Genomic DNA, 68879 nt, shown 5'->3' on the forward strand with positions numbered 1-68879 from the left:
GTGATACAAAAGCATCTCCATGCTGGCAGCTGGAAGCCAGGCAGTTGGATTTTCCCTCTTTTCTTTCCAGCATTCACTGTCTGGATGTGCCACTCTGAACCCGACTCCCAGGGTGTTAAGGAGGAGCTGGGAAGCACCAGGAGCCACCTGCAGGGCTAATATTTCTTCCTGTGTCTGTGCAGCAGTGAATGGATGGAAACCTTTGGCTCACAGTCCCCACAATACCAAACCTGGCTAAGAGACACACACAAGCTCTCAGCAATTTGAAGGCATTATAAGGAATTTGGTCATGGCATACTTAATGTAAAATGGTATTAAGTCCCAGCTGCAGGTGGGAGGGCAGGTGATGCACGGAGGGGAGGTGACACAGAGAGCTCACCCCAGCACAGCACGAGGCCTGATGGAAACACATGATGTTGTTTACATATGTCACTGTAACTAAACGCCCAGAAATCACGAGAACTTCCAGCAAAACAAGATCTGAAGGCCTGATCCTGCAGGGAAGGAGGGGATCTGGCAGACACTGTGCTCCCCTGGGCGTGCCTGGGGGGTGTGGGGTACCTGCGAGCCGTCGGTGCCCGGCTGCCGCAGGAGTTTGACGGTGCGGCCGCCGTCGGGGCGCTGGCTGCGGCCGTCGTGCCAGGTGAGGCTGCTGCCCGCGGCGCGCTGCAGGCGGTAGCTGAGGTTCTCGGCCGACACCGTGTGCTCCAGGAGGCTGCGGCAGAAGCTGAAGTGAGCAGAGGCGGCAGCGGCGGCTGCAGAGGGAAGGGGGGTGAGAGACGGCCATGGTGCCCATCCACCCCATGCCGGGGCACCCAGAAGTGCCTTTTCTACCCCACGGAACCTGCTGAACTCAGGCCGTGGGCCCCTCTCTCCAAAAACTCCCCGTTCCTGCCTTCCTTCCCCATTGCCAAGAAGAAAATCCACCAGCCCAGGAACCGCCAGCTGGCGCTGGGATCCAGCAGGCACCCGATGAGATGTTTGCCCACACAAACCCCTCAGGAGCGACGTTTGTTTTGACACCCACCAGCCGAGCAGACGCGGGACCTGCAGCTGATCCCCGACACGTGGTGAGAACCTCCTGCTTGTCACTGACACCCTGCTGGGACAGGGACCGGGAGGAGGCCCAGGGCAGCTGCTTCCCATGGTCCAAGCTGACAGCAAACTGCCACCACCAAGGGAAGGGGAGCAGAGAAACCCTCCCTAGGCAGCCTGGTGGAGAAGGGAATGCAGGCTGGTCCCCCAGCACAGACCATGGGTTCCTGGGGACAGCTACAGTCCACTCCAGGGCCATACACACACCAGCCCTTCAATGGTGACCACAGAGATATTTATCCACAACAAGCACTTTTTGTCCCTTATTCATAGAATCATAGGATATCCCGAGTTGGAAGAGACCCACAAAGGTCATCAAAGTCCAATTCCTTGTGTTTTAACAAGCTGGGGGTGTTGGGGTTACAATGAGGTTGCAAAGCTTCCCTTTGAGGGGGGCTGAAGGGACCCAGCTGCCACAGGAGGAGGGTGAGTGGGTATTAGGGGCTCACGCCCTGTCTGCTCCAGATAAAAGCCAGACAGCTTGACATAAGCAGCTCTGATCTGCAGAAGCAAAGACTGGAGCATCCCCCAGCTCACCTGCTCCCACCACGGGGAGTCAGGCAAGTCATGAACCACCTCCAAGAGCAGAACACCCCTCCAAGAGCAGAACAGCACCCAAAGGAGACCCACTTCCAGGACAAACCACCCTGGGAGAGCAGGAGGGCTGGAGAAATCCTGATGCAGCTCATTTTCCTAATTAGTGCATTTTAAGGGGGAAGAGGTTTCAAAGAAACCACTCAAGTACACCTTTATGCAATAGGAGAACAACTGGCCAAAAAAAGTCAACATAGAGCAAAAAAGGGTTGTCCCACTATACCCAGACAACATCACACAGTGTTGTTTCTAAAACACACCCAGCAGGAAGCATTGCCATGGGGAACCTGAGGCAGGGAACCTGTATGATGGCTGGGGAAGTGATTTTAGAGAAAACAACGTGGAGGCAGATCCATGGAGAGGCTCAGTGGGGAGCAGAGGCAGGACTGGTAGGGGTGGTCTCTGCACCTGTCCTGGGTGATTTCCAACAGTCTCAGACAGCCTGGGCCTGTCAGGTGAGGACCAGAGCAGGCTGTGCTTTCTCCAGCCAAGGATGTCTGAGGTGCCACTGTCCTGTCCCTGTCACCCTGAGCACTGCAGCTGTGCTGGGATACCTCCGAGCTGGAACCTGCCCATCCCACTTGGTGCTGTGGCAGATATAAACCTGGCAGGTCTGGAGGGGTTGCAGCCAGAGTTGTGTCCTCCAGCTGTGCCAGGGCTTCCCCAGGACTTGTTACAGAGAGTAGAGGGAAGGGGGATCTGGCCACCAGCAGGACCCATATCCATAGGGAGCTAGGGAGCAGCTGCCTCCAGCAGCAGGACATCTCTGCTCCTGCAGCAAACTCTGCTGGAGGCAACACCAGGAGTGGGAGCAGATGGGAAAGAGTGAAAGTGGAAAGGAAAAATGAGCTGGGAAGAATGGCAGCTCCGGGAGCTTTGGGGGCATGGCTGTCCATTGGAGCAGACAGTGGCTGCCCTGCAGCCCAGAGGCCCTGGCTCCAGCAGCTCCTCCACAGTCTCAGCTTCCCCAGCCCAGCCCTTGCATCCCAACTTTCCAATCACCTGGCAGCACCCGACATGGGACAGAAGGGAGGGTGAGCAGGGCGTGTGGGAACATTGTGGATCAAGGGAAGGTTGGGGACAGAGGAGCCCCGTGTCAGGACAGCCCTGGGCTAGCTCCACACAGGGACATGGGGGTGACATCCAACACGGGCTCTCCTTTCCGTGCCCTGCCCAGGGAGTACCCGGAGCATCCCCAGGAGCAACCAGCCGCCCTCCATCCCCTCCGCCCATCTCCGCTAAGCCGGAGGCTGTGCCCTCCGGCCAGGAACGCGCATGCAGAACCTCCCCCCAGGCCCGCCGGCCCCACAGCCCCCCGGCCATGCCCTGAAGACCCCTCACCTGGCTCGGGTGGTCCCTGCGAGCTGCGGATGGTGGAGACGCAGCAGAGGGATGGCCGGCCCTGCTGCATCTCGGCGGGAGGAGGGATGCGCGTGAGCGCTCGGCACCGCTGTCACGAGTGCGGCTCCATCCCTGCCTCCCCTCATACCTCGTCCACACCTGACTGATTCCCCCGAGCGCCTCCCTCCCACTGCCTCTGAGCGCCGGCTGCAGGCTCATCCCAGCTCCGGGCTGCCCCGAGCCGCTCTCACATGGGCAGGGGGGTGAATGACAATGACACCCCCTCCCTGCTGCCCCGTGGGCGTTTGATCCGGGGAGATGCTGGGCGCTTTCCTCTCGTGCTCCCGCCTAATCCCGCGGCAGGGCCAGCTGGCACTGGGGTGGGCAGGAAGCCTGGGGGGCTGCTGCAGGGGACACTGCACCCAGCGGGCATCAAAGGGCCCGAGCGAGCCGTGGCACGAGTGTGGCAGCACCGGGGCACCGCTGGTTTAGGGCGGTCGGGTGCAGGGGGAAAGCGAAGAAGGAGCGGGGTGAGGAACAACCTGTACAGGAAGGGGCAGCAGGGCGCCGTGCGGGCTGCACCTGCTCCCGGCAGAGCTCTCATGGCCATGGTCGGGTTGGGGTCCCGGCAGAAGTGGGGTTCACACAGAGCAGAGGCTGTGCTGGGAATGCAGGAACGTCCAGGCTGGCTGAGCCCGAGCTGGAGTGGGGAGAGCTCAGCTCAGCTCCCCAAACAGCCACTGTGATCCCACTATTCCAAGTCCCTGCCAGCTGGTCTCGGGTCCCTGTGCCCCTCTGCCTGTACCCGTGAGTGACATCCCACTGCCTGCTCGCCGCAGGGGCATCGCTGCCGGCTTGTTTCCATGGCTCTTTGATCCATTTTGGGCATCTCTCCAGCCACGCAGGAGGGGGAGGCCAGGTCCGGGTCACCGCAGGGAGACCAGCAGCGGTGGGACAGGGACAGCCACGGCTTCCTCCCCAGGCACGGCTCCCGCTCCCATTCCCTCTCCAGACAGTTTTATGGCTGGTGAAACGTGAGCGCTGGAGAGGCTCAGAGCAGCAGCTGCTGGTGAGGAGAGGGACGGGAAACCTCCCGGGGCTGGGCACCTCGGGGCAGGATGTGGCAGCATTCCCCGGCAAAAGCATTTCCGTGTGGGTGCCGAGTTGCCCCGGGCTGATCATTACCAGCAAACCGGCTGCCAGGGGACTTTCCGCGATACTTCCTGCTCGCAGGTGACCGCGACCTGCCCAGGGAACACGGTGGCAGTCAGCCAAGCTGCAGGAGGAGCAGGCAGGGGCACAGGGGAGCCTGGACAGGCAAAGACTCCTGTTCTGTCCTCTGCCACCACTTCTCATCACGGCCTCAGGAGCATCCCCGTGTCATCCCGAGCGTGTCATTCCGAGCGTGTGGCTGTCCCCCTCCAGATGGGGCCATGTCTGCAGGCAGCTACGGTGGGGGCAGCCAGGCTTCCCGGGATTAATGGGAGAAGCTTGAGACAAGCTCCACGAGGAATGAAATCACTTTGTTGGCTTGCCTGGCTGCCCGTGTGTGAGGACCCTTAAGGGTGGGTCCTCACAGCGCATTTGGGAGGGAAAGAGACGTTTAGCACCAAATAAAACGAGGGATTTACCTATAATTGGAGGTGAATTTGGGGAGCTGGTCACCTTTCTTGTGTTCCTGCAGGCAGGTGAAGGGTGGATGGGAGCAGAAGTGTCTGAGGACTCCTTGAACTCTCTGAGGACCTAGGGAATTTGCTCAACTGAGGGAGCAGCTTTGTGAAGAACTCATCCTGCTTTTAGTGGTATCTGCTGAGCCATGAGCTCAGCTGGCATTGCCATTGCCCTGGTCCCCTCTGTCCCTTCCATGTGACTTCACCCTGGTGCAGGAGCCAGTGGAGCCTCCAGGGATGATCATTCCAGTGATGCTCTCTGGGATCCCCACACATCCCATCTTTGAAACTGTGCCTATAGGATGGACCAGGTCCTGTCCTGAGCTATTCCCTAAGATCTGAGGAAGATGGAACCAGACTCAGAGAAGACTGACACCCCCTCCAGCCTCTCCAGATTCCCTTGGCTCAGGCCCTGGGTGTGGCGTGTGTCACCCCAGCCCTTCCCTCTGGATTCTCGGCTTGCAGAGATGAGATGGGAGCCCCAGCCAGAGCTCATGCTGGTGGCTTCCCACTGCTGGTGCCTCCCGAGGACAGAGGAGGAAGGGAACAAAAGGCAGATGTCCTTTCTGTCCTCTCTGTGCAGCACAGTGCGTGCCCTGGGCACGTGCTGAAGGAGTGGGCACAGTGTTTGGGGGGAATGTTCATGCCTTTGGGATATCTGTGCTCCTGAGATTCCCAGGGGTACTGCCAGGAGGTCCCTGAGCACCCCTTGATAGAGGACTTCTGTAGGGATGGACAGTGTGAGAGTGTGGAGTGAGGGCAGTGGGCAGGACTCCGGGTGGCTCTGGGCAGGTTCTCCTGGCAGGTGTGGGAGCCCACAGGCACGGACACCCCTGTCTGCAGCGAGCCCCCTTCCACCTTGACATGCTCTTCCTGGGGGTCCTGCCCTGCTCCAGCAACCCCAGGCCTGCCTGCCCTGTCCTCACACCTGCATCCCTTTGCTGTAGCCAAATTTTCCAGCCTATTTCATTGGTACACCACAATACCAAGGGTAGGGCACGGGGACAGACTCTCCCCGGAATGGGGCGGTAAAGGGGAATGAGGAGGGACTGACTCCCGGGATGGAGAGGAGAGCACTGGGGATGGAGGGCAGGCAGACCCCCGGAATGGAGGGGGCAGCACCGGGGGAGGGATAAAGAACAGACCCCCGGCATGGAGGGAGCAGCACCGGGGGATGGAGGATGGACAGAACCCCAGGATGGAGGGGAGAACATCGAGGGGAGATGGAAGGCGGCCCCTGGGATGGAGCGGACCGCCAGGTCCGTGCCCGCCGCGTTCGCGGCTGAGGGAAGCGCGTCCCGCCGCGCACCTGAGCCCCCCCGCCCGCGCCCGGTACCTTCCATGTCCTTGGGCCGGCCGCAGCTCATCCTCCGGCAGCGGCGCCGCGCTCGGGCGGGGACGGAGCCCCGCGCCCCCCGCGCCGCCGGCGGCACCGGGCGCTCCCGCCCGCCCCGCCCCGGTGTCCGCGCCGGGGGCGGCGCCGCCATCCGCCACCCCCGGGGGCTCCGCCCGCCGCCGGCCCCGCGCTGCCGCCCGCCGCGAGGATCCCCGAGCATCCCCCCGTTCCTGCCGGGACTGCGGGCATCACCCCCCGATCCCTGCCCGGGGCATCATCCCCGCTGTCTCTCTCCAGCTGGGGGAACGGGTCCTTGGGGACAGCAGGGTGCAGTGGGCACCATGGACAGGTTTTCGCCATGTTTGCAGTGGGCACAGAACGGAAAGCACCTGGTTGTTCCCTCCACCCCAAATGTCTCTGGTCTCTCCGACCTTCAGCTCCCTGGGTGGGGGACGCAGAGGAAGGTGCTCATCCCCGTGGGTGCTGCTTGAGCTCTGGTGGGTGGTCTCAGCATGAGTGGGTACCCACCAAACTGGGGCTTGGCACACCAGTATGGAGCTAAACGGTGTCACCAGCACCTGTCACTACCCCCGGTGACAATCCCACAGGTATTTTTTTAGGTGCCTGCATTCAGTTGTCACACTGACCCAGACAGGGACTGACACTGCCAGCCCCTGCAGCCACCAAGGGACTGGGGTCTGGCTGTGTACCCTGTGCTCATCCTGCCCCTGGCTGGGAGAGGGCTGGTGGCACCTCTGGCTGCCCAGGACAAGGACAAGCAGATGCCTGTGCTGTGATACTCCACCTTCCCAAGGGATCCCTGTCACAGACCCACTTCAGCACAGAGCAGCATCCTCACCCATGTTTTAAGAGGAAGAGCACTCAGCTTAAGCACATTGTGTGATGATCACTGCCCTGTGGGCTGGGAAGGTGCAGCAGGTGGCAGTGACCTTGCACAGCCTGGGGTAGGGTTTGTGTGCCTGTTCACCAGCCTTGCATAGCTACGGCATAAAACCCTCTTGGATCCGGGCTGTGCAGCTGTGTGTGTAAGAGTGCAGCACTTGCCAAAACTAAATTCAGCTCCCCAAATCAATAGGAGCTTTCCAAAGTTTTGGATGCTCAATCAGGAGCTGCTCTGGATGAGGCTCAAGCCCCTGACAAGGCTGGATGCTGGCTCAGCTCTGTGCTGGGAGCTGGCCAGGGCTGACACATCCAGCAAGCCAACCATGCTGCCAGGCAGGGAGCAGGGACATTGAGCCACAAACCATGCGTGTAGGGGGGACATCAGACCCCAAACCTTGACTGTAGCCTGCAAAAATCCTTTGAGAATTCCTGGGGGGAGTTGGCATTTCTCCTCTGGCTTCAAGAGAGCGGGCAGAGCAATGCTGCTTGTTGCAGGCAGATAAAGAAAGAACGTGTTCTCCATCCCTTTGAATTTCCCATTTCTCCTGCAGCCTTTGTCTGCACACAGAGCTTTTGAGCCATGGCAGAAATTTTCCAAGAGAAATATGGTTAAAGAGGGGCCTTGGCAGGAAAAGGCTGATGTCGCTTGAGAAATGTGTGCAGATTACACCAAGCTGTTATTAAAAATAAGTGCTGTGCTGTTTCCAGCCTTTGCTTTCTGTGATTTTTCTGGTAGCAATTGCACTTCTCCAGCAAAAGGTTCAGTGTCCAGGGGATGGAATTTATTTCCTCCTCATCTGCAAGAGAGCCTGGTGCCAGCCCAGTATCCCAATGCCTGGGGATACTGTGGTGGGGTTTGGGTGCCTGGGGAAGTTCAGACTGCTTATCCATCTGAAATTCCAAAGGATTTTCCGAAAAGCCTTGAGCCTGGGGAGGGTTGGTGGTGTGGTCTCCACACCTGCTCCATGCTCCAGCCATCCTTGGTTTTACAGCATTCAGCATCACTCTTGGGCTCACTCAATCCCTCCCGTGGTGAATCATCTTTTAAACAGCCCCAGCAACTCTGTCTTGGGTTTTGGTCTGACTCTGGGTCTTTTCATGCCTGGTTAAGGACTTCCCACAGTTAAACAGGAGTTAAACAGCAGGAGTTAAACAAGTTTTTAGGGAAAGCTCTAAACCAAGATGCAACTTGGGGCACTCAAAACACAAGCCAGGGCTTTTTTTCCCAAGGCAGTGACGGTGTGGGAAGGGGACAAGCTGGGGACAGTTGCTGCAGTGAGCTCTAGACCAACAGGCTTCCCCTGCACATGCCCATAGATTTGGGTAGGGAGAGCACCAGTGTTCCCGTGGGTCCCACCCCTCCCCAACACCCAGCTCTGCAGAGGGTGTGAGGCTGGGATGATTCAGCACGTTCGTTTTTCAGAGAATAAAGGAAGTAATTAAACATCAGCTTTCCTCCCGCCGCGCCCCGCGAGGATGAGAGGGAGGAGATGAAAAGCCTTCAGACGGAAGTTATTTGTCCAAGGAGAAAAGTGGCTAATTTCTCTGGTGCTTTGCTTGTCTGCTCGTTAATGAAAACCGCTCATCAGCAGGAAAAGGGAGCACCCAGCGAGGGGGAGGAACCAGAATCACACATCCATCAGTGGCTGAGCACGTGGTCTTGGTGGCCTTGGGACATCCTGCTCTGTTGGGATGTCACCTCCACAAAGCCCCCCATGGCACCCAACCACAGGCCTGGGGGCTGTGAATGCAGCTGGGTATTGGGCCCCCCCCTCACTGCACCCCATGGGCTGGGAACAGACACTCTCAAGCTAAACACCTTGGAAAGGTTTTCCCAAATCCCAACACCCCTCCCCTACCCGCTCCCCCCTCAATTTTTTGTGCAAAGACTTCAAAATGAATTTGTTGAGGCACTTGCAGGGAGATAGAATCGAAAACAGCTTCGTGCTGAAGCCTCCTGCCTGGTGCGGGCTGATGGATGGTGCTTATCTCAACCAGGCATGGAAATATTTAGTGTTATGAAAATCTCTCCCTGAAAAGAATTTATTTTCATGCTGATAATAAAAGAACCAAGGCTCAGCGTTGGAGGGTGGGGATGCTGCAGGTCACATTGGAGCTCTGGCTTATGGAGCCCAGGAGGAACCTGTGCTGCCCTCTGGCCCCTGGCTGGGCAGGTGACCCTCTTGTCACTCACAGTGTGACATCTGCACCTTCCCAAGGTTTGTGGTTTACTAGCAGAGGGCATCCAAGGCATTGCTCCCTCTTTGCTGCTCTCTGGCACACAGAGAAGGGTTGAAACAATGAAAGCTCTTCCATTTGGAGGTTTATGTAGATATATTTCTAATTGGATTTTGACATGTCACGGTTATTTTCAAGGCAGTCTGTAATTATTTGAGAGCCTGATCACCTCCTTTCCTTCAGAACAGGGGACTGGCTTTTTTCTTTTTAATATTGTTTCCCCAAGTGAAATTGTGAATTTGCAACTTAATCCAATCAGAAGACACAAATGATGTAACTCTGCAAGGACACGGCAGGACGGCAGGATCCACCTCTGCCAGGTTCCCAATCGATGCCCAGCAAGGGCAAAACACATAAGAATAATATTTTAATTGTTTTTTGTATTAAAAAAAAAAGCATTTTAAGAAAATCATGGGTACTTGATGGGGTGGGGAGGTTTTGCTGGCCCTGCACTAGCTCAGCCCACCCTGTGTTGAGATTGTCTCACGTCCAGCTGCAACTCTGCAGCAGCTGAATGCTGCTCTCTGGCTTTTTTTGTCCCAACTGAAACCTGATGAAATTGCCACTAATTACAGAGTTTTATTTTTACATGTGTTGTAATTTTTTGGGGCCAAAAGAATTTCATCCAGCTCCATCTGCTCTCCATTAGGGAACTGAAGCTCAGGCAGGACGGATCCTCCCATCCCCACCAGGGCTCTCCCCAGGTTGGCCACTGCCACCATCCCAGTGCTGCACTTGTTATTCCAGTGCCCAGAATGAGCTCAAATGAAAACCATTACCCAAGCAGAGTTTTCCAGCATCTCACAGCTAATGACCATACACCACCCTGCTGCATCTTAACAGCCTCAAGTTCTTATTTTCTCCAAGCCCGATTTCAGGGCTCTGGGCTGCATTCAATTGCTACTGAATCCGATTTATTATTTACATTGCAAGGTACAGCTTGGCATGAATTGATTTGCTGTGCTCTGATTGCCACTGCATGCTGCTCTGGGATCTGGGAGCTGGCTGCTCATGCAGCCAGGCTGCAAAATCTGAAGTTAGGGAATGCCAGAGTTCAAACTGCCCAGTGCTCTGTGTTCTGCTCTCAGCTTTCTTGTCTCTCTCAGGATGCAGGGAGTTCTGGTCCCAGTGGGGGCAGTGGGATGGATTAACTGGTGCCCCCCAAGGGTTGTCACCCCAGTGCTGCAGAGATCACATGATTTTAATGGCACGCCTTACTGAAGAAGAAAGGTTTGGGGAATTGGAGAGGGCAAGTGACACTGGTTTTTAGGAAGGAGCCATGGATGGGAGTGCAGGACAGATGGAGAGAGCAGGACAGATGGAGAGAGCAGAAAGGATAGGGAATAACAAAACTGGGAAGCAAATGGGAGACTTGGTGTTTTGGGGGATTTAGCAGTTGGGGGATTTGTCACCACTTCACCTTTACTTTCATCATCATCTTCACCTTTGCCTTTGCCTTCACCTTCATCATCACCTTCACCTTCATTTTTGCCTTCACCTTCGCTTTCACTCCTTCCCCTGCCCATGGTAGGAGCTTGCACTACCTTGGGTGGCAGGAACGAGTGAAAATCCCCCAGACCCAAGCCTGTAACTCTGGGGCAGTGATGACCAGAGGCAGCAGCTTTGCTGATGGCTCAGCTGTGGGAGATGAACCTGGAACAGTGGAGGGCAGGACCATGGACACGCTGCCATTGGCACAGGGACCCTCCTCCCCCAACTCATCCAGCTGCCCAAATCACTGAGCACCTTGAGAAACTTTTGTCCATCTGCCAGGGCTCTTGACTTTGGACATTCCCAGATGAAAAGACAATTTTAAGGAATCCCATTTGGACAGCATCATTAATATTCTGCTGGCAAGACACTGTGCCCTTGAGCTCTCTCCCACGTGGGGATTCTTCCCAGCAAACCGGTGGCTGATGCCAGTTCCACTCTCTGGATTGCTGAGAGAGTGAGCCTTGTGCTGAAGACCCTTTAGGAATCTCTGCTAATTGTCACTGAGACCTCCAATGGCTTGGAGGTGACTCTCAAAGGCACCTCACTCCCTCCCAGCTGCTCTGGGATCTTGGCACCTACTGCTGCTGGCTCTGGCAAAATTCCCACCGCACGCCAAAGCTCGGTTTGGGGTGCAGAGTGGGGCAGATGCTGCAGATGAGTCCTCAGGGCACCTCTGCATCGTAGCATGGGACTAATTAAAACTTCAGAATGTATATTTACCTAATAGGGAGTTGATTTGTTAAGTAGGACATCCTGTCTTCAGAGGATTTCACGGCATCGGGTGATAATCAAGTGAGAACAGGCTCCAAAAGTGTTAATTTAGGAACTGAGACAACAGGGATTAAAAATAAGCCCTGTTTTGTTCTTCTCTTGCACTTCCACATCTGAAATCCAAGTAATCATCCCATTTGGGAGTGCAAAGCAATGGCACCACCACCCAGCAAGCACCACACTGGCTGAGGGTGCAAATGTGGGGCTTCAGTGGCTGAATTTGGGCTCTTTGCCCTCCCAGGGCTCAGCTGAGGAGCTCACGTTGCTCCAGGTATTCCTGGCACCTCTGGGATGTCCTGTCCCTGTGCCTGGCACTGGCACACAGGAAGAGGCTGGATTTCTGCTCAGGACTTGCAGGCAGGTGTTTTGCCACAGGGATTTTCATAGAATTGTGGAACAATTGGGGTTGGAATGAACCTTTAAAGTCCATCCCATCTCATTCCAAACTTCTGGCTTTTACAGGGGCACCTTCCACTGGACCAGATTGATCCAAACCCTGTCCAGCCTAACCTTGAACACTTCCAGGGATGAGGCATCCACAGCTTCCTGAACCAGTGTTTTACCACCCCTGCTGTAATAAAGTTTCCCTTACATTTAACCTAAATCTCCCCTCTTGTAGTTTAAAGCCATTTCCCCTTCTTCTATTGCCAGAGGCAGGCAGCAGGAAGCAGCACTTGGGAAGAGTCCCAGCACTGATCCTGCCCTGCGGATGCATTCTTGCAGTGCTGTGTGATATTTAAAAACACGGATTCCCAGCCTCGGGAGAGCCCCGGGGTTTGTTTTCCCGTTGTCCCGGGAGAAGCCGCCGCCGCCTCTGCTCTCCCCGGGGACACAGAGGCGGCTTTGTGTGACCGAGGGGCCGCGGTGACCCGGCCTTGGGCTGGGCTGCTCCTTGCTGGGCTTTGGGCTGGACCCCGATCCCAGTCCCTGGCAGGATCCGCCTTGGTGAGCTCGTCCTTGTGCTCAGCCAAGTGATTTTTTTCAGTTTCAAACCTTTGTGAGCGATTGTGAACGTTGATGCGCCCAGCATCCCCTCCCACCTCGCTTTCCTCAGCCACACACAAACAAACTGAGCTTGGGAAGTCCCAAAGCAGAAGTGGGATGACTCTGTGCACCAAGGAGAGAGGAGTGACCTGCTGTGGGTGGTCTCATCCCTCTGGGGTTTTATTCCCTCCCCAAAAACACCACCGAGGGTGGTAAGAAGCACTCTGCCAACATGCTGATCCAACAGCAGCTCCCTGCAGGTTAAAGTGAAGCATATTTGTAACTTCAACAGGGGCTGCTGCCCCTTCACCCCTTCAGATTTTGTTGCACCAGGGAGAAAACATCTTTTCTTCCTGCTTCACACTCTGCTTTAAGGTGTTTTGGGAGGACAGAGCAGTGCACAGGGCAGGTGTCTCATTCCTTCCCACCATGGGGATGGGCCACCTCCTGATCCTGATGATCCCAGGAGCAGCTCAGGGATTTCTCCCCCCCCACTTCCCACCCCACCACCCCCCAGTTGCATTAATCAGAATAATTGCTGATTAATTATCCTGTTGGGCTTTTGGCCACGCTCCTGCAGCAGCCCTGTGCCAGGCTTGGGTAGCAAAATGAAACCCAAGGAGAAACCCCTGGAGTGCCCAAAAAGTCGAGCTGGGCTGGAGAGGATGCCTGAGGGCTGGATCCTGACCAGCTCATCCCTGCTGTGTCTAGCACTGTGGGAAGGTCAGCCCAGGGCTGCCAGTGCCTCTGCTGCCCAGGCTTGGTGGGACACACACCCCTGCACTCACCAGGACATACCAACCACCCCCAGAGACAATTAAAGCTCATTTATGGTTGATTTTACTTAACCTATAAATTATTCTGAGTTTTTTTGTTGCGTAAGAGTTGCTGTGTAAAGAGAGAAGATTTACAGCCCTAACATCAGCCCCATTCTGGGGTCACCCTGCTGCCTTCCCTCGCCTCAGCTCTGTTTTTTAGGAGATTGTCCCAAAAGTGAAATTCCTGCAGCCTTCAGGGCCTCAGCAGAGATTGGGCACTTCCCTGCTGTCCCCATCCATCCATGGGTCAGGGAGGCTCCTGATGGGCTCCCCAGTCCTTCATCCTCTGGCAGGATGGTGGAACCCAATTTACCTCCAAAACCCCCCAAATTTACCACACCCAGCCCAGGGAAGACCCACTGGTGCTCCATGACATTGGGTGTGCTAGAACATGGATGCAGCTCTGGGTATTTAGAGGGATCTGGGCTCACTGGACAGGTTGGGGAGTCAGGGGGTCCCACACCTCTCCCTGATGCTGAGGATGCTCTGCCCTCACCCCAGGGTGGACAGCAGAGCTGGGACACTGCAGCCTCCCTTAGTCTCTGCCACCTCAACTGTTTGGCAAAAGGGATTTTATTTTTTAATTTTTTAATTTTTTTTTTTCCTCCAGCAAAAACCAAAAATAGATTGATGGGAAGCGGCTGGGGGTTGGGATGCCATTAGCATGCAAAATGGGGCTATTTATCTTCCCTGCAGCTGGGTTCTGCTCCCAGAGCTGGCAGGGAGCCTGCTGCTGGCAGGGGGCTGCGGGATGGGATGGCACCGTCCCCAGGACAGCCCCATCCCCTCCCAGCCCCGTCCCCATCAGGACATCAGCCCATCCCCGCTGCCCTTGTCCCTGTGTCTGTGACCCTGAGCCTCTCCCGAGGGACCAGGAGCTGTCAGTGCTCTGCTGGACACGGTGCCAGGCTCACCTGGACACTCCACAGGTGGCAGCTGATTGATCCTGAGCCCCATGTGGGTGGGTGAGGGATGCCTGTCCAGGGGTTCTGCTGGGGAAACTGAGGCAGGAGCTCCTGGGACACCCCCGGGAAGGAGGGATGGGAAAAACACCAATCACTTGTTTTTAAAATTTTAAAAGTTTAATGGTAATAAGATGGTTATAAAAATAATAATATCATTACAGTAATAATAATTTGGACAATTTGGATTAGGACAATACGAGACAATAGAAACAAAGAGTTACGGACGTCTGGGTACCTTTTTCTGGGCAGCATAAGCCCGAAAAAGGACCATTGTTAACAGAGGATTAACCCTTAAAAGCAATAGCCTGTTGCATATTCATTTTTTATATTATGTTATAACCTAAAACTATAGCTAACACACTACTGAAGAAAATTAATACAGCATAACTTTCTAACATAACACATATATTCATTTTAATATTTGCGAAAGCCAATCATAAAATACTCATTTTTCACAGGGATGAGCTCTGACCTGTACCCCTCACCCCTGGGGTGCCTTGGCATGGCCATCCCTGCTGTTACCACACAGCAGAGTTGGAAGTGAGAGACCCCTCAGAAGGAATGAGCAGAAAACCTGCTCATGAGGTGAAATGAGCAGAAATCTTCTGCTCCCAGAGATAAATGGGCTCGGAAATTTTTAGCAGGAGGAAATGGGGGAAGCAAGGCTCACACCTCACAGCCCTGCAAGCAAGGGCTGGGGACATAAGGGTGAGCAGCTTTGTCCAGCTCCAGCCCCTCCTGAGATGATCCCGGCCCTTTTCCCCCCTTTTTTGCCCCATTCTGCCTGGTGGTTGTTAAACACAGCTCAAAATTATCAGCTTTGCTCCTTGCAGGGCTGCTCGCCGCCTGGGGTGTTCCTTAGCCGTTACTCGTTTCCTATAACAATAAAAATAATAAATTACAATAAATGTTAAACTATAAATATTAAACTCCATGACAGTACAGCTCAACATCCCCAGGACCTTCATCCCCACCATCCTCTTTCCCTCTTTTCCATCCTCATCATCCCTGGCCTCCTCACCACGCCTCAGGACCTCCGCCTCGCCAGGGGGCGCGCTGCTCCCCGGCGGCAGCGGAAGTGCCGCTCTGCCCTCCCGGGCAGCCCCGCCTGCTCCCGCTGCCGCTTCCGCCGCCGCCGCCTCCGCTTCCCCCGCAGCCTCTCCCGGTTCTGCTCCGGTCCCACTTCGGTCTCGCCTCGGTGTAGCTTCGCCGCCACCGCCATCATGAACAAGAAGAAGAAGCCGTTCCTGGGCATGCCCGCGCCCTTGGGCTACGTGCCAGGGCTGGGCCGCGGGTGAGACGCCGCCAGGCCTGGCCTGGCCCCCCCACCCCGGTCCTTTCCCAGCCCGGTCGCTCCGCCGGGCCCCGAGGCTCTCCCGAGCCCTTTCGCCGCCCGGCTGGGTCCCACCTCCCTGCCCCACTCATCCCTGTCCCCTCGGGGTGGCCCTGCGCGGCTTTTCAATGTTGTCCCTTCCTGATGGCTCGCATTCGCTCTCTGTCTGGGCGGGTTTGTGTTTAAAAGCGAGCCTGGCTCCGAGGATGAGTTCCCGGTGCTTCAGACCGGGATTGTGTCCCTCCTGATCTTGTTCCTGTGTGTGCATGGGACCGTCTGAAAAAGGATCAAACTGGGGGCTTTTGTTGAGGGAACAGTGGAAGGGTTTGGTTGAGACCATTTTTTAGAGTGTGTTTGCTGGGTGTGAGTTGTGTTCGTCCCCCACTGATTTGCTCTTACCTTCCCTGGGGAGATCCTGTTGGCTGTGCCCCTCGAGGTGCTGCCAGGCGAGTGTGGGGGTTCAGAAGAGCTCCATCCCCTTGCCCAGACCCCAGCCCGTGGTGCCCTACAGCCTGCCGGGTCAGCTGAGGGCCCCAGAGACAGAGTATAGGAAGGAGGCCATGCATGGGATGGGTGGCGGAGCCATGAGCTGGGTGGTTGCAGTGCATTTGTGGGAAAAGTTCTCCCCAAAAAAGGATGCCCAGAGGAGCTGTGGCTGCCCAATCCCTGGAAGTGTCTGAGGATGGGGCTTGGAGCAACCTGGGATAGTGGAAGGTGTCCCTGCCCGTGGCAGGAGGTTGGAATGGTGTGAGCTCAGAGGTCCCTTCCAACCCAAACCGTTCCATGATTCTAAGGCCATTTCCCCTCCTGGCTTTACAAATGCTGGTCGTGGGGAGTGCCTGATGCCGCTCTCCCAAAACAATGATCTGCCTGTCCTGAGCAGTGACTGTGGCAGGCTGGGGTGCAGTGAGCTGAGCAGCCCCTGGTTTGTCCCTGCAGAGCCACGGGCTTCACCACCCGCTCTGACATCGGCCCTGCCCGCGATGCCAACGACCCCGTGGACGACCGGCACGCGCCGCCGGGCAAGAGAACTGTGGGTGACCAGATGAAAAAGAACCAGACTGCAGATGATGATGATGAGGATTTGAATGACACCAACTACGATGAGGTGAGGAGGTTTTCATCATCCTTTTTTTTTTCCCAGGTGGAACAAGAGTCCCTGAGCTCCCTGCTCTTGCTACAAACTCACAGAATCACCGGGTTGGAAGAGACCTTCAAGATCATCAGTCCAGCCCAGTGCCAACACCTCAACTCAAGCCTGGCACCCAGTGCCACATCCAGGCTTTTTTAAACACATCCAGGGATGGTGACTCCACCACCTCCCCAGGCAGACTATTCCAGAACTTTATCACCCTTTCTGTGAAAAACTTTTTCCTAATATCCAACCTATATTTCCCTTGGTGCAGCTTGAGACTGTATCCTCTTGTTCTGTCAGTAGGAGCCCCACTCTTAGGTGAGGCTTCAAACCCAGAATTTCCTGTAGTTTGCAGGCAGCATTTTCATTTATTGGTTGAGACCTCAGTATGCACAATGGCATGGTGCTTTCAGATTTTTGTTGTGTCCTTGCTCCATGGATTGTGGTTTAATTACTGATACAGAGTCCTGAGAGTCTTGAGAAAATATCTATAAATAAGAATTAGTTTAAGTATTTCAGGGGTTGTATTTTTTTTTTATTCTTCGCAAATGAAAGCTTGTGTGCTTTGACAAGATTGGACTTGATGATCTTGGAGGACTTTTCCAACCTAAATGACCCTGTGATTCTGTGCCATATATTGTCCTTAAGTGGCCTGTGTAGTCTCTTAACTCCCACTTTGGGTGCTTGAATGTTTTGATTTTCTTTCTGCTTGCTTTCACTGGTGTAAAAAGAGAAAGTGGTTAATGGAAGAGACTGGCTTTTCTATCCTGGGATCTCATTTATTGCTGAATAGAAGTGGTTCAGAGGAAAAGCAATTTTGAAAGAAGCAATTTTGTAGCAGTTTTGCTTCAAGTGGTGTGGGACAATAAACAGCACCATGGGTGGTAGAAGGAGGATGCTTTTATTTAGGGATGTGTTAGTCTGATGCAATGTTGTCAGAAGCAGCCTGTGAGAGCATTTTCAGGTGATTGTTGGCTGTTGCAGGAACATAACAGGAACTTTAAAAAAACTTTTTCCTTTTTCCTTCTTTTTTTTCATCTCCAATTTCCCAGTTCAATGGCTACGCTGGGAGCCTGTTCTCAAGTGGCCCCTATGAAAAAGATGATGAAGAAGCAGATGCTATTTATGCAGCTTTGGATAAGAGGATGGATGAACGCAGGAAGGAAAGGAGGTAGGATAAGCTACAGCACTGGCAGGGGGTGTTTTCTGGTTAATTGAAGATGACAGGTATTTTGCACCACTTGCTTTGATAGTGGATGTGGTTAAATTACTTCACTGTAGTTAATTAAGAGTCACTGTAGTTCATTAAGATGGTATGGGGAGATGCTGAGTAACTGATATTGATGCATCACAGACTGCACAGTAGACTGGAAATCGTAAGGGAAATCACCTCCTGCTTGTAAACAGCATGTGTTACTTGTTAAATTCACTTCTCATTAAGAGGAGGTCAGAGACTGAAGTTCACTTGGAGGTGTCTGTTTTTACGCAACAATACTTTCTTCTTGGATAAAGGATCTCTTGTTATAATGTTGATAATCTAAGCTTGGAAAAAGTACCATTTTTCATGCCCTAACTCTTATCAAACACATTTTTCTATTATGTCAACACTTTAATCAAAGACTTTCTAAGTGTCACTTTGAGCATAGCCTCAGTTTTCCTTTTCTTTAGGGAACAACGAGAAAAAGAGGAAATAGAAAAGTACCGTATGGAACGACCCAAAATTCAACAGCAGTTCTCAGACTTGAAAGTAAGGAAAAAAATGTCTGAAATGTGACTTTTTGTGAGATACAAGAGGTGGCTGTGTGTTCTTTTGTATGTGTTTGTTTCTTTGCTCAGATTTTGTCTATTGGCAAAGGAGTACTTTGATATTCTCCAGATTAGAATTACTTTCTGTTGGAAGAATAAACACTGTTCATGTGGGTACACAAGGCAGTGAAATTTCTGCAAATTTGGATATTGGTCATTTTTGTTTTGTGCTTTGTGGAAGGTGCTACTCTTTGTCTTTGAGGGAAACTGAAAACTTGTTGGCATTGCAGGAGTAGCTGAGCAGAATCTCCTGACTCTAAATCTTCTTTTAAGTAAAATGTATTGTTTAAACTGTTGTCTAATGATTAGTAGTAAACCACTCAATGCTCCAGGCACTAGGATTAATCTGAATGTTTGTAGCACTGAATCTAATAACAAAATTGATTTGGAATCTCAGTCTGGACTAAAACCAAATTCCAATTAAACGAATCTAATTCTTTTGTACATTGGATTAGGAAAAAAGTCTGACCCTTAAATGATTAATTGATCTTGAATTATTTCAAGAAAATAAATCTATTAAGGAGTTAGAGTACTTCAAAAGCCATTTCTGCAGCAAATACTGATGACAACTCCTGTCTGAACAGCGGAAATTAGCAGAGGTGACTGAGGAGGAGTGGCTGAGTATTCCTGAGGTTGGGGATGCCAGGAACAAGCGGCAGAGGAATCCTCGCTATGAGAAGCTGACTCCTGTCCCTGACAGCTTCTTTGCAAAGCATTTGCAGTCAGGGGAGAATCACACTTCAGTGGACCCACGCCAGACAGTGAGTACACAGCAAACCTGGGCAAGCTGTGGCCAAACTGGGTTAGAGACAAGTGTTAAACGGGGATTTGACCGAAAAACTTGGTGTGGTTTGTGAGTCTGCCAAAGGAATTCTGAATGTTAAACTTGTGTGCTTGCTGGGGACTTTGAGTGCACAGCCATTACCAGAGAAAACATGGGGATAAGCAGAGAACACCTGGTTCTTGTTTTAAAGACGGAAGAAAGTGTTTCTTTTCCTATTTGCTGAATGCAAAGTGGTGATAGTTTTGGTGAGCAAAGCCATTTCTGCTACAATAACATCTTGCACATAGGGAACAGAAAATAAAGTTTGCTTTCACTTAATGGTTTGCCTGATTCTGAGGCGATTCTGTTAAAAAATTGTTTGCCTTTCAGTCAACTGAAAATGAGGTAATTTAGCTTGTTGCTCTGTGGCCAGAATCTACTGTGGTCATAGAATTATAGGAGAAGCTGACTGGCCCTAGACTGGTTCCAGGTGTCCATGGGACTTCTTTGCAGATATTCTTATTTAAATGTGCCAAGTTCAGATACCTGTGCTTGAATTTTTCACATTCTCATTGCTTATTTCACTGACTTGACTAAACTTTAGTAATTACCTATAGATTTGCAAATCCTGTATGAGAAATATTTTGGGATCCAGAGAAGCCATATCAGAAGTACTTGTGGGGGTTGGACATCTGTGTCCTGCAGCTTCTGGGGAAGTGTAAATCAGCCAATAGTCTGAATTATTTTTGAAATCTCAGATGGTGTTTTAGGAATTACCTTCTCACTCTATTTTTTTTTTTTATAGCAATTTGGTGGACTGAATACTCCATATCCAGGGGGTTTGAATACTCCATACCCAGGAGGAATGACACCAGGCTTGATGACACCTGGGACAGGTGAATTGGATATGAGGAAGATTGGCCAAGCCAGGAACACCTTGATGGATATGAGGTTAAGCCAGGTAAGGATGTGGGAAGGCAGGATCTGTAACTGGTTTTAGAAAAGTGTTAAATTCTCTTGGGTGTTAGAAGATCCAAGAACAGCTGAGCTGTGAAATAATTTTGTAGTCCCTCTCCCTAAATCTCATTCCCTCAAAATGAATAGAATTTCCTGAGAAATACTGGTTTGTCCCGGGAATTCTTGTTCATTATAGGAGAATAGACTGCCTGGTTATAGCAGAGGTTCCCTTGAGGCAAACAGCACAGGATGCTACCAATGGAAGCATCTCTTCTGTCCTATGTAGGGATGCAGGACAAACTCCTGGAAAATGCTGATTTTTGCCTTCTTTATCATTGATTTTCTCATCTAAATGTGGTTATTCTGAAAAGAATGCTTTTAGCTGGCAGGGCTACAAGCTTTCACTGGTGTAAAAGCTTGTAGCCCTGCCAGCTACAAGCTTTGGGTGACTGCTTATCACCAGCCTGCTTCTTGTCTGGATTTTAATGTTAAAATTGTATATTTTAGAAATAGAAAAAAACTAATAAGCAAGGCTTTGTGTTTTCCTCCTTTCTTGCTTTTGGAAACAAATGAATATTTAGGATTTTTTTAGAGCCACAGTGTGTTTTTAGGTGTTCAGGGGCTGTGAGTGGTCGTTTCAGCAGCTGTGACTTGACTTTCCCAGGTGTCGGACTCCGTGAGTGGCCAGACTGTAGTGGACCCAAAAGGATATTTGACAGACTTGAATTCCATGATTCCCACACACGGAGGAGATATCAAGTAAGTTTAAGAAGGATTAACAGATTTATCCTCTTAGCAATGGCACTGATCCTACATGTAAATGGAAATCTGTCTGAGTGGGTGCTTTCAGCTGGCGTTTGGTTTGTAAGAAATGCCAGGTGAGTTTTTGAGGATGAATTCTTTTAACATGAGATCTGGTCTAGTCTTTCAGCTGAGGTATTAGCATCTAACCTGGATGCATCAATTGTGGAGATTGTTTCCATGCCAGAGTGATGGCAGTGTGTGGCTGCCTGCCAGCCAGGAAATAACCTGGTTAATTGTACTTTTGTGCTGCTAATTTAGGCTTGATTGATGACCTCTGAGAACCTCTTTAGCCTGGAGCTTGACATGTGTTTCATAAAGACTTGCTCTTTAAATCAGAGCAGTATGTGCAAATATTGATGCTAATTCTTGACTTACATCAGTGCTTGGGCTTATCAGTTTCTGGCTGCAAGTGCCCAGCTGTAATTCCCAAAAATCTTGCTTAAGTACTTAACTGGTTTTCACTGTGATCTGGCTGTCTTGGTGTGTAAATGTGAGTTTGTTTTAGTAGCAAGTAGTTTGTGTCTCCAGTATGGAAAAATTTGAGGTCACGGTTACTGTGGATTGGAGCACATCCTGGTTCAGAATTGTTTCCCGACGTGCTGAAACTTTTCCTTCCTGTTTTTCCCTGCTCCTTTAGTGATATCAAAAAAGCCCGTTTGCTCCTGAAATCCGTCCGAGAGACCAATCCTCATCATCCACCAGCCTGGATAGCATCAGCCCGACTGGAGGAGGTCACTGGCAAACTCCAGGTGGCTCGAAACCTCATCATGAAAGGAACAGAGATGTGCCCTAAGGTCAGAATTGCTTTACTTCCCTGCTGATCCTTGTGGGATAGTAGGAAAAAGTTGTGGTTCATGAGCAGCACAATCTCTGTTAAGCTTGACTGAGGCTCTGCCTGGTACAGCTTCACTGTCTACTGTATTACAAAACACCTGCTTAGCCAGGAGCTGTGATTTTATATTCTTGTTCTGACGTAAAGGAAGCTGGGTTGTTTTTCCTGACAGAGTGAAGATGTTTGGTTGGAAGCTGCTCGGCTTCAGCCTGGAGATACAGCCAAGGCAGTTGTGGCCCAGGCTGTGCGGCACCTGCCGCAGTCGGTGCGGATCTATATCAGAGCAGCAGAGCTGGAGACTGACATCCGTGCCAAGAAACGTGTCCTTAGGAAAGGTGAGAGCTCCTGGGGGCTCAGGGAAGGAAGGCATTGCACTCTCTGTCTTGTGTTGTAAATTGTTCAAGATGTGGCCATAAGTTCAGGTGCTTTTTTTGCTTCCTTGTTGAAATTACAGTTGACAATTTGTGTAGCAATGGTGAAACTTGCTGCTGTTGAGCTAAAGAACAAAAGTGTTGAAGTGCTTGTAAAACATCCTTCAGCAGAAAGCTGCTGTACTGAACAATTCCAAAATGGTATTTCACTTACCTAAGCCAGTTCCAGCTTGATCTCAATTCGATTAGTAGATGGAAGCAATTAAAAATTATGTTCTAAGGATAAAAAGGTGCTCTAGATGTCACCTTGTGATGCTTTTTGGAAAAGATACTTCAATTGATTGTTCCTACTTGCTTGTAGCCTGTTAAACGCCTCAGTAACTGCTTCTGGAGGAGCTTTAGAGGTCTTGGGGTTCTCATATCATTCAGCCTGTTGAGCTGCAGGATCTCCTTTAGTGTAGCAAGTTTTGTCCTTGACAAAAGGACAAAAAGCCTTTCTTTGTGGTGCTTACCTGAAACCTTACATTTTCTTGGATTGATTGCACTTGGAGGTTTTCCTCTTTCATGGAATTACTGTCTGTTCCAAACAATGATCTCTTCAACAGCAGTTTGTTCTTCCTCAGATGTTCAAAATATGAATTCTTTGATTACTTTAAGTAGCTGGGCCTGTATCAGTAGAGATTAGTTCCTTCATGACTACTGAATTGTATTAGCTACATCTCCTGCCTTTAATCTAGACAGTGAAAAGGGTCTGGATTTAATACATTTACTGAATCATTGTGAAGCTGTCTGCAGTATTGAGTGGTTTAGGTTCAAAGGAATTAGTTGCCTCCTACCTCTTACCTCTTGCATGTAAAATTGCAGATCTCTAGTGAGATGACCTCTTACTACATCTGGATGAAAGGCATCTTAAAGTTTGGATTTGAAGTTCTTAAGAGTTCAGATATTAACTATTCATTAGCTTTTTTCATTTCTATTGGCTCTGCAGTGCAGCATGGTGTGAAGTGCTGCTCCTGTGACCCTGCATGTCTTTCTCAGGAACAGTCACAGAAAAACACTTTTAAAAGAGCAGAAATAGATCTGTGAGCCCAGCTCAGGTAGGGGAGAGTCTTGTGTGAGAGCAGTGACTTACCCACTAAGTACTGAGCTTTGCTTCAAACACTGTATTTATGAAGAGAAAAACATTCAGTTTTTGGAACCACCTACCTAATCTCTTGGTACAAAGCTGATAGTGGAATGGAATTGGATTTATCATTCTCTTTCCAGTTTCTGCCTGTTAACAGCTTCACAGTGCTCCTCTGCTGCCTAGGGAGCATCAGTAATGTGGAGCTTGGAGCCTTAAGTGGCAGCATAACCCATTATTTCTCCAAAATATAAAAGCCTGAGTGCCACGTAATGTCACTGAAGTGTGACCTTCCATAATGCATTTCTCCTCTCTGTTTGCTGTGTGCATTCCTGCCATCCAGCAGAACCTCTGGAGTTTTTAAAGCCTCCGTCTGACTGGAGACCCAGCAAGCTGAGTGGCTGAAATACAGCTTGAGGTCTAAAAATCAAATTCTGTGTTTATGAAAACATGTTCTGTCCTGCAGAGTGATGCTTTCAGATTTCAGATCTTGGAGGCTGACATCACTCACTTAAATTCTTCAGGAAAATCTCCTGCAGCTGTAGATTTGGAGACAAATGGTTAAAGCTTGTTGTAAATCTCTGTGTGTGTCAGGGTAGGATGTGTTCTGAGTTGAGGCTCAGCACTGTACCTCTGCAGCAATGCCTCAAAGAACAGCCTTGCCTGGAAGGCCAGCTAGTTCCAAAGTGGTTTTAGATGCCTTTTCCCACTCATTTTTGTGTCCCTGTGATTGTGCTTGCTTTATTAAAGAGGGATGTGCTCAGTCCTCTGTAACTATGGCAAATTTGTGTACAGTCACCATGGAAGCAGTGAAAGTAATGCTGCAATGCAGCTGATTTCAGCAGTCTGGGGTGCAAATTGGAGTGACAAAAGGCTAAAAAACCCCTTTGGTTTCTCAATCTCTCTTAACGAGATGGGCTGAGGAAAGTTGTTGTTCAGCATTTAATGTTTCAGACAGCACATGTAGGACAGGCTGCAGAGAATGCAGTTCTACCAGCAGCAGCTAACTCTGGGACAAGATTAAGGAAGCCCTGAAGAATCCTAATTAGATGGAGTCCATATTGGATTGCTGGAAGCTCACTTGGTACTCATGGCTTACTGTCATCGAGACCTTTAAGTATTTATGCTTCCTGTTTTATATTTGCATGGCAGGACAACAGCTTTTTGGGAAGTTAAGCTGGGGTCCATTGAGCAGTCAGGAGAGGCTTACAGGAAAACTGCATTGTGAAGGGGTAGTTTCAACATGTAAGGAACAAGGCTGTATTATTACTTAGTGTTGAAGATGCTCCTTTTCTATAGAGGCAGACCCGGTGTGATTTAAGCTGCCCATTTGCTGAGACTGGAGGCTTTGTTCAGCCAGGTGTTTTACTGAGGAGGATGCAATTACAGCATGTACAACAAAAAAGCCCTTGGCTCTCCAAAACCTGTTTCCAATTAAAATGATTAAGTGTTTTATTTTCTGATTTAAAATTCTCATTGTTGAAGCAAGAGCCCAAATAAGTAAATTCCCTCCTTTCCCTCCTTCAGGACATTTCCTTGTAATAGCACAAATCCTTTATTATATCATGTTTAGAAAATACAGATCTCATTGGTAAACTATTTTATCATTATTGACATAATTGTTTTGCTTCTCTAGCCCTTGAGCATGTTCCAAACTCGGTACGTTTGTGGAAAGCAGCTGTGGAGCTGGAGGAACCTGAGGATGCCAGGATCATGCTGAGCCGGGCTGTGGAGTGCTGTCCAACCAGTGTTGAAGTGAGTTTAAAAAAAAAAAAGTGTAATAAAAAACCCTCTGCACCCCATTTCAGGCTGGCAGTAGAGCTTTGCAGGTAAAAGGCAGGGTGAGCAGTGTTTCTCCACACAGGGTTTTCTCCCATGTACTTCATGCCACAGTGGGAAAGATATGATGAGTAGTGGAATGTGGTTTTTTTTCCTTTGGAATTAATTGTCTGGTGGTCATTACATGCCTCATTTTGGTGTGTAATTGTTAGGTTAGCCATGGCAGTGCACAGCTGTGCCTGCTGTAGGCACTGAGCCATGTTTGTGTCCATGTGTGGTGCCTTGACAGTTGGGAAAATAAGTGAACGTTTAACCTGGTGAATCTAAAAGTTATTCATTTCTGAAACACCAAACCAGAGTGCTCAATTCAGCTGTTTGAGAGGTGATGTGAACAGAAAATAGGAGTATAACCACCCAGCAGAGGGGATGATACCCAGCGATGATCAGGACTGAGCTTGAAGGACAGTAGCAGCCTCTTTCTCCTCTTCTCCACTGGTATTCCACAGCCTCCTATCAGTGCTTGAGGACTGTTGCCAACCAGTAGCAAGCAGCGTGAAGCTGCTTATCTCTGTGGGCTGACACTGCCATACAGCAGCCTTGTCATCTCCTTGTTCTCATCTCAAATCCATCTTTTGTTGCTCTGCAGCTGTGGCTGGCGCTGGCAAGGCTGGAGACATATGAGAACGCTCGTAAAGTCCTTAACAAAGCCCGCGAGAATATCCCCACGGATCGGCACATCTGGATCACTGCTGCCAAACTGGAGGAAGCCAATGGAAACACCCAGATGGTGGAGAAAATCATTGACAGAGCCATCACATCTCTCAGGGCTAACGGGGTGGAAATCAACAGGGAGCAGTGGATACAGGTATGTGCTCAGTCTTGAAGGCCCAGGGGGACTCTTCAGGTGCTGTTCTGAAGGCTGCTGCTGGTTATGGGACAGAGTCATTTTGCACCTGGCTTGTCAGTGCAGGTCCCTGTGAAGAGACAAGAGATGAGACTAAAAAGCTGAGTAGGGTCAAGGCCATATGTGATACTCTGGGGTAACATCACATGTGTTTTGCTGAGAAATGTCTGGTTTGCTTCTGTCATGGAAGATAAGTAGCTTCAAGTTGAAGCAGCTGCTGCCTTAAGTAGGATGGAGGCTTAAAGCCTTCAGTGAAGGATTTATGTATTTTTTTGCATATGTCTCTTTTGGCTTGACAGGTATTTGTTTGCCTCACTTTGTCAAATGGCATTATGAGAAATCAATACAAATACTGCATTTGCAGCATGTAGGAAATATTCTGTTAGTCCTGTACTGAAACTCTTTCCTCCTGAATATGTTCTGTGCTTTGTTTGATCATAAGTCTTTAAAGCAATTTCCTACTAAAATAATTTACAGTGGGCCAAGGCAGCAAAATCTTATACTGCTTAAGAGCATTGATAATGAATGAAGTATTTAATATTAAATGGATATCCTTCTTAACATCTAAAAGAATTCTGACTTTCCTTACAGCAGTAAAACAATGAAAGGTTAATTTCAATTTCTTTTTTAAAAAATCCACGAGCACAAACTCTGCATCATTGTGTTCTCGAGTTCCTTTTCAGTACTAGAACTGCTCCATTTCTGTTATCTGATCAGAGGGCTTTTCAACAAGTTTAAGCAAGACATGCTTGGCTTTCTGAAAGCTTTGAGTCAGGAAACTCCACTTTTCCATACATGGTTTGGTGAGAGAGTCTTTGCACCTTTGACTTTACACTGCTTGATGGGATACTCTTAAATTTAGTTATTGCTAAGCCCTTATTGAGACTTAATCATCTCAAAGCTGAAAGAAGGTTGGGGCTTTTGATGTTACAGTTCTTCCTTGTGAAATTTTTGCTTTTTTTATTGGCCAGGTCCCTGCTTGGGTTAGCCCAGGGTTGTGGAGCTGTAGGAAAAGACTTCTGGGTCTGGAAGGATCACACATTGTCACCTTTTCAGTGGATGGATTTGATGTGATCTGTTTCTTAAGCAGCTTGTGAATGATTCTGTGTACAGCTGCAGCACCTTCCTGGTGGCTGCAGGCTCCTGCTCAGTGTCAGGGTGTGTTGGAGCAGTGAGATGTTTGTGCTGTGGCAGTGACCACAATGTCTCTGTGTTTGTGCATGAGGAGTTGCCATTACAGACTTTAACCTCTTGTGCTGAGCTCTCAGAATGAGCAGGGCTTTCCTGTTGCTCTTAGGATGCCGAGGAATGTGATAAAGCTGGAAGTGTGGCCACGTGCCAGGCGATCATGAGAGCTGTGATTGGGATCGGGATCGAGGAAGAAGATCGGAAACACACCTGGATGGAAGATGCAGACAGTGTATGTCCAGCTGGGATGCTGCTTTTTGTTGGTTTTGTTTTATTGTGGGTTTGTGTTTTTTCATTAGAGGAAATTGCACTGGTGCCTGGGAAATGGCTTTGTCAGTGAAAGTGGATGTGATTCCCACACCACCTGCCTGCCTTTGGCCACTCTCTGCCTCAGGAGGTTATTATAGAGCTTTATTCAGATTTGAGTTTTTACTGAACAAAAAGTTGATATTGGTATAGCCTGTGTGCTAACTTGGTGTGGAATTTTTTTTTTTTTTTTTTTTTTTGGTGAGTGTGAGACATCAGCAGAGATTGAGTTATGAGTAAAGGAGCTGGGAGTTGAGTTTCAAGGCATAACCATTGTAGCTCAGGAGTTAATGTAAGACTGGGCAAGGGAGTGGGCAAAAATTTTACCAGGCTTTTTTTTGCTTTAGGGGAATAGTTTGAACATGTGCTAAGAAGTAAGTCATATTTCAGCATGAGAAATGTCCAACTTCACTGGCCTTAAATTGGGCTCAGAGCAGTGGGGGGCACATGCTGTGGTGCTTAGGGTTTTGCCTGTGAAATAACAAAATGAAGTGCTAACATGAGATCCTTTCCAATGCCTTGCTGATGTTTCAAGCTGGCCTGTGAGTGTCAGTCCCATTGAAAGGCCAGGGATTCTTGTGCTCTGTAGAGGGATACTTGGAAATTCCTTCCCTGCTTCTTTTTAAAAAGCTGATTGTAAGTGTTCTGTTCTCTATTAATGCCTCAATTCATGGATTATACCGAGTTACTGAGTTCTGGGTTGAATTGTGCATGTGTAATTCCTGCTTGCTCTTGATTCCAGTTCTCCCTTAAGCTGACTTAGTCCTGATCTGTTTTCCCTCAGTGTGTTGCTCATAATGCCCTGGAGTGTGCCCGAGCCATTTATGCCTATGCCTTGCAAGTCTTCCCGAGCAAGAAGAGTGTGTGGCTGAGAGCAGCCTACTTTGAAAAGAACCATGGAACCAGGTATGTGTGCTGCACAATCCCTGTGACAGGGGGACATGCTGGGGGTGAAGGAAAACTACAGCATGGTCCCTGGTGTGGTGCAAGTGCAGAGTTAGTGCAGCTGGATGAAACTCGCTGACGTTTTTTGCAGGTCTGACCTTCTTTGTTATTGTTGTGTTCAGAACATCCTTAAGTTTTATGGAGTCATAAAATGGTTCTTGGCAATAGGGGTTACGTGGTAAAAATAGCTGTGAAGAGACAAGGTAGGAACAATTGTCTTTGAGAAGGCACCTCTGGAAAAATATAGGGATACAAATCACCTAAAATGTGTTTTATTTAGTTTTCATAGATAAACTACTTCATAGCTGAATGTGTCCAAGCATCTCTGGTATGTTCTGATTAAACACTGTGAATGTGTATCACATTCTGAGTTAAGATTGGTGTTATACTGTTACAGCTCAGGCTCTTTTTAAAGTTTATTCACAAAGCTTTATGTGTCAGAAACTTTCTGCCCACAGCTTAGACTAAAGCAAACAATCTCTGCAGTAGGCCACTTATACACATGGAATCATCTTTATTAAGGCCAACAAGGCTATGTTGTGGAAGTGACTGCAGATGCTGAGTTCTTCCTCATTTGAGCCTCTTTTTTTGCTGGGAACAAATAGACCTTCCCTTTTGATGTTGTTTTCCCATGTTTCCCAGTGGTGGCTGGCTTTTAAGCCCCATATTCTACCTGAAAAGTGTATTTGCCAGAGGAGAAAAAAATAAATTGAATAAGATCAAGCCAACCTCATCTAATAATTCTGAAAGCCTTCCTGTCTCAGCTTCTAGAAAGGTTTGTTAAGCAGAATGACTCTTTTCAAGAGAAAGGAGCTGTTTGTGTGAGGGCTCTTTCCACAGGGGCTATCAAAGGTGTCTGAACAATGACCCGTTTGTGGAATGCTGATTTCAGAGCCCTTGTGAAAAAAGACCCCACCCTTTCCTTGTTATGAAACAACTTATCAAGGTTTACAACTTTGGACTTTGCAACAATATTTATAACACCAAGTGATAGTGAAAATGGTGTGAGAGAGCTTGCCTTTGGCAGTACCTGGAGGGATTGTAACTTGCTGTTTCTTGTCTTCAGAGAATCCTTGGAGGCTCTTTTGCAGAGAGCTGTTGCTCACTGTCCCAAAGCAGAGGTGCTGTGGCTCATGGGAGCCAAATCCAAGTGGCTGGCAGGAGATGTGCCAGCAGCCAGAAGCATCTTGGCCCTGGCTTTCCAGGTGGGTCTGTTACACTTGTCAGAAGGTGTTAAATGTGACAGGTAAAGAATACAGAGCAGGAATTTTTCTGTCAACATCTAATTCCTGCTGCCTTTCAGAATGATGGAGACTTCCGCTGTTCTTTGATTGCTTTGTGTGACAAAATGTTCTCCTGTAAAATAGCAGCAAGCTGGAAGCAAGGCTGTGGTACTGCTCTTTTAGTAGTTCTACACCAGCTTCTGAGCTGGAACAAGTTGTCCAGAGAGGTTGTGTCTGCCCCATTCCTGGAGGTGTTGAAATCCAGGTTGGATGGGGCTCTGAGCAGCCTGGTCTGGTGCATGGCGTCCCTACCCATGTGATTGGGATGAGATGTCCCTTTAATGTCCCTTCCATCCCAAACCAGCCTGTGATTCTATGAGTTTGCAAACCATCAGTTTTAGTAGCATGGATCAAAATCCTGTTGTCTTGGGTCACCTGAAGGGAAGGATTGTGGTCTGCCCTAATGAGGTCACTGCATTACTTATGTCTTGGATCAAACCCACTAATGAAGGGAATTGCCTGCTGGATGCTGTAGCAAAGATAGGCAGAGTGCTTCTAACACTGGGAATTAGGCTTAAAAGCTAAGTGAGAAAAAAAAAAAGACAGGTCCTGAAATGGAAGGTAAAAGATACTTCCTTAATCTGTTCTCAGTGCTCTTTGTTACTAGGCTGAAAAGTTCTTGACTGAAATGACTTTTATTGGAAGAGTTTTCACAGACCTCAGTGGGGAATTAAAGCTGCAGCTTTTTTGCTTGAGGGTAATAAAATGAGGGTCTCATTGTGGCAGACCCTGTGATGTTTTCAGTATTTAAACTGGAAGTTCAGAAGATCAAGCATTACTGCTTTTCAACAATTGAGAAGCATCCAACTTCTAAACTGGCATATATCTTTGTGTTGCCCATCTGTTTTGGAGGATTTCTATAAACTTCAAAGGTCAAAGAAGACTGGGAGGAGCTTGCACTGAAAAAAATCCTACTGTGGATTGACAAAGCTCTGATTTCAATTTTAATCTGGATCAAACAGAGGATTAAATCTGCTGTTGATTCACTGTGTGCATTTGTCTGTCACTTTGTGTTCTTGCAGGCCAACCCCAACAGCGAGGAGATCTGGCTGGCTGCCGTGAAGCTCGAGTCGGAGAACAATGAGTATGAAAGAGCGAGGAGGCTGCTGGCAAAGGCTCGCAGCAGTGCCCCCACAGCCAGGGTAAGGATGTGTGGAGGGTGGAGAGGCTCAGGCCTCTTGGCCACGGGGGATTTGGGACGGAAGGAGGAGTTCCTTCAGTTCTGTGGCCACAGGGATTGACCCTGTGGCTCCCTGCCATTGCCTTCCGGGGCATGTGGCCGCTTTGCCGAGCGCTTCGAATTGCGACACGAAGTCGTGGCATGATGGGAAAAAAAGGCCAGGATCAAGTGAAGGGTTTCAATTGGTTTTTTATACAAATGGCAAAAGTCAGGAAATTCCCAGTTTACAGCTGTTTGTGTAATGTTTGCTTTGCATAAAAGCACGTCTTGGAAAAAAGAGAAAATGCTTTCACAGAAGACTCACTTATGCTTCTACTAAAGACAGCTCTGGGGTGGTTTGGTGCTTAAAGTCACACTCCTGTGTTTATCTCCAGCTACCTCTGGTATGATAAACTGTCCATTTTCAGCTTTTTGTACAAAAGCATTTTAACTTGTCCAAGTAAATGAAAAGTTAGTTTGATCTCTGTCCTCTGTTCCTCCCCCTCAGCTGTTGTTACATCCTACATCTTTTTAACTGTCCTCTTCCTCCCTGAGTCAGGGAGCTTCTGCAGCTGTGGCTGAAGCTCTGCTCTCAGACTTGCTGCCTCTCTTGTGAGGTCCCAGCTGGGGGAGTTTGGGAATGGGGAGGATGGGGATCAGAGAGCAGTGAGAGAGCCTTTGGTTTGCAATATATTTCTCATAGCTGTGACTTCCCTGCTTAGCCAGAAGGAAGGATTTGGGGGACAGAAAAGTACATGTACCAGTTGTAATGCGCAGGACAACAGAGCCTGAAGCCAATAGTAAGAAAATATTGTCTTGGTAGCTTGGATCTGAGGAGATCAGATTGTGCTGGTGAAGGAAGCTCAGGTTTGTTAATTGGTTGTGCTGTTAAAGCTGTGCTCTTTATGCAAATACTACTTTTCCAATGCAAGCCACTCTGTGATTCTGTGATAATGCAAATGCCAGATCTATGTTAATAATTATGTAAATAGGTGAGATACAGGTGGACCAAACTGTTCCAACTCCTTTAGTATTTGCATTTACCTTTGTTATTGTTACTTGTTCCTGCTATTATTTAACACTGATATTTTAATTTTTATTTTACTTCAAACTGTAGCTAATCAATAACATTCTAATGTGATACATGAAAGGATACATGAAAGTGAGAACCTGCTGCTTTGGCAGATAAATGGTTTTCTAATGGCTGCTGGTGGTAAACAGCTCTGCTTTGTTCCCAGGTCTTCATGAAGTCTGTGAAGTTGGAATGGGTGCTTGGGAACATTGCTGCAGCCCAGGAGCTCTGTGAGGAAGCCCTGAAGCACTATGAGGACTTCCCCAAACTGTGGATGATGAAAGGACAAATTGAGGAACAAAAAGAGCTGGTAGAGAAAGCACGAGAGGCTTATAATCAAGGGGTAAGATGGATGTTACTGCAGATTTGTTTTGTGCTGCTGGCATGGAGAGATGTCTGTCTTTGAATCAAAATGGATAGCCAAAGATATTATTTCTGTCATTGATTAAGGCAGTAAAAGAAAAAAAAAAATGAAATAAGCAAGAATTTCTTTTACCCATTACCCATATGCAAGATTGACTTTCTTGCTTGAGAGAGTTCTCTGTATGCCTGACTCCTCACAGGCAGGAAAAAAGGCTTTGCACAGTAATTCTCTAAGACCTGTAAAGACTAAAACCAGAACTTATAAAAGAAAATCTTCCTCAGCAGCCCTTAGATGCACACTGTGAAAGGAGGTGGCCTGCAGAGCACTACTCTCTCTTTTAAATGGTAATTGGTGTCCTTGGGTATGAATGCTCAAAGTCGACAGCCATCAAAGTCATTTGGGCACAGGTTTCTGCCAGGGTCCATATCCTAATGACTCCCTGCACACTCTGCTGTGGTTTGGGGATGTATGAGAGCCCTCCATCTGCAGAAGGAGCACAAATTGTAGCTGTGTGAAGGGAGGTAAGTTCTTTCTCTTACTGCTGGGATAACTCAGTCATACCTGATATACCTGACTATTTTGGGTACAGGAAAAACTTCACTTCTGTGCTGTAAGATTAACTGGAAAAATTTGAGAGATATTATCAACTCAGTCTCTCTTCTGCTTAAACTCTCCAGGAGGATATAGGGAGGGAAGTTCTTTTCTATAGGAATTACAAGATATTTTTTTTTTCAAATTTACCTATGAGCATACTTGTTTTTAAAAAACAGTTGAAGAAGTGCCCGCATTCCATACCCCTGTGGCTTTTGCTGTCCAGGCTGGAGGAGAAAGTTGGGCAGCTGACTAGAGCAAGAGCCATCTTGGAAAAGTCTCGCCTGAAGAATCCAAAGAATCCAGATCTCTGGTGAGTTGTGTGGAGTTGAACTGAATTTGGGCTACGAATTCAATCTTCTTCAGGACAGCTATTTCACGTCATGTCAGCCATTTGAGCTTGGGACTTAAGACCATGCCCATCCTGGAATTTCTTCTGGACTAATAACTTCTCTGAATAGCAGAAAAGCTTTTGTGGTCCTGGCTAGCTACTGTAAGGATCTGGGAAGTAGTTATTTCTTTACTGATAGTTGTAGTGCACAGAGCATGCAGCATGCACAGAGCTCTTTCCTTGCTGTTACAATCCTGGTTTCAGATTGTTTTTTATCTGGGCCGTTATGGAATAAAAGTCACATTTATTTTTAGATGGAGAGGAATGGGAAGATGTCAGTCACCTACACATATTCAGAATATGGGCAGATGTTTTCAGTTTCCAGTGACCCTCGAGTGTTTGTTTTAGCCTAGTGAATGCTGTCATAAATATCATCAGAGTCTCTTCCCTACCAGGTTGGAGTCTGTGCGCTTGGAATACCGAGCTGGGCTGAAGAACATTGCAAACACACTGATGGCCAAGGCACTGCAAGAGTGCCCCAATTCAGGTGAGCTGGATCTCAGTTCTACTTTAAACACAATGGTTTTGCCCAGTTGATACAATCACATTTTTTCCCAAGATATCCTTTCTGGCGAAGTCTCAGAATATGGTGTTTTGGAGAGGTGGCAGTCATCCTTCTGCAAAGGAAATGTTGAGGATCTTCGGGAACAATACAAGTTACTGTGTGCTCTCTCACACCTGAGGGATCACGGGTTGGTGTTGTTCCATTTTTCTGCAGTATCCAGTGTGTTATTGGATTCATGGTCCACAGTTTGTGCCCAGGCTTCCTGCAAAAGCATCTTGGATATGGGTGGGCTTTTATCGGAAGCTGGTAGAAGTCTGCCAAGGTTTAAAATAAAAGAAGTGTTTGTAGTTAGGAAGTTCAGTGGAAAAAGAATGGTGCTTTCCCTGTCCCTCTGGAGTACAGCTGGCCTTAGGAGATTTCCAGTTGCTGGGTTGCCTGCACTGGTTGCACCACTGTGAGTTTAATAACTTGTGCTGGCAGTGAATTTCCACCACTGTCATGATTAGAGGATCATGAACCATAAATGTTCAGTCCTGGTTTTTGATTATTTTAGCTCATGTAAGAAAAGGCTAAGAGGTCATATGATGTAAGTCAATTCTAACCAGCAGTGGAAACATTTGCCTCTTGGGATAGGAGGATAAAGTGCCTATCACATCCCTATTTTGGGGCAGAATTGCACGAAGACTTAATTATTTAAACATGTTGACGTCTTTGGGGAGAAGATGTCACATAACTACAAATTGTAGTAACTTACTTCAGGGCAAGGCTTGGCTTGCCTTCAGGCTAGGTTTTGAAGGGTGTTTAATTGGTGGCTGCTTAAGTCTCAGTAAAATAATTGGGAATTAAGTGACTTTTATGACACCATAAACTCATTGCAAGGTACTCTCCATGCAAGTGGGTCACCAAAGCAGCACCACCCAAAATCCTGCTTTGTTTTTGTGAATGACCTAATGAGTGTTTGTCATCACAGGCTGTTTTACAGATCTGCTTGTTGCTATGGAAATGGGCAGCAGGATCTCAGTTTTTATTTAAACAATTGCTTCCATCTTTATCTTAGACCTCAACAAACCAGAATCAAAGGCTGCAGGACTTGGCTGGTTGGCCACCTGCAGTCATGTAAACCAGAGGTTTGGGTCCATTGATTCCTGAATTGATTCCTGATGGGTGGTAGGCTGCACAAAGAATAAAATAAAAATATTATGGTATTTGTGATGCTATATGGAAAGAGCAAGAAGAAGAGAGTCTCTCTCCTGTCCATCACTGCAGTTATCAAAGCTGTGTGTGTTCCCGTGGTGCCGTTTGTGGGAAGCGAGAGTGCTTTGATGGAGTCCTGGCAGACACCAGCTCTCAGGCTTTGCTTTGAAGTGATCAGGTGTGCCTGGCTGACATGAGAATCTGCAGATTTCATGCTCCCCTGAGCATATTTCCTTCCTTGCTTTTGGCAGTGAGAGGAGCTAGGGATTAAACCCAGCTTTCCTGGATCTACTCTGTCCTTCATCAGTGTGTGTGGAGCCAGCATCAATAAGACTGTGGTGCACTCCAGCACCCTTGAAACTGCTCCCAGACTGTACTTTGCACTTTTTGAGACTTCTGCCACTGCAGTTGCCTGTTCAAACAGACAGATACCTTTCCCTTTGGAAATGCTGATTTGCCCTCTCTGTCTCAGAGTCTGCAGTGTGTCATCTGAAAAGGCAGAGCTCTGGGTTGGGCAGTGCTGGAGCTGCAGGAGTTGTGGTACAGAAACCCCCAGAGCTGAAGCTCCAGTGTGGCGCACACAGTAGCTAAAAATTCATGTACTGAATGAAGTATCTGTGTGAGAAGCGTGGTCTGGGATGAGGCTGGGGGTGAATAACCACCAGGGTGGGGGCTGTAGTGCTGCTTGTGATGCACAGCACTAGCCTGATACCAGGGTGGGGAGGGTTAACCTCAAAATAACACTAAACAATCTTCCTACTTGATTTCATTAAGGGATCCTGTGGTCAGAAGCAATTTTCCTTGAAGCGCGACCGCAACGAAAGACCAAGAGTGTGGATGCTCTCAAGAAGTGTGAACATGACCCACATGTCCTGCTGGCTGTGGCCAAGTGAGTTTCTGTGCTTGATGCAGTAAAAATATCCATGTCTGTGTGTGGCTGCTTCCAGGATGGAACACTGCACTCCAGTACAGCCGTGTGATTCTGGCTGCAGCAGCTCTAATAAGTCCCAAAGCAAGGAGCAGCTCTCCAGCTGTCTCCTAGTAACTGTACAGATCTCTCCCTTGATTCCAAGTGGGGAATGTCAGCCTGCCCTTAAGCTGTTCTGGTGGGTCTGGGACTGGCACAGGCAGGAATACACTCACACAAAGCCCTTTGCCAGTGGTGGGTATTGGCACCCTGCAAGCTGCTTTATTTCTGTCCCTTGAAGAGGATTTCACTGTGCTGTCAGGTGAACTGGACTTTATTAAGTGGTTCAAGATATGTTTTAACTATCTGTGAACATAGGGACTATTTTTTTAGTTATTTTTCAAGTTTTATGTGGCTGATTGTAGTTTTCATCTTTTCTCTCTATCCTAGATTCTGTCAGGTGTCTTTTTAAATTCTGAGCTAGATATTCTGCTCCTGAATGTCCCCTATGTCAGTGTTCTTCAGCTGTGCCCTTTGCCAGAATACAAACCACCAGCCATTCTGTAGTTTGCTTCTATGAAATGGGAAGATAATCTACTAGGAAGTGTTTTCTTGTCCAGGCTGAGTTGTGAGAATTCCAGTGATTAAAACCCACTGTTAGAATTGAGGTGTTCCGCATCCTGCTCTGATGTGAGAGCAACCTTACAGCAGCTGTGATAGAAACAAACTTATTTTTCTCCCTTTGTGAATAGCAGAAGAGGTTAATACAGGAGACATTTTGCTCAAAGTTGCCCAATTCTTTCACAACTCTACATTATAAGCCAAAGAAAACTGTAGGATACACTCCAGTGACTGCAACACTGAGTTCTGCCAGATCCTGACAGCTGACTTGTTCAGCTTTAGCAGCAAGTGAGAAAAATGTTAACTTTTGCTTTATGGCAACTGCTCCCAGGCCCCTTCTGGTGCAACCTCAGGCTGTTTAACAGCTAATCCCAACATAAACAGCTTCCACCACCCATCAGGACTTGCCTCTGTAGGTACAGAGTGTCACACATCTGTGACAAACTTTTGTTAAATATGTTCCTGAAAATGGCCACTGCTTGCAGGTGTTAAACCTCTGCTATCATTGTTCGTGCTCTTGTAAATCACAGTTTATTTAACACAGAACAATCAAGAGTATTATAGGGCTTAAAAACAATCACATAAGCTGTATAATTTTATGACAGGCTAAGCTCTTTATGAGGGGTGGCTGATTTGATAAAGACCTTATAGCTCAAATGAACTCTTTAATGCAAAGGAGTGAAACCAAGAGACTCTTGACTCGGCTTGTTCATTACTGGGGAGAAATTTCAGCATTGACCAGGGCCTGGATGAAATGGCAGCAGTGGGGCTGTGTCAGGCTAGTGTTTGAGTGCAGAAGCTTCCATACTTGTTTTTCCTTGGAAAATGGGGCTGATAAGGCATGTCTGCTCCACTCCACTCCAGCAGGCTTTGTAGGTGTGAGCATGTGACCATACAGCAGTCAGTTACCAGCTTTCAGAAGTTATTTAATTATTAGATTCTAAAATTGACTTGAAATGTAAAGAAATTGAAGGAGTGGGAATAGATGTAGGCATGTAATCCGGTCTCTTTGACACCAAATCTAGAACAACAAAATTAAAGCAATGAGGCAGCAAAGGTAATGCTTCCTCTCTCAGCAGAGCCTGTCTGTGCCTGGGGCTGAGTTATCCTCCGAGTTGTCCTGCCTCAGTGTGGGGCAGTGAATAGGAAGTGCTGGATGTTCTTTTCAGTCCTCTCACTCCCTTCCCTTCCCAGGGGCAGGATGGTCTGCAAGTTGCCTAAAAATCTGCTGTTTATTTCCTGGGAGAGCAGGGAACTGGAACACCTGCAGAGCCTTTAAGCTGGAGCTCTTGTGGGTTGCTATCTTCCTCTAAAGTGAGGCTGTTTGTGAGCTCCCCTCTGCTTTTCCCACCAGGCTGTTCTGGAGCGAGCGGAAAATAACCAAGGCCAGAGAGTGGTTCCACCGCACAGTGAAGATAGACTCTGACCTGGGGGATGCCTGGGCCTTCTTCTACAAATTTGAGCTCCAGCATGGCACAGAGGTGAGTGTGTGCCTGGAAACAGGGGAGGCAGCAGCAGTCCCTGGCTGGCAGGGGTTGCCCAGTCCTGGGATTGCTGCAGTGCTGGGCTGAGCCCACTGCCACTGCTCCTGCCTTTGTGGTCACAGGGGAGTCTGGGTGTCACGCCTGGTCATGAATGAGCATGAACAGGCCTGTGATGGCTTTTCAAGGGTGCTGTCATTAGCTGAGCTGTGTTTCAGGCCACTTTGCTGTCCACAGTTCTGCTTGTTCATGCAAAAATCTCTGAAATGAATCTTCCTCTTGTAAAGCTCAAGCTTGCTCAGAGGGGATAGTGCGGGAATTGTGCTGCTGGGTTTGTGTAACTGGGGCTGTTTCTTTCCAAGTGTTGAGTGCAGGTTGCACGTGAACACAGCCAGAGGAACAGCCAACTCTAATCTCTTACAGCAGTTTTTACTGCTGAAATGATGGGGGTGTTTATCTTCTGACTTCAGAGAGACCTTTCACTTGACACAGCTCCTGCAGGTGGTAATGCACAGGAAGTTTCTGCTGCAGTTTCTTTTCAATAGCCAGAACTTGCTTACCTGCAGCTCAGCCAGGCAGGAGACTTGCTGCTTCTGAATTTTGACTTGGACTTCCTTTGAGAATAAGAGACCCCAAACCCCACCATAATCTTCAGAAGACTGAAGGGAGGGTGAATCAGGGAGGGTTCAGTTTTTGGCTGTGTTCTGGAACAGACCAGGACAAACTGTCATTTCTCTTCCCTGTAGGAGCAACAAGAAGAGGTGAAGAAGCGCTGTGAGAATGCCGAACCTCGCCACGGAGAGCTCTGGTGTGATGTCTCCAAGGACATAGAGAATTGGCAGAAAAAGATTGGAGAGATTCTTGTGCTTGTGGCAGCCAAGCTGAAAAATACCTTCTAGAGTGTGCTGGCCTCAGCTGCCTCAGAGGTCCCTGTAGGACTTAACCTGCTCGTGGTGCCCTTTCAGTGGCACAGATTTCGAAGGACAGGACATGGATGATGATAGGAAGGAGCTTTCTCCCAAAAGGAAAAGCTGCTTCCTTCTTTCCCCAGCATGGCCATCAGCTTCTGCAGCACATGAGAACATTGTAGCTGGTGTCACGTAGGAGACAGGAGCAGTCTTGTGAGGCTCTGTTGGTATTTCCATGTTGATTCCTGATTCCCCCTGCAAACACAAGCTTTAATTAGTGCTTGTATGGGTTCTGACATGTGGCAGTCCCTCTGTTCTTGGCCCTGGCATGTGTTCCCTGTCCCCCTTTAGTGTTTGGCCCATCTGATGTTGGTTCCTTGTCTGGGTTGTTGCTGTTGGAATACACTGAGTGTCCTAGAAGGAGATGGGTGGAGTCTTGGGAGCAGCCCAGCAGCACAGGGAAAGGTCTGGGCTGACTCCTCTTCTTTAGGTGCTTTAGTTTGATCTCTGCTAACAAGCTGCTGCACAGCTTGGAGGTCTTCCTCCAACCTGAGCAGCTGGAGCATTTTGTCAAATTCAAAAGCATATTTTTAGAGAACTTTTCCTCAATTTTTAAATGTATATAGTAAAGCTTATTCTTTTAGGTATTTGAGTTCATTAAGCACAGTGGTGGTTTGAAGTAACAAGGCAAAACTCAGCAATCCCTGAAAGCCCTTTTGAAGGAAGAACATTTATTTAGAGTTGTTGGGAGACTGTGCTATTATACAGCTGTGACTGCCTGTGGCTGGGAGGTTTGGGATGGCTCCCTCCAAGTGCAGATAGAAAAAAGCAAACTCGAGAGAGGGAAAGCTTTGTGTTTGGGACCCTTTGTACACTGTCTTCAATTTTCTACACTTGTGATGTGTAGTATTTTTACCCCAACCTCCTGAATTTCTTGTGATCATAGAATGAGAAGCTGTACTGTCTTACACCTGAGGCTATAGCAGCTGTATCCAGGTCTGTGGATTTGCATTATCCCATGTATTTAGTTGGAGGAGAAACTCCCTTATTACTTGTTGGAGAATATGTATAAAATACAGCTTCTTTTTTTGTTTCCTTCTGTTGTCTTCGAGTGTGGTCTTGTCCTTGATTCTGACTGGGAAGAGTGGGTCTGATAGCAGAAACCTTTTCACTTATCAGGCTCCCAGCACTCTGGGAAGGTGCCTGTCAGTGCTGGCTGCACCAAGCTGGGCTTCAGCCTCTTGCCAAAACAGATGAAAAGCCAAGAACGGATCTTCTAACCCTGGAGCAGAAAGGCCTTTGCTTGCAGGTTGGTCTGGAAGCAAAAGCCTTTGTTTCTTTGGGTTCATAATGGAAACTCTTGTGCATTCTCTGGAGTAGCTGATGAGAGGGTGTAGATCACGGATGTCCCATGGAATTGTAGTTTCCCAAAGGTGAGTGAGAGGCATTGGGAGTTGAGAGGCTCTTGATTAGGGATTTTGTGCCATTGCTGGAAGAGAGTGGAAGAGTTTGGGAAGGGGAATGGAGATGATGTTCAAAGCACAGGGTAGACATGGCAAGGGAGCCAGGCTGGACAAGGATTCAAGACTGAGGCAGAAACTGCAGGATAAAAACAAGTTTAAAAGTTTTCAATGTGTGCTGTCCTTCAGCCTCTTGTGCTCCCATGGGGGCTATATCCTGCTTTTCTGGGCAAGGAATGTGGTATTCTGATTCCTGGTGTCGTGATGTGCTGGGGAAAGCTGGGTGCCTGTGGTGCATAAATCCCTCTGCCCAGTGGTGCTGTGGTGTTGGTGGCTGCAGAGTTGGGATGGGAAAGGGAAGTGGGAATTGCAGTGGTGTAGCTTTTTCTGTTGGAGAGATTCCTGACTTGTGTTGGGAGCATTTCCCTTGAGCCAGGTAACACATGTGCAATCCACTGATGGGATCCTCATGCTACCCCTGCCCCTTGCTTAGGTGGCACCAGCACATCTTGCAAGGAATTTTTGGGATGTGGAAGCCCCAAGGAAGGGGCCCTTTGCTGGACACTGTGCTGCCTTCTTACAACATCAGGCTCCTTTGGCCACCTGCTCCTGGTACCTGCAGCTACAGCTGCAGCTTCCCTTTCCTTTGGGCTACATTCCTTAGCTTGGAGATTATTTTTTCTTACTTAAAAGAGACCATCAGTCTTACAGCCTTTTAATGTTTGTAGATATCTTGGTGGTTTTTAAATGGATTATGGCACCCATGAATTTTAGCTATATATAGAGAGCTCAATAAAGAAGTTATATGGGTCCTGTCCCAGTGGAATGCTGCAGTGTGCTGTGGGTCCCACTTCCTGGGGAGGGACGTTCTCACCAAGCTGAGCAGAGCTGGATTATTCACCATTTGTTCTATTTCTTACTCAATCACCCACATTCAGCTCCTCAGCGGAGCCTTGTTGCAGTCTGTTCAGTTTTTCCCAAAATTGATATGAATTGAGTCAGGGCAATTTCTGTGCCTGGGCTGGGGGTGAGGTACAAAATGCAGAGGGGAAGGAGGAGAGGGCTTTGGTTGGAAGCACGAGGACACTTCTCGTGTTGTTATTTTGGGGGTCTCACCCTGGACAGTCACTTTTGCCATGGGTCGGTGCCGTTGTCAGTGTTCACCCACTGCGGTCTGTGAATGCGGAGTGAAAGAATCGCCCCACGCCAACAGAAATCGAAACTGCGGGGGTTTGCAGCAGAGCGTGCAGCTCCGGGGTAGGGACACGCGTGGGTTGTAATCCCCGGGTGGCTGCGAGCAGGGGCTCCTGCCCTGCCGGCCCCTCCGGGCCAGAGGGACCCTCTCCCACCCGGCCCCGCATCCCGGGCACGACCGCTGCTCTCCGCGGCCGGGGGGGCCGGGCGGGCTCCCCCGCGGGGCCGGGGCTGGGCCGGCGGCGGTGCCGTGTCCCGTCCCCCCCGCGGCGGCCGGGCCCGTCCCCTCCCACCGTGGAGCCAAGTTCAAACCGCGGGCCCCGGCGCAGCGGGACGGGGCCGGACCGGGCTCCCCGGGACCGCCGCGCCCGCGGGGCTCCATGGTGAGTGCGCCGGGACTCCCCCTTGTCCCCGGCACCCCCTTCCTCCTCTCCCGGGACACCCCTCCCTGGAGCCCACTGATAGACCGGAGCCCACCGCGCTGCCGGGATGGGGTCGGCTCGGCCGGGGTGGGATTGCAGCACCCGCGGTGGGGCTTGGAACCTGTCGGGAGGTGACTGGTTCTCCTGGAACGAGGCTCGGACCGACCGGGACAGGGGCTCGGACTGGTCGGGATGGGGCCAGAGCACTTGGGAAAGGGCTTGGAGCAGTTGGAATGTGCTATATTCCGTGGGCTAAATGGGGCTGGGCTGGGTCCAAATGGGACTTGGATCCTTAGAGGGGTTGTGATGGGACAGAGCTGGGGGTCCGTGAGGAAGGGGCTCGGGTCTGGCTGGGGAAGCTGGTCCAGCTGGGATCAGGCTGCTGGGTCTGGGATGAAGCTTAGACCTCGCTGGGATGGGGCTTGGATCTGGCTGGTCCTGAGGTAGAGAACAGAGGGTCTGTCCCTGCCTCGGGGCTCTGGTTGGTGACAGAGTCCCTTTGGGTAGGAGGGACTCAGGGACAGAGTCTGTGTGGCTGGAAGGACCTGGTGACCCCGGTGGGGTTCCCAGGCTGGCAGCAGGAATTGCCCCTTGCTGCCTGACTGGCAGGAGTGCCAGCAGGAGCTGCTCTATCAACAATGGTGATTCCCCTTATCTCCTCATATTTGCTGGAGGATTAGAGTGAGGATGAGATTAGCTGTGCCTGTCCTGCACTCGTGCTTCCCAAGGCTGCTCCTTCACTGCCAGCTCTCCCCTAGGAAGGGATGTGCCACCTGCCTGTAGCTTGCTGCTGTGGGATTGGGGTGAAGGCAGAAGGAATAACCCTAAATCAGCCTCTGAACTTGTCCTCCTCCATCCTGAAAGGGGAGAAGTCAGGAGCAGGATTTGCCACCTCAATCTCCCTGCATCCCTCTCTTGCCACTGCTGCTTTCCTGCTTTCCATGGTGGGGGGAAGCATCTACAGCACCCGCTGACCTTCTGCCCTGGCTGTTCCCTGGACTACTCTGCACTTCCTTCTGGGCTGAGCACTGAGCCCAGCCTTGGCTGTCTTGGAATGCTGGAAATGGTGTGCCTTCTCCTGAAACTGGGTCCTAGTTGTTTAATAAACCACTTCAGGGAAGTAATTCCCATTTTCTTGGTAAAATTGCACAGCCTTGCCTTCCTGGCAGAGGAAATCTCTGGAGAGCAACCCTTAGACTTTGGTCAGGGTGTCCTCATGGAAGCAGTGCTGTCCTTTGATTTTACCCTCAGCTCTCTGCTTAATCACCTCTGGGGCAAGATCTGTCAGTGGTTTGCAGGGAGCAAAGCCAGCAGCACAAGGAGGCTCTTCCCTGCCCTCCCCAGCTCCCAAACAGAGCCCAGCACACCTCTGCTGGAAGGTGTGTGGTGATTAGGGATGCTGAAGAGCCCAGTGGGGTTTCTACTGGTTATACCTGGGTTTGTTCCTCTCTTTGCACGTGCTCCGAGGTGACAGTTGTGTCCATGTGTTCCCAGAACTGTACTCTGTTGAATTTTGCCTCATGTTATGCCTCCATCACTTCCATTGAGCTGCAAGAGGATGGGAAAAGGTTTCCTCACCCTTTTGTAGCCAGGTCCAGCTCAGGATTGAGTAGGGAGCACAGAGCAGGTGTGGATTTTACAAACCCACCAGGTTCTCACCAAAGAAGACAGATGGAGTGTGCCTGGGCTTGGAATTCAGTGAGGGAAATTCTTCCTTTCAGCTTCTTGGAGCAGAAGAGCAATTGCAGGGGTGCTGGGAAAGGCAGTGACCCCTGAGCTGAGGTGGGGAGCAAGGCATGGGCTGCAGGCAGAACTGTGGCCCCTTCCCCCTCGCTTTGGCTGCAGCACAGGGGTTGCATAGTTGGAAGAAGCTGAGCTGCTTTCTGCTTGCCCAGACCTGACACCTGCAGCATGAGGGTTGTTTGGGAGGGGGTTGTGTTTGGGGGGGACTTTTCCTGAAAATGTGAAATGATAGAAATGCCAGGATGGGGCCCCAGGGCTGTGCCATCGCTCAGAATGTGGAGACGTGTTGAGCTGTTGGGTTCCTTTCCTGGAACAAATTTTGAGCTCCCCATCCTCACTCTGCTGCTGCTGGGCTGCTCAGATATCCCCAATCCTGGTCACTTGAGCTTGTGCTGGCTTTTCTTCAAAGCTGTGGGATTCATCCCTGCCTTGGAGGGTCCATCCACCCCTCCCTGTGCCCCTCTGCCAGCTCAGGTGTCAGCCCGTGGGGTTCCCCGCTCTGCAGGGGCCAGCACGGGGCTGTTGGGCAGGTTTGGAGCCAGGAGCTCAGCAGCAGCTGGGATGTGCTGGTGAGAGCAGATGCTTGTGCTGCTTGTGGTGAGGGCCCTCAAGCCTGGGATGAGCCTGAGCTGTGAGGAAGCTGGGAAAATGCTGTATTAGTTCCATCCATGCAGCAGAGGTGTGGGAGCATCCTTTTAAAGGGTGTTTGGATCTGTTTGAGCTGAGGTATGGATGTTGCTGGTGGGGACCAGGCAGCTCCTGCCTCCTGCTCCTCTCCAAGGAACCCAGGTCTCTGCTCCCCTTGGGTTTTGGCACTTCAGGTTCTCTGGCCTTGAAATGGCACAAAATGGGGATCTAGTGGAACCATGTTGGGGCAGAGAGCTAAGGGATGAGCCCCACAGAATGACACAGGCCCCTGGCATAGCTCTGTGCCAAGAACCCATCTGCTGGCATCAGAGAGAGCTCTGTGTGTGCCATGGGCAGCGCTGCTGGGCTGGCCTCAGGCTGGAGCAGTTTCCCAAGAGCTTTGCCCCAGGGGAAGATGGCTCATCTGGGAGGATGCTCTTTGGGAGTGGAGACAGTGGAGGCTCCTCCATCTCATGTTGCATCTTCAGGTACAGGTCTCATGGAGCTTCTGCCTCGGAGTTGAAGGCAGAGCCCAGGACATTCCTTAATCCCCAGCTGACTCTGAGCCCTTCCCTGGCAGATTTTCCCCCGGGTGCTGTCCTGTGCTGTTCTGCTGCTCATACTGGTGGCCGTGCTGAGCAGAGGCAGGAGGTGCAGCATCACCAAAATCCTGCGGCAGTACCGCGCTGTCATCTTCCATGAGCTCCAGAACCTGGTGAGCCGAGGCAGGGCTCTGCCTGGGGCCAGCCCTGGCCTGGGAATGCTGCTGGGCTGGATGCAGCCCTGGGGAGGGAACCATAATGTGGAGCTGGCTGCTTTGCCAGCAGTGTTGGGGAAGGGTTGTGTTTAAACGGGGGATCCTTGCTTCAAGTGGGAGCTGCTGGATGTTCTTGCTTTATTTCTGCAGAGGAACCTGACTGGGTCGGTGTACAGGAGCGGGAGGGCCGGACCCGCTTGTCGTTCGGACAAGGTGAGCAAGGAGGGACCCGGGGCTGGGGCATGGCCTGGGCTGAGCCCCCGGGGAGCCACGGAGCCTCCCTCCCTGCCCGGGCCCTGTGCTTCTCCTCTGCAGGACCAGAAGATCTTGCTGTCCATCTACAACATCAGCATGTCCCTGCGGGAGGTGGGGGCCGGCACCCTGCAGGGCCCCGAGGAGCTGGCGGTCTGGAGGGTGGCCAGGAACACCAACTTTGTGCTCCGGGAGAACTGCAGGAAAATCAGCAAGGTAGGAAGCCCTCTACTTCCCAGCCATGTCAGTGGTTCCCAGTTCCCAGGGCTGTGGGCAGAGCTTGCCTTGTTTGTGCTCTCCTGGCTGCCCATGAGGAGTCTCCAGGCTCTGCCTGCTTCGCTCTGGGAGCTGGGGAATGCTGATTGCACATCCATCCCTGGGAGCTCCAGACTAACCAAGGGAGGGAGGTTCAGTTGTGGCAGTGTGGGGTTTTACTACTGGCTCCCAAGTGAGTTTTTCCACGTGTGCCACAATGCCATGGCTGAGAAGAACACAGGGCCTTGTCCTGGTGGGATCCTCACCCTGTGTGTGCATTCACCCTGTCCTGCTCTTGCTCCTGAGTGCTCATAGGCAAGAATAGGGATTTCTCCCCTAAGGGCTGGTCTGGGTTCCTCTGGCATCTCTGAGGGTCTGCTGGGGAATCCCCATCCAGGAGGATCCCTGTGGCAGCACCAGCAGTTCATCAACCAGCAGGGAAAACCAAGGGAAGTGGAGTGCCAGCTCCCAGCTCTGCCTGACCCTGTCACAGGGCTGGGACTGTCCTCCCTGCCACTGCTGGGGACATTGGCTGGGGACAACCCTGCCTGGGGTCTGCTGGTGTAGGATGGAGCTGCTGCTTCTCTGGAGATCTGATCTGGTGTCCGTGGGTGTGCTGTGGGGTGCACAGCCCCAGCTCAGACAGGGACAGCCACCTTTGGGGGGGACTCTTGGGGACCTGAGACCATGTCCTTGCCATGGCAATTTGGCCATCTCAGCCACGTGTGTGGTGCCTTTTGTCCCCTGACTAATGTCTGTGTGATGTGGGGGGGATTTCTGTCCCCTCCCTGGGCGCACGGACCGCAGAGCGCAGCGCGCAGCGCCCCGGCACCGCGGCGGCGCGGGGTAGCCGGCCGCAGGAGGCAGCAGCTGCGGGACCTCGGCAGGAAGGCGGAGAGGCTGGCGACCTGCTGGGAGAAGCTCAACGCCCTGCACGCTCCCCGCCAAACTTCCTGGGACTCGTAGGGACGCCCTGGCCGCACGCCGGGGGATGGATGTGCTGCTCCAGCCCCGGGGATGCCTGTGGCTTGTTTGGGAACCTGGGACAAAGTCAGCCTTGAGGGTGGAGGGGTTGCTGCCAGCAGATGCCCAAGCTGGATTCATCCTCCTGCTCCTAGTGGTGCCCAGGCACCCGATCCACCACTCCTGGCTGGGGCTGGCAGGTTGGTTTGCTGTGGGATGGCTGTGGCAGACACCTGGGCACCAGAAACACTGGAAGGAAGAAGGCAAAGAACCAAAAAGAGAAGGTGAGGTGTGGATTCTTAGTTGCTCCCGGCCCTGCAGCGCCTGCTGCTCTCTTGAGGACAATGGGTGTGTTTTGGGGCAGAAAGAGGACATGTGGGGCCATGGCTCTGGGGGCTCTGCTGGAAGTGAGGCCACAGTGCATCTGCAAGGCTCTGAGGTTACCAGGGCTGTCCATGGGGACAGGTGTCCCTGAGGCACTGCTGGGAGGTGCAGAGCAGCCGGGCACCCACAGTGGACAGGGAAATAAAGTAAATGTGCATCACTGGGGAAGCCTGGGGAGTAATGATATCCAAAAATGCCAGGCAGTGTGGGGACTTGAGGCCAAGGCTCAGCCTCAGTGACAGGCAGCACTGTGGAGGGACCCGGGTGCTTGGCACTGTGGGAGGGAATGGTGGGGTGTGGGGTGTGGGGTGAGGTGAAGTGAAGGGCATCCTCCCTTGTCACTGTGCTCTCCAGCACCCTGCCTGTGGCCTCCACTGCTTTGTTGGGTAGCAAAAAACCTCTGGGAAGCCAGAAATAAAACCTCTCCTTCCCTGGAAGTACTTTGGGTGCTTTATCTGGTGATCCAGGGGCTCTTGTGCTGTGGATGGAGGTGGCACAGTGCTGGCTCTGGCCATGGAGCTGGGCCTGTGGAAGCCCAGGCAGAAGCCCACAGCAGTGGAGGGCACGGTGGCATCCTGCCTCTGCTCACTCTGTCTGCATCCCTGGTGTGGGGCGGTGGAAACCAGGAGCTGCTTTTTTGGAAGAACATTTCCTCTGGAGCACCAGCCAGGAGGGGCCTGCAGTGTGCCCCTGCCTCAGTTTCCCCAGCCCGTCTCAGGCCGTGTGGCTGCTGTCCCAGCCCTGAGGGGCTGTGGAGGACACGAGATGGCAGCAGCGGGCTGTGTGTGCTGAGCGGAGCCGGGCACTGCCCACGCCGGGCGTTCCCATGGCCACACCAGCATCGCCGGCCCTCGTCCCCACCGAGCTCGGCCACCGATCCCGGGCCGGGCAGGGCTGTGGCCAGGGGGGCACCGAGCGCTGCAGTGAGTGGGGTACCCCCCATGCCCTGGAGGAGGTGCGGGTCGGCTTTTCCTGGGGGTTTCTGGGGCTTCAGACTAGGAAGGGGGGATTTGGGGAGGGAAAGGCAAGGAGTGCTCAGGGGTCCTTGCCCACCCCCTGCCTCTGGGAACTGGGCTGACAGGAGCTGGAAGGGCTCCATGGCCAGGGGAGGGTGAGTGAGAGCCCTCCGTGCCCTGGGCACAGCAGAGTCCCTGGGGTGTAGCAGGGTGCAGGCAGGACGTGTTGATTTGATGGGGCAGGACAGGGACCCTGGTTTGGGGGTCAGAGCAGGGGGTGCAGCCTGGCAATGCTGCTCTTGTGGGGTCCCTGGAAGATGCCCTCTGCCTGGCACGGGGCTGGCTGGCACCAGGGGCCATCCAAGGAGCCACAGCTCAGCACATCCCAATGCCAGAGGCCTCCTGGAGCCGTGCTCCTCCCCGGCTGGCCCCATAATGCCTGGGCTCCTTCCTCTCAGCTCCATCCTCCTCCTCGGGAGCCAGCACTGCCCTTTCTGCTGCCCCCACAGGAGGCTTTGCACTGGTTCCGTTCCTAGGTTTTTTTCTTATTCCTCCTCCCTTATCCCAACCACAGTCCCTCCACAAACCACTAGCATCCCAAAATAGCCCTAGTGACACTTGATATCCCATGGAAGAGGCTGGGGGCCACGGCAGGACCTGATAGCTCAGGCACCAGCAGAATGGGGACACTGGCTTGGGACAGGGTCACTCCCAGCCTTTCTCTTTATCAAGGCTGGAGCAAAGTCCCCCCTTCAGTGACCTGTCAGCACCTTCCCAGATAAACCAGAGCAAAAACCATCTCCCTTTACTACTCTTCCCTCACAGGCAGCTGCTGCTGGGAACCTGGTGTGGCAGTGGGAATGACTGCATGGAAAGGAAGGAAAGAGTGAAGGAAGAAGCAACAGGGAGGGAGGGGGAAAAACGAGGTCGTTGTGATGGTGGAATCACAGCAAAAACAGCCGGAAAAAGGAAACAGGCCCTGAAAAGTCAAATAAAAATAGCAGCGAGGCGAACCCAAGTGTGCAGCACATGGGAGTGAGCGCATTTCCTTCGAGGGCAGCTCCGCGCGCTCCCGGCTGCTCCGGGGGGGCCGCTCTGATGTGGCTCCAGCCGCTGCCATGGCCCCCAGTCCCCCCGTGCTGTGCCAGGCACTCGGAGAAGCTCAGGGCCCAGCCAGCCCCTGCCTCTCCCGGGGTCCCTGTCTGCCCTCGTGCGAGCCCTGCAGGGATGTGGCAGGGGCTGCACACGGGTGCTGGAGCCGAGGGCACGCAGGGGCTGGGGGCTCCTGGCCGTGCCCACAGCCCCGCCTCCTGCCCTGTGCCCGGCTCGCTTTGCCAGATGCATCCGAGCACTGTGCGAGCAGCACAATCCCGGCTTCCTCCCCTCCCCGCTTGTTTTGCAATCACAGCAGGGTCCCGCTGGGAGATGGGGGTTGGTGGAGTGGCTGCGGGGACAGGGATAGGGGCGAGGATGGGGGCTGGTGCTCCTTGCCAGGACCACTGGGCTGCGTCCCAACCCGGGTCGGGGCTAAGCTCAGCGGCAGCAGCAGAGCCCAGTGCGGGGGGCACTGTTCTGGGGAACAGTGAGGGGGGATCAGAGTGGGGTACCGTGTCCAGGACCCGTACAGGGGGCAATGCCCAGGTGCTGTGCTGTGGGTCCACACCGGGGTACCGTGCCCAGGAACTGTGCGTGGGGAGCTTTGCCACACTGGGGGACCATGCCTGGGGGATAGGAGCTGCTGTGGTTCTGCAGAGGCACGTTTCAGCCCTCCTCACCACCACTGTTCCACCGAAATGCAGCTGTCCCTGAGCCATCACCATCTTGGGGTGCTAGCAGCCCCTCTTGGCTCTGGGGGACCCTTGCCCACATAAACCCTCTGCTTCAATCCTCACTCCCTCCGCAGCGGGGCTGGGGGCCCAGCCCCTGGCAGCCCTGGCACACGCAGGCTGTGTCTGATGGAGCAGAGCAGCGTTTTGTTCTCTCCCATCTCCCTGCAGCTTCGTGAAGCTGCTGAAAGCCCAGATTTACAGTGTGATAAACGCTGGAGGCTCTGCAAAATATCTGACTGCTCCATCCTTTGGGGAGAGGCGGGTTTGGAGGAGCGGGGAGCTCTGGGCAGCACACCCAGAGGCAGAACAGCACAGCAGGTCTCAGGGAGGAGGGATGGCCGGGGCTGATGGAGCCGTGCCATGACCCAGGTGGGTCCCGGCACTCCTGGCTATGGGTCACTGCGTGCCTAAGCCCCTGTGGGCAGTGGGAAAGCGCTGACCCCCCCCCCCCCCCCCATCATTTCTTGGGCCTCTTGCTGGTTTTTGGAGCATCTGTCGACCAGATTGTGCCTCGGCGTGCCAGGGTGCCCGTGCCAGGACATGCCAGCCGGGAGGCGGGGTGTGCCCAGGCCCGGCTCCGGGTGTGCTCCCCTCCCTGCGCCCTCATTGCTCGCTCCCCCGCTGGGTGCCGCGGGCTGCTCAGCGGGAGCCTGCGTCCTCATCCTCGCCGGGAAGGGCTGGGAGATGCTGGAAAGCGGCTGCTCCGCTCTCTCCGACAGCAAGAGGTTCACAGGCTGTGCCTGCATGTGGGTGTGAGTGGGTGCTGGGGTGTATGTGCACAGATGTGTGTGTGCATGGGGCCGTGCATCACATGCAGGTGTGAATATGTGTGTGCATGTGTGTTTATGCATGTGTGTCTGGGCACACACCTGGGGTGTTGTGAGTGTGTGCAGAGCTGTGCACACACGTGTGTGTGTGATTGCAGGTGTGTAAATGCCTGTGCATGAGGCTCCCCTCCACGTCTGCTCCCCGACAGGGTGTCTGAGCTCCCGGTGCCGCTGACCCCGAGTCCTCCTCCCCGTGCCGAAGCTGCCATCGGACCCGGCAGGCCTCGGCGCGGGGCAGCCACGGGCCTGGGCTGCCGGGCTCAGCGGGAGCGAGGGCTCTCACGGGGGCTGGGTGCTGCCGATCCTGCCCCGGTGGGATCGCGGCTCCCCGGGCGGTGCCGGTCGCGGCGGCTCTCGGCACCCAGCAGGAGCCAGGCACTGAGGGGCAGGGCCGGTCCCCGCTCCGATGGCTCCACGCTGTCATGGGGCACATCCACACCGAGCTGCCAAGAAGATGAGGGGCTTCTAGGGCTCGTTTGGGGAAGGGGGAACCGAGCTGCCCCCGCCCCCACGGCCCCTGGCCCCACTGCTCAGCCCGCAGCATCCTGCGCCGGGGCCCATTGTTCGGCCGCGCCGGGCTGCGGGGCAGGATTTCTTTGTCAGAGCTCGGCAATATTTTATTCTAACAATTAACCAAACACGCCCGGCCCCCCAAGCCTGTTTGTGATTATTGGAGGGCGAATTCCCCAGCCTCTCTCCCTCTTGGTGTTGGCTCCGCCTGGGGCTGCACCGGGTGGAAGGGATCCAACCCCTCTCCCACCCGCTCAGGGTTGGGGACCCCCAACCTCGTCGGCAGCCCCCCACTCCTGCAGCCAGCGCTGGGGGGCTCAGTGGCCTCGACCCCCTCGGGAGCCCGCGAGCATGGCCCGCATTGTCTCGGCAGCAGCGGGATCCGTGGGGCGCAGGGGCAGCGGTGATTCACGGCGGGGGGGATGTGAATCACAGCCCTCGCTCTCCGGGCAGGATGCGGCCCCGCGCTCCCAGCTTGCCGCATGCCAGCCATGGACCGCAGGCTTTGTCCTCCGCAGGGTGGAAGCGGCTCGCTGCCCGTGCTGGGATGGGATGGGGCCGCTGCTCTTCCTGGGATGCTGGCGCAGCTTTCCCAGCTCCAGCTTCGGGGTGGGATGAGGGTGCTGTGGCCTGCGGGTGCCTCCTGCATCCTGGCTCTCTCCGAGGCTCCTCGCTGTGCTTGGGCTGCATCCTCATTGCTGCACCAGTGGTAAAAAGGGTTGGCGCTTCCCTTTGCAAACTCTTCTGGAGGGGGAATTGCCCAGCTCAGGTTATCAGATCCCTGTAAAGTCCTTTGCTTGGGGCCATCTCCCTGCTGCTAAAGTTCCACGTTCCGAGCAGTGGATACTGAGTTCCTCTCCTGTAGCTGTGGCCTGAGCCGGCAGCCTCCTCCGGGTGCTGCCAGTCGTGGGCAGGAGAATCTGGAGCTGAGGGTCGGGGTGAGCCCTGAGGGTGATGCTGCTCGCTGGGAGTGAAGCAGCCGAAGCCAGTGCCCTGCAGAGCAGCCGTCTGGGCTCCTCGGGGGCTATTAACCATTCTGGGGGGGCACCCTGAGCAGGTCGTTTTTCTGGCTGCCACCGGGGGTGAACGGATGCTGGGAGCCACTGGGAGCCGGGAGGGGGGTTGCAGCTGCAGGGTAGGAGGACAGAGAGGTGGCCAGTGCTACGGTGCTGACCCAGCTATGCCGGCATCCTCCACAGCTGGCTCCAGGCATGGGGCAGGAGTGAGGGCAGGCAGCATCTCCTGCCTGCTGATCCTGTCGGTAACATTCCCCGGCCCTCCCTGCTGCTGCACGAACGCCACTGCCTAAACCTGCTCCTTCAGAGCCAGGGCTCCTTCCTCAGCGCTGCTGTCTGCCCCCGGGCTCTCAGCCTGCTCGTGGATCTTAAAATACAGCGAGTCATCGAAGCAGAGCCGCTCGGGCGGCCGGGCCAGGCAGGGCAGCCGGAGGGCGCTCCCGGTGAGCAGCCCGGCGAGCAGCGAGGCACCGATGGCCACCGCCAGCCCCGCTGCCTGGCACAGCGCCTGCCCGCCCACCCCGCGGGCCCCCCACTGCCCCTCCACCATCTCACTGACATTGCCCCCAGCAGGGGACAGCTGAGAGGGAAGGGACCCGGAGGTGTCCTTGGGTGCCACCAGGACGGCCACGACGCTGGCTGCGGCGCCGAGGATGCCGGGCAAGCCGTGGAGGTTGTGGATGCCGCACTGGTCGCGGAGCGTGAGTTTCCTCGCCAGGAGCGGCGTGAGGAACCTGAAGCCGAGGACACACACCACGGCCGAGAGGCTGCCCAGGGCAAGAGCGGCCACTGGTGGCACGGCCATGTCGGCCACCACGCCAATGGCCACCCCGCCGGCCAGGCTGCCGTTCTGCAGGTGGCCGGGGCTGAGCTTGCCGTCCCTCTCCAGCAGGCTGGAGGCCACCACGGTGGTTACGGCACTGGCACTCATGGCCAGGAGGGTGTTTAGGATGGCGCGGTGCTGGGTGTCCCCCGGTTGGCAGAGGACAGCCACGAAGCTGGGCCAGAAAACCCAGAGGATGAGTGTCCCCACCAGGGACATGAGGTCAGAGCTGGTTGTTGGGGTCTCCTTGGGGTGCAGTGGCTGCTGTGTTGCCCTGAACAGAGCCTTGGACACGCCAAGGCCGAAATAGCAGGAGAAGACGTGGATCGTGATGGTGCCGCCCACATCCAGAACGCCCAGGCAGGTGACAATGACCCACTCGCTGGCGAGGTAGAGGGGGATCTCACAGGTGGCCATGACGAGCAGCTGGCAGGGGCTGGCCCTCCCCAGGATGGCCCCCACGGAGATGAGCACTGTCACAGCAGCGAACTCAGAGATGAGGAGTTTGTGGAGGTCCAGGTGGATCTGGCCATGGTGGAAGTGGTGGAGTAGGCCCTGCAGCACCAGCGCCCACTGCATGGAGAAGTTGAGCAGGAGGAAGTTGTGGGTGAGGGCGCTGAACCCGTAGCGGGGCAGAAAGGTCAGCAGGAGTCCCAGCCCCACCATCAGCATCACCTGGATGTCCTGGAAGAAGGGGAAGGTGCTGTAGACCTGGTTGGCCATCAAACTGGTATCCTCTTCCTGCGCCGAGGGCTCATCATAGGTGATGAAGAGGGCAAAGAAGAGGAGCAGGGCACCCTGGAAAAGCCCCAGGAAGAGGGGCAGGAGGCGGTGGGGATAGGTGGAGGGTGGCACAGCCATCCTGGAGTGGACGGGAGGGGACGGTGGTCAGTGGTCAGCAGGGCACTGGTGTGAGGTGACAGCCCAGCAGTGCTTCTGGGGTGAGCTCAGCTTGCTCCTACATAGGGGGTTTTATGTTTTATGGCCACAGTTAATTATTAACCGAAGATCTGAGTTTATGTTCCAGAAGAGGAGGGGTTTGCCCCTGCCTTCTTTAAACACAACACCCATAAAATAACCACATGTTCTTGTTTGGCCGCCATAAATGTGGACATGAGAGGCATTATGATTTTGAAGGGAAAAAAGAAAAACCTGTGGTGGGGCAGAGGAGGGAGAAGGAGTTTGGTAAGGAGCTGGCCAGGGATGGGGGTACCATGGCACTCACCCCCATTGAACTTATCCCCATCCAGGAATGGGGACCTCCCTGCTGCTGCCCTGGAGTGATGCTGGCAGCTCAGACAACACCAGCTCCCGCTCTGGCTCTGCCACTTTCCACTCCAGGTTGGCTCTGGCACTGCCACCGCCCCATTCTGCAGGATGATGCACGTTTTCCTTATCCACCGCTTGGATTTTGCAAAGCCCCATAAAGCTCCAAAGCCAGGGCTGAAAAGATCGTTTTCTCACAGGTTTGCATTGGCTTAAATGGCTGGATATTCATTAACAATTAGTGCGCGAGAAAAACAAAGCCCAGAGCAGCCAAGCAGCTACCCCGAAGTTTCTGGGTTTCTGCTTAGTGTGACATTTTGCCAGTGAATGTCTGGAAAAAAAGAAATTAAAAAAAAATATATGAGAACCACAAGAACAAAAGGCAGAGGGGTTGGTAAATATTTGTTCCAGAGAGGAGATATTTTTGTGCTGTCCCTGATCTCAACACCCCTGCCGCGGGCGCTGGCTCCGCGCCGCTCTTCGTCATTGTTACTGGAGGATGAGGCAGGCGAGGGCGCAAAATGGGAAACAATTGTTGAATAATCTGCACGAGGCTCCTCTGCCAAACCATCCCCGGCCATTTTTCAACCCAAAGATGCTGGAAATGGGGGCAACAGAGAGGAGGAGGTGGTGCTTTGAAGGCAATGCCTTTGACGGGTGAGATGGGGCTGTGTTGCGCCCAAGCCATGGCCAACAGCAACAGAGGGGTGGCAGGAGCTCTGGAGGTTTTGGATGGGAGTTGGGATGCTTTGTCTGCCCCTAACATGTCCCTGCATAGCTGGTGGTGCTGATGGCAGTGGATGTTCCCCTGGGGATCCCTCACCCAAGGAAATGTGGGGCTGGGGTCTTCATGGTGCCATTTGGATCTTTGCTGTCCCCGAGGTGGCTGGGGATGGGATGGGATGGGATGGAATTGGGTGAGTAAGCAGGATGCTCCCATTGCTCCTGCCTCTGTGTGCACAGGGGCACAGCCTGACCTACCTCCCGTGGCTGCTGCCAGCTCCCAGCTCCACCAGGCAGTGGCATGGAGGACAAAGGGATGAAGGCAAAACCTCCCCTGGTTGCTGGTATAAAAATGGCAAAGTAAGGGGATTTCAGCCCCCAACTCCTGGCCTGTGTCCCTTTGCACACCATACCAGCCCATCAAGGGGATTCTCAAGGAGCCAGCCTGGTACAGTGAAACCTCTTTGGTTGACTGTGGGTGAGATACAAACCCAGAGAGATGCTTGGAGCAGGTTGTGCTCCTGATGGAGGAGCTGGGCTGCTCTTACAGAGCTGAGGAAGCATTTTGGCTCTGGGTCAGCAGAAATTGGGTTCCTCTCAGGGTGGCTAGAGGTGGGTGCTGCCCTCTTGCTTCTCTCCTGCTCCCCAGAGCATCTCAGCCTTCCTCTTCCTGCTTTGGTATGCAGTTTTTTTAAGGCGTGGTTAAATCAAATGCTAAAAGGAAAAGCTATGGACCAAGTCCTTTAGGAAACACAGTGCTTGGAAGACTTCAAGGTTATGGCTCAGTGCCTCCTGCAAAGAGGAGGAGGAAGATGCCAGAGGGATGCATCCTTCTGGAGCATCCCAGCACTGCCAGATCTGCTGGAGAGGACAAAGAGCAGTTTGGGAATTTTGGGATGTAAATGCTCTTCTGGATCTGGGCATCATCTCTGGCAAGGGGCAGAAGCACAGGGCACCAACTGGAGGTTGGGGTCCCTCACTGGACTCTGCCAGGTCAGGAGACGGTGGGGACACAGGGGGAAGCTCCTGTGCAGGGCTGGACTCAGTGCCTGGGCACGGGGTGCTTGAGGGGGTGGCATGGCTCAGTCAGTGGGCAATAGGGAGTTGTAGGGTCTGCAGGATGTCCTTGGACACACAGTCTTTTTCCACTTGGAAATCTTGCTCTGGCAGCACCTGGGGATTTGGGATGTGTCTCTGGGCTTCTGGTATTCCCTGTGACCCACAGCACCACACATCCCCACCAGGTGCACCCTCAGCTCTGCCACATCCACAGGGCCACATTCCTTTGATGAGCTGTTGGGTACCGCAATCCCCTTCCCTTGGGAAAAGACCATCCTGGGAGCCTTTCCACTTCCCAAACTGATGAGGCACAGAAAGCAGTGATGCCCAAGTACTCCCCGGACCCAAGACCCCGCAGCTGAGAGGGGGGAAATCCTGCTAGGTTGCCGATTAAAAAATAACCTTTATGGCACCCATAAAAGAAGGTCAGAATTCCAAGAGGTCGCTGGGAAGGTGAAAGTCCCCCCCAGGCCCTGGGGCACCCCTGAAGACAGCGAATGATTAACCCCACAGTGCAGGGTGCACCACTGGGATGCCACGGTCCCTGTGGGGAGAAGGTCCAATCCCTCCAGTAACATTTTCAGGCACACCAAGTTTTCTCTTGGCACCAAAGGACAAGGGATGGAGGAAGCATCTGGCGAGGGCCTGGGCAGCAGGGAGGGAGGGGAGCATTGAATTCCACCCCCCACATCCCCCTTTCACTGGGGGGGGCAGTTGTTTTATGGCAGGAGGACTGGGGAACCATTTTAGCAGGATCCACGCTGGGACTGCTGGAGGAGTTCCCCGCTGAGGGCTGGATACAAAGAAAAGCTGAATTAACCGAGGGTCATATAAGGCAACAGGATCTGACAGATCCGAGCCAATATATGCTGGCAGCAGCCAGTCCATGGCACTGTGAGAAACACTCCTGCAAATTTAACAAATCCCCATGGTCTAGAAAGTCATGTACAAGAAATTACTAATGAAGGGATCTAGTCATATCTGGATTTCCAGACGTTGGTCATGCTCCCACCGCGTTCTGCAGGCCATATAAGTACATGGATCTGAATCCCGGGTGCTGGAGAACGGCAGGATTGTTACGATCGTCCTGCCTGACCTCCTGCGTCAGACGAGGGCTCCCTCCCGGCCAGGAGGGGATACCGGGCGGTGGCGGCCAGATCCTGCGGCTGTGCCGGGCTGGGGATGCATGCAGAGAGAAGCCTGAAGGGGAGCAAGGCTTGGGAATGCTGCTGTGGCAGTGGAGGGGCCGGCTGCTCCCATCACCCAGTGGTGATGCACTGGCACCCAGATGGATGCTGGGCAGGAGGGAGCAGGAGCTCCAAACTCATCCCTGCAGGGCAGCACCGTGAGATGGGAAGAAACCGCTGACAACACCCCTGACCTGGCCATCACTCTTCAACACCAGCTCCCTCCAGCCTGGAGCACTCCAATATTCCCCGTTCCCTAAAGACCCCGCCAGAAAGGCGGGCTACCTGCGCAGCTCCGACCCTGTTCCATCCCCCCGTGGGTCCTACAACACCGCCCCTCCTGCTGCCTTAACGAGCCGGGACTGATCACCGGGAGTGCTTTCGGAGCTCCGGGCCAGCTGTGACCCCGCGGGCCCCGGTGCCGCTGTCAGGCGGCGGGCAGGGGGCCAGCCCCCTCCTCCCCAGCCCCTCGCAGCCGGGTCCTGCCGGGTGGGGGGGACACAAAGCCCAACAGACGTCACCCCGGCATCACGCGGACCGAGTGGCCTTCTCCATCTTGTTAGCACATTGTGTAACACAACATGTGGAGGCGCTGGGACCGCACACGCATGCACTCCCCGACAGCCCAACCGGGGGGAAAAGAGGGAGGGAAAAAAAAAAAAAAAGAAAAACCCAAGGAAAAAAAAAAAAGGAAGCAATTTAAGCTTTGAATCTTTCTCTTTAAAATGTTCTCATGGCTTCATTAGAATTTGTAGCCACAGAGGCTTTGAAGAACATGGTATAAGGAGTGAAACATCTGGAAAAATTAGGATTAATGAAAACATAATTCCCAAGACTAAAGGAAAGATTAATCCTGCGTTACCACTTGTGTGTTCCACAGCTTTTCCCCAGCTCGTAACACTGAACTTATTAAATCGCCCTGAGCTGAGTTTTCCTTTCTCTCTCCCTCCCCTATGGAGCCCAATGGAAGCAGCTGATGCCAAATGTAAGGATAACCAAGTGTGCTGGCCAGGGCTGGTGTGAGCACATCCAGCCCTGTGCCCAGGTGGGCACCCCCTGCCCAGCACACCTGGGGGTCCCTGGGGGTCCATCGGGTTTTAGGGTGCTCTGTTCTGGGCTGGTGGGCGCTGTACCCCACTGGGGCTGCACCTGCTCCTGCCTGGGCTCCTGAGCAGGGTGGGCACTGACCAGCTCCTGGGATGGGGGGGGGTGCTGGGAAATTAAAGAGAAATTGATGAGCCCCCCCTCTGTTGCTGGGTGCTTGGTCAGGGTGAGACTGAGGAGCTGGTGTCTCTGGGTGGCGTTTCTGTGAGAGCAAGGGCAGCCCTGGTGATGTGCCACGCTGTGCCATGCTGTGCCATGCTTGCCATGCTCTGCCATGCCGTGCCATGCTGTGCCACACTGTGCCATGTTGTGTCATGCTGCGCCATGTTTGCCATGCCACACCACTCCATACTGTGCTGTGCCATACCAAGCTGTGCCACACCATTCCATGCTGTGCCATGCTGTGCTGTGCCATGCTGGCCCATGCCATGCTCTAGCACCACCCCTGCTCCAGCATCCAGGCTGTGGCCAGGGGGTTGGGACATGACAGCTCCGTGCCAGTGTCCAGCTTTGTCACTGTGGTGCTGGAGGGTACTGGGGGGGGTCACATTGGCTCTGCCAGCCCCTGTTCAAACCCCCTGGACAGAGCTGCCCTGGGGTCTTGGGCAGCTCTGAGGGGAGCCCAGCCAAGCTGAGGGACCCTCTGGGGAAGATGCGCTGGGGTGACAGACCCCTTGTCCCTGTAAAATCCTGCAGCAATTCCTTTGCCACCAATAAGTACCATTGATGGGTGCCAGTGCTGGTTTAGGGTCACATCAGAGGCTTGTCCCAGCAACTTTGTCACCACAGGCTCTGATCTGCACAAACGGGGGGGGCCGGGCCCGGACTGTGTCCCTCCCCACACCGAGGGGCTGTGGGATCGTGGTGCTTCGTGGGAAGAAGGGAAACAAGGAGAGCTCACTTCTTTATGTCTTCATCCTTCCCGCCCCGGGCACAGGGAGTCCGGGCACTGCCAGCTCCACACCTGGGCTGGCTCTGCTGATCGGCCCCCACAGCCATCCCGGCAGCGGGAGCCTGCAGGGATCGGGATGCTCCGAGGGATGGGGACAGAGAGCAGCACCCGTTCTGCGAGTCTCTGCTGGCGTTTGGGTGGGCTCTTGCCTGCTGGGTGCTCCCCACGATGTCAGGGTGAGGGAACCAGATGTTTTCTGCATCCCCTCCTTGCCTTCTGCCCCGGATTATGCCAGGAAGGCATCTGGACGGGGTCAAAGGTGTGTTTGACCCCTGCACGGGAGAACAGGGCTCATTTGGCCCAGGCCTGGCTGAAGAAGGCTGCTTTGCCCCACACACGGAGTGGAGGAGGAGGCAGCGTGCCCAGGCCACTCCCCGAGAAGGGGAGGCTCCCCAGGGGCTCAAGGGGACCCCTCTCTCCCGCCTTCCCACGCTGTTGTCCCGCTCAGCTCCAGCTTGTTTTCCAGAGAGGAAACCGGCAACCTTGCTATTATTTTTTTTCGATTTTTTTTTCTATTTTCCTTTTTCTCGCAGTGTGAGCGGCGGGGCCCAGCTGGGGGGCAGCGGTGCCGGGTGCCGGCGGGCGCCAGGTGCCGGCGGGGCGGCGCGGGAGGTGCCCGCCGCCCGCGGGGGGACAAAGCCGGCGGCGGCCCGCGGTGCTCGGGGCCGTATTGTGTGAGCGAGGAGGAGATGGATGAAGGTCACATCCTGCCACTCTTCCGATGCCCGGCACCAGGAAAAAGCTGCGCTTTGTAAATATAAAAATAAACAACAAATTCTTCCCCCCATTTACCACCTTTCCCCCGCCCCGAAGAAAACAACAACAGCCCCCGCGGTATCGCAGCCACCTGCTCGGGGAAGTGATTTTTCATATAGGCAGGAAACGGGGGTCTAATTAAATCTGGGGTCAAGAACATAAAGGGAGAATGAAGTTTATTTAGGAGTCCTCGAGGAGGGCGGGAGGGGGATGCTCAGCAGGGCTGTGGGGGAACCATAGGAAGGTGTTTTGGTGGGGCTGGGGGGGCACCTGGGGTTGTTTTGGCCCCAGGGTGAGTGGCAAGGCATCACCTTCCTCCTGCCAGTGGGACCAGAATGCCACAGGGGACAGTGGTGGCAGTTGGGTCCTCACCAGGGCAGGGATGCTCTGGGGGACTCCCCGCTCTCCCTATCCCCCTGCGGGTAGAGAAAAGAGCCCGGGGAGCATCACGCTCAGACCTACAAGAGTGTCCCCAAGCCTTCAGCGAGATCATATGAGGTTCCTGTTTCACAAGACGGAGGATGGCATTTCCATTGTGCTCGCCGGGGATGTGTTGCAACGGGGCAGCCGCTTCCATCCTTTGTCCTCCTCCCCGCAGAGGAGGAGTCTCAGCCTGTGCCAGGGTGACCCGTCACACCCTGCCCCCCCCAGCCACCAAATTTGGCTCCACTGGCCGCGGCAGCCCTCCTCGGCGAGTCCCGTCCGCAGGCATCGCCCCACCGCCAGCGCTCTCCGGCTCCAAAGGCGCTTCCTTGCAGCCACCGCTCTGGGTGCCCTCTGCCGGGGTCCCCACCAGGTTGGGGACACTCCAGGAAGGTGACACCCACCTCGAGCCGCTCCCAGCCCTGACCCTGGTGTGCTCCCGCTGCCTTCCTCTGCCCGCTGCGTGGTTCCAGTTTAATTTTCACCACCAATTAATAAACGAAGGATTGACCCCACCAAAGCCCAACTGGGGAGCCCTGGGTCCTGGCAGCAGCCCCAGCTCCCCGGGATGATGGCACCACCCCGGCCCCTCTCCCATGCCCGCAGCGGGAAGCTTCCAGCTTTTAGGAAGCACTGCAGAGACCTTTGCCTTTGGGTCGGGTGCTCCCAGCCCGGACCCGCTTTCTATTCCCCAGCTGGGGTGTGCCGAATATAAAGTATCACAGCATTGTTATGAAAAATAATTCAAACCCACCAAAAAGGCCAGCAGCAGATGGAAGGGTGAAATCGGAGCAATCCGGGCTGGTTGTAACCCTTCGTGGGCAGGGAAGGCAGGGCAGGCAGGGGACCAGCATCCACATCCCAGCCCTGCCGCTGGTTCTTGCGGGTATGGAAGGAAAGGTGATGGGCTAAAAGCGTCCCAGTGCAGACTGTGGGCAGGACAGGGAATGGTTTCCCGTGGGAAAGGGGGAATTCGTGCCTGGGGGCTCATAAAACAGACGGATTTTTAGACAGGCTTGAGGCATGCTGGGGAGTGCCCTCGTCCCCAAATTCCTGCAGAAGGATGGGACATCCCACCTGGGCACCACTCAGCCCGGGGGCTGCCCATCCCCACACTGCAGCGGGGCGTCAGGTCCCTTCTGTGACCACTGCTGGGACGCAGGTGCCACCCACCACACTGGATGCGTGTCCCCTCCCTGCCACCAGCATCCCGCCGCCGTGCCGGGCACCAGGGGTGGCGCTGGGGACGAGGACGCGTCCCCAGCCGCGGGCCTCGCTCCAGCTGGGCGCTGTTTTGTAAGGACTCCTGGGCCTCTGCGGCGCAGAGATAAGCCCAAGAATTCGCCGTCAGTTCCAAATATCCCGTCCGCTTCCTCCCGCCGTCCTCGCCGCCGCTCCAGCCCGCTTGTCTCATTTCCGCAGCAGCGTGCTGGGGAGCGCTTCCTGTTTTCCCCCCGGCCCCGGGGCGGCGGCGGGGGGCGAGGGGTGCGGGGAGGAAGGGCAGGACAATGGGCGCAGGTCGGGACGGGCAGCTGCCCATCGCCCGGGATGGGGGTTCCTCGGTGGCCCGGCAGGGGGAAGGCGGATGGCAGGTGGCAGCGGCGGCGACGTGGGTCCTGGGCTGAGCTGAGATTGCGGATGGGGTTTCTTTCCTTTCCTTTCCTGATTTCTTTTTTCTTGTTTTTCAAGGGCTTTGTTGTAAATCAACCCAAGCTCCCTAGAGATCATCGTCACTGTACCGCAGTGGGAGCCCCTGCTTCAGCTGGGCATGAGGACAGGAATGAAGCCGGGTGGAGCACAACCCTGGGTGGGGGGACCCTGCCCTCTATGGGACAATGAATCACCCCTCCGAAAATCGCATTTTAGGGTCCCTGCAGTCAAACCACCCACGACAACCCTCTCCTCCCCAGCCACAGTGCGGGAGAGCAGCATCCCCACGGGACTGCCACCTCCCAGGAGCTATGTCACGGGGCAGGAGGTCAGGATGTGGCTACCCCATCCCAAACTGCAGCTTTGAGCCAAGAGAGATCCATTTCGGAGCTCTGCTCACTCAACTCGGGAGCTCAGCAACCTCCTGCTGCAGGTAGGACCAGCCAGTGGGCAGCCCTGTGTCCCCCTGTTTTTGGGGCTCCTGCCGCTGCTCCTGGGCTGAGTGTGAGTGTTTACTCGGTGCCTTTCTCACCGCTCACAGCGTGGCAGGAGTTATTCAAAGGCAGGCGGAAGCGAGCACAGCAACTGAAACAACAATGAAAAGGAAACAGAGCTCGAAAAATTCTCCGTTCATAAATCAACTGAACTGCAGGTGATCCCTGGGCAGGAGCGAGCTGAGGAAGAGACACAGCTCAGCTCGGCATGGCCAGCAGCCAGGCAGGCTCTGGCCCCCCAGGCAGGGATGGGGGAGGCCGGGATTTCCCAGGGTGGTCCTGAGTGATGCTGGGGTCGGTGTCCATGTCCCCGGGGCTGCACATCAGGGACTTTGAGGCAGGTGAGGTGCAAGCATTTCTGGGTTTATTTTTATTACATATATTTATTATACATCTGGGTGAGAAAGGTGAAGCTGTGCTGGGTGGGGTGGGTTTGTGGGGTCAGCATTGTACACACACGCACAGGCACATGCCTCCTTTCCAGGCCAGAGGAATGCAAAAAGCCCAGGGATGTGATGGAGAGCAGGGACTGTGCCACAGCCCCTGGTGGCCAGTGGAGTGGGGGGATATAGTAATTTTGGTGCTTGAGGCATTGCAGAACAGCCCCATGCTCATTATTCATCTCCATGCCTGCCTTTTTGGGTTGAAATTTGTCACTTTGGAAGCAGAGAAGCCAAAAGGTTGTGAGTGAGCATGGCTCCAGTCTGTGGCTGTGCCATGGGAGATGTTGGGGTTAACGGGAGCTGATCCAGGGCTCTCGGCAGCATCAGGCCACGGCTCCTTGCTGGGATCTCATAAAAGCTTTTTCCTCCTTAGGAAATAGAGCTGCTGGATTGGGATGAACTCCTCAGTGCTGGCAGCATCTCTGCACGGGCAGGGGATGGGCATGGTTGGAAAAAATCTTTCCCTCCTGCCTCCAGTTGTGTCCTGCAGCATCTTGCTGCAGGCAGGATAGGGGCCAGTTTGGACAAACCTAGTTGTCCCCTCCTAGCTGTCCCCTTTGCCAGCTCCTGTAAGCTGAGACCCAGTCCTGGGGACACCAAAAGGGACTTGTGCTTTTGGGACCAGTGGATGGCCCCAAGGACCAGGCTGGTGGCAGTGGGCTGACCTTACAGCAGAGGAAATGACCCAGTCATGTTCCCCACAGTGGGAAAGCCAGGAGAGATTGCATGTCCCCCTCTGCTGCTATCTGTTCTCCATCCTGTGAATTCACTGTCATCTTGTCTTTTGGCAGAGCTGCAAAACTGGGAGACCACCGTAAATAAATCCTGTGTCTTTAAGCCGTTTTGTACAGTACAAGAAAATGCACTCGTTGAATTACAGCTTTTTAATCAAATACATGTAACCATGTCACTTAAAGTGCTCGCGAAAAGCAAGGGGGAAAAAAAAACCCAACACAATTGGAAGAGCACGATATTAAAACCAGCTGCCTGCTTACCCCCACCACAGTTAATAGTTTTTGAATGTTCTGAATGAGAGAGAAACCAGAGCCAAGCTCCACTTTCATGTCCATCTTTCTGATCAAGCCCTGCCAGACGGGGGGAGCCGGGCAGCCTGGCACAGAGGCGCGGGATGCGGGAGAGCTGCACTCCCTTGTCCTGCTGCTTTGTCCATCCCTTCGGGCTTTCTCGCTGTGGTGATGGGATGTGGGAGCCCTTCCTGCAGGCAAAGCAGCTCTGCCTGGCTGGGACCCAGCCTGGACATGGGAGTACAGGTTGCCCAAGCCATGCAGAGATGAGGGATGCTGCTCTGGGACATCTCCACCATGTTGTGTGTCCCCTCCTGACCAAATTTAACCCAATTCTACCTCTTGATACTTCTTCCTGCAACGTTGGCATCAGTGCTTGTCCTCCCGAGGCACTGAGCTACCCACAGCATCCATTCCTCCAAGCATGCCAGTGCAGTCTGTGTCACATCCCCGTGCCCCATTCCCTTGGGACACACATGCCAGGACCTCCTCAACGCCTGCCTCCGGCCTCGCTGACCACCGACCCCCCGCCTGGCACAGCCTGCTAACCACCCGAGCTGTGCAGTTCCCCCACAACGTGGACCAATGCTCATTAAGCATGAGGCAGAGACCACCAAATATGTCAAAACACACTTAAAATTTATTGTTTCATACCATACGTTTGAGTCTCTTGAACGCCGGCCAGTGTTTCTCCCTCTCTGCGATGGGGCCTATCTGCTGTCACCGACGCTTTGCGTATATGTATAGCCCGCTCGCTTGCTGGCTTTCCTTTCCCTCCCCCTTCTTTCTTTAAATGCAAAATACAAACAATTGATGGAAAATGTACATTTGTTCCATATGGGACGGTCGGAGTGTGGAGAGGAGCCAGCAGAGGCATTTTTAGGCAGACTCCTCTCTCCAGCGGATGGCTGGATGGCTTCCCAGAATGGCCCCGCGCGGCCTGGCCTGACTCTCCTGACGAGCTTCAGACGCTCTGTGACGCTCCCACGATGGTGGGGGGGACATGATTCAGTTCCCTGAAGGGATCAGCCTCCCTGGGCTGCCGAGCACAGGAGGAGGGAGAGGCTCCCACCAAAACTGCTGCAATATCCCGTAAGGGCTGAGCTCGGCCGAGCGGGAGGCAATGGGGAGACTTGCCTTAGAACCTGCCTAGGAAGTTGAGTTAGGCTGGTTGGGTCATGTTGGGTTAGGTGGGCTCAGTTGGGTTGTGTTGGGTTAGATAGTATCAGTTGGGTTGTGTTGGGATAGGTAGGCTCAGTTGGGTTGTGTTGGGTTAGGTAGGCTCAGTTGGGTTGTGTTGGGTTAGATAGGCTCAGATGGGTTGTGTTGGGTCAGGTAGGCTCAGATGGGTTGTGTTGGGTTTTGCTGGGTTATGTTGGGATATGTTGATTGGCTCCTTGGGATAGGTTACATTGGATTGAGATTGGTTAGAATGGCTTAGTTTGGCTGGGTTGGGTTCTTTGGGGCTGGGTTGGCTCAGCTGGGTTATGATGGGTTGTGCTGGGCTGGGTTGGGTTCTTTGGGGCTGGGTTGGCTCAGCTGGGTTTTGATGGGTTGTGCTGGGCTGGGTTGGGTCTGGCTGTATTGCCTTAGGTGGATTGGGTGGGTTGGGTCAGGTCGTGCTCTCTGGATTGAGTTGTGTTGGATTGGATTGGACCTCTGGAGAATACTCCCAACCTTTCCATGACCCTTTGGCCTTCAGGTACCTCAGAAGGTACCAGGAATCACCTCAGAAGAGAAGCACAGAGTGGTTCTGACAGATGTTGTGGGGCTCAGTCAGCTCAGATCCTGTGAAGAGAAGAAGCCCCCAAAGTCCCTCATGGTTCACACAATGAGGCTCAAACCTACCTCCTACACAGGGACCTGTCCTCCTCACGGAGCCTCAGCATGGTGCTGGGTGAGCAGATGTTGGTGTGGGGCTGGGGACTGAGGGTCCAGGGGCTTGTGGTGGCCCTAAGGTGGGGGAAGGGATGTGAGGACTGGTGGGGGCAAGGCTGGGAGCTGGGGGTAGACAACCAAGCTCCACGAGGGATGTAGAGGCTGAACTTCACAGCAAGAAAAGTGCTGAAGCGTTTCAGGCTGCACAGATTTCCCAGGGCGCATTAAGGACTCCTTGCTGGCTTATGTTTTTTTCTTTGCAAAACCTGTAATATTTATGACACCCCAATTCCTGTTACCTTCAGGCCCTCCCTTGCCTGCAGAGAATTCCTGCTGCTGGAAGCAGAGCTGGGGCAGGCACCCAGCCTCACCCAAATGTTCCTGCTGCCCGGCAGCTCTGGGCATGGCGCAGAGGAAACTGGGCCTTTCCTGTCTGCAAGGAGCACTGAGATTTCCAAACATTTCCTTTCCCAAACTGACTGCAAAGAAGAAAGTTGGGGAAGGCTTGGGAACTTTGCTTCTGCTTGACCAGGAAAGGTTGTTCTGGGAACCTTTGAAACCTTTCTTTGCATTTCAGCCTTTTTCCTTTGGTTAACCTCCCACCACAGAATGCTGTTACCTATCCAAAGGTTTTGCCTCCCATCTAAAAAAACCTGGAAACTTTTTTTTTTCCAATGCACTTTTTCTCGAGTCAGGAAATGTTTTGGAGCTGTTTCCCACAAACAGGTTTGGTTTTGATAAATTATTTTTTTTTTTTTTTGGAGAAGGGGGGAGATATAAATCCCATCACTTGGTCTAAAGCAGCTGCCTGGTGCCACAGTGAGGAACCAGCATCGGCAGCATGTTCCTTTTCCCAGAGATGCCCCTATGCTGAAAACCCAAAATACAGGGATCAAGAGGCTCTAATTCCCTGTTCATCCCAGCCAGGATGATTTCATCAAGGCTGTTGTGTCAGTGTTCCCACCCCAACGGTGAGCTCTGGGCTGGGATGGCTGCCCTGGAGCTGCCACTTGCCACCCTGTGCATCCTATTTGCCCCTGGCTGTGCCACAGGCTCAGCCTTGGGAACAGCGAGCCCAGAGCTGAACGCTGCTGAGCTGGGCTGGCTGGCACATGAGGTTTTAATATTTGGGTGGGTGATGTCATCGATCGCTCCATAACGCTGTAAAAAATCCAGAACGTCTATAAAGCTGATCTGTGAACCTCCAGCAGAACACACACACACACACACACACACACACAGAGACACAGACAGACACACATGTGTGTGTGCACATGGACAGGCACATGGACACATGAACATGGACTAACACGCGGGCACATGGAGGGATGCATACATGGAGATGCACACACACACGTGGATGCACCTACATGTATGCACAGACATATCCACGGAGAGATGCACGCATGGATACACATGGAGGAACACGTGGATGCGTGTGCAGGCTCAGACACACAAAGGGACAGCAAGAAAGATGCACAAAAAGGAGCAGCACACACGTGCAGAGGTGCTCACACTTGCACACACACAGAGCCCACCCAGATGCAGGCACACGGATGTCCAGGGATGTGCACACACACACACACACAAATGCCTGCACACGTGGATAATGCACACAGGGATGGATGTGAGCATGGATGCATGCAGTGGTGCAGGTACACATGGGTGCTTGCACACCCACTTACACCAATGCACACCAATGCTTGCACACGTGCAGGTTTGCACATGGACATGTCGGGATGCATGCAGAGTTCCACATGGATAGAATCCACTGCCCTGCACCCTCAAGGGGACACAGAGCAGATGCCACCTGCTCATAAAGCCCACGTAGGACCTGGCATTGCCTCCCCCTCTCCCTGCATCCTGGGAAAGCCGGCAGGATGGGCTGTCAGGTTTTCCATTTACCTGTCAAGTACCTTCTCCATATTTCTGCTGTAATGACCTGCTAAAAGCCCCTCACTCCTCCTCCCCAGCCCAAAACCATCCGGCCTTGAGCTTTGGAGAGATTAAGTCATAAAAATCGGAAGGGGCTGTGCAGTAACAGCCCCAGCCTGAGCCATAACGGCAGTGAAATCATCCTCAAACTATGTCAGCTCCAGCCATTTCCAGCCCCACGTCACACCTGAGCCATTGGCATGCAGTGAAAGAAAACACTGGGGGATGGTTTCCTGGCCCCAGAGCAGCTGGACAGGGACAGGGGCAGGGGAAAGATAAAAATAAAATATATGTTAAAAATATATAAAAGTAACAATAAAAATATCAAAAAAATATTAAAATATTAAATATACAAAAATATAAAATAAATCCAAGTGTATAAAAATAATACAGATAAACCAGAACTAATCCATAAGATATGAAACAAGATATAAAATTATAAAAATAATACGTAAAATAAGTGGTGTGGTTAAAACCCATCAAGGTGCCAGCACCCTACCCCATGACCCAGCACCTCTCCCAGGTTCAGCTGAGCGCTCTGCCCTCCTGATGGAGTGGCTCAGCCCCTGTGCCGCCAGTCTCACCAAACCCTGGATTTGGAGGAGGACAAATCCTGTCCTGGCCATGGCTAAACCATGAGGCTGCCGCAGTGACTGTGGAGAGGTGGAGGGTTTTTTTCCCCTCTCTCCTTTCCCTTCTCTTTTGTTTCCCTGTGACCTGGAGTAAGGCTAGCCAGTGAGGTGGGGCTTTCACAGTGGCACAGTGGCTTCCATGTGGTGTATCCTTAGGGGAGTTATGGATGGGAATGACTGTCCATTGCAGCTTTCAGTATCTGCTGTAGCCCCGCAGAAGCATCCTGGGGCATGAATCACAGTGTGGTTCAGGTTGGAAAGAACCTTAAGGGTCATCAAGTTCTAACCCCTGCCATGTGAAGGGACACCTTCCATTAGACCAGGCTGATCCAAGCCCAATCCAACCTGGTCTTGGACACTTCCAGGAATGGGGCATCCACAGCTTCTCCAGGAACCTGTGCCA

At 52.6% G+C, this 68879-nt stretch overlaps 4 protein-coding genes across 5 annotated transcripts in view; 2 read left to right on the plus strand and 2 right to left on the minus strand.

Moving 5' to 3' along the window:
- SAMD10 (sterile alpha motif domain containing 10) overlaps window positions 1-6123 on the minus strand; it is a 12109-nt gene extending 5986 nt beyond the window's left edge. For both annotated transcript variants that reach the window (XM_059862776.1, XM_059862777.1), the window contains exons 1-2: window positions 6037-6123; window positions 562-755 (exon numbers count right to left, since the gene is read on the minus strand). In XM_059862776.1, the coding sequence (XP_059718759.1) occupies window positions 562-755; window positions 6037-6067 (225 nt within the window). In that variant the 5' untranslated portion in view covers window positions 6068-6123. The remainder of the gene's footprint in view (window positions 1-561; window positions 756-6036) is intronic.
- Window positions 6124-15313: 9190 nt separating this feature from the next.
- On the plus strand, window positions 15314-40026 carry PRPF6 (pre-mRNA processing factor 6). The gene is made up of 21 exons (XM_059862429.1): window positions 15314-15503; window positions 16482-16650; window positions 17730-17848; window positions 18346-18424; window positions 19068-19244; window positions 20052-20207; window positions 20868-20962; window positions 21645-21801; window positions 22012-22174; window positions 24970-25088; window positions 25759-25977; window positions 27314-27436; window positions 28295-28416; window positions 29522-29660; window positions 30761-30880; window positions 32136-32312; window positions 33104-33237; window positions 33711-33802; window positions 35789-35903; window positions 37897-38023; window positions 38770-40026. The coding sequence occupies exons 1-21, from the start codon at window positions 15433-15435 to the stop codon at window positions 38920-38922; spliced, it is 2826 nt and encodes a 941-aa protein (XP_059718412.1). The 5' UTR covers window positions 15314-15432; the 3' UTR covers window positions 38923-40026.
- A 1869-nt stretch (window positions 40027-41895) lies between these two features.
- C18H20orf204 (chromosome 18 C20orf204 homolog) lies at window positions 41896-47425 on the plus strand. The gene is made up of 5 exons (XM_059862862.1): window positions 41896-41968; window positions 44958-45092; window positions 45285-45347; window positions 45450-45602; window positions 46449-47425. The coding sequence occupies exons 1-5, from the start codon at window positions 41966-41968 to the stop codon at window positions 46605-46607; spliced, it is 513 nt and encodes a 170-aa protein (XP_059718845.1). The 5' UTR covers window positions 41896-41965; the 3' UTR covers window positions 46608-47425.
- Window positions 47426-52240: 4815 nt separating this feature from the next.
- LOC132335714 (ammonium transporter Rh type B-like) lies at window positions 52241-54542 on the minus strand. Its single transcript, XM_059862540.1, has one exon. The coding sequence runs from the start codon at window positions 53808-53810 to the stop codon at window positions 52416-52418; it is 1395 nt and encodes a 464-aa protein (XP_059718523.1). The 5' UTR covers window positions 53811-54542; the 3' UTR covers window positions 52241-52415.
- Window positions 54543-68879: the final 14337 nt, after the last annotated feature.

Source organism: Haemorhous mexicanus, chromosome 18 (assembly GCF_027477595.1).
Source record: "Haemorhous mexicanus isolate bHaeMex1 chromosome 18, bHaeMex1.pri, whole genome shotgun sequence".
Lineage (NCBI taxonomy): Eukaryota > Metazoa > Chordata > Aves > Passeriformes > Fringillidae > Haemorhous > Haemorhous mexicanus.

What these genes read in the sequence shown, in the direction of transcription:
- PRPF6 (XM_059862429.1), top strand. Translation starts at nt 15,433, where the DNA reads ATGAACAAGAAGAAGAAGCCGTTCCTGGGCATGCCCGCGCCCTTGGGC. An exon ending in GAACGCAGGAAGGAAAGGAG is followed by an intron (nt 17,849 to 18,345) that starts GTAGGATAAGCT and finishes CCTTTTCTTTAG; the next exon opens with GGAACAACGAGAAAAAGAGG. An exon ending in GCTGTCCAACCAGTGTTGAA is followed by an intron (nt 25,089 to 25,758) that starts GTGAGTTTAAAA and finishes GTTGCTCTGCAG; the next exon opens with CTGTGGCTGGCGCTGGCAAG.
- C18H20orf204 (XM_059862862.1), top strand. An exon ending in TCCATGAGCTCCAGAACCTG is followed by an intron (nt 45,093 to 45,284) that starts GTGAGCCGAGGC and finishes TTATTTCTGCAG; the next exon opens with AGGAACCTGACTGGGTCGGT. An exon ending in CCGCTTGTCGTTCGGACAAG is followed by an intron (nt 45,348 to 45,449) that starts GTGAGCAAGGAG and finishes TCTCCTCTGCAG; the next exon opens with GACCAGAAGATCTTGCTGTC.
- LOC132335714 (XM_059862540.1), bottom strand. Translation starts at nt 53,810, where the DNA reads ATGGCTGTGCCACCCTCCACCTATCCCCACCGCCTCCTGCCCCTCTTC.